General features: G+C 42.0%; 3 protein-coding genes across 3 annotated transcripts; 1 reads left to right on the top strand and 2 right to left on the bottom strand.

Moving 5' to 3' along the window:
* The first annotated feature begins 2,331 nt into the window (after nt 1-2,331).
* On the top strand, nt 2,332-5,159 carry IQCF5 (IQ motif containing F5). The gene is made up of 3 exons (XM_044912804.1): nt 2,332-2,340; nt 4,003-4,095; nt 4,719-5,159. Exons 1-3 carry the CDS (start codon nt 2,332-2,334, stop codon nt 5,157-5,159), a joined length of 543 nt encoding a protein of 180 aa, XP_044768739.1.
* A 12,349-nt stretch (nt 5,160-17,508) lies between these two features.
* IQCF2 (IQ motif containing F2) lies at nt 17,509-18,970 on the bottom strand. Its single transcript, XM_021695202.1, has 3 exons — nt 18,953-18,970; nt 18,694-18,777; nt 17,509-17,892 (listed from the first exon to the last, which is right to left on the bottom strand). Exons 1-3 carry the CDS (start codon nt 18,968-18,970, stop codon nt 17,509-17,511), a joined length of 486 nt encoding a protein of 161 aa, XP_021550877.1.
* A 15,706-nt stretch (nt 18,971-34,676) lies between these two features.
* IQCF3 (IQ motif containing F3) lies at nt 34,677-36,151 on the bottom strand. Its single transcript, XM_021695135.1, has 3 exons — nt 36,095-36,151; nt 35,884-35,928; nt 34,677-35,126 (listed from the first exon to the last, which is right to left on the bottom strand). The coding sequence occupies exons 1-3, from the start codon at nt 36,110-36,112 to the stop codon at nt 34,731-34,733; spliced, it is 459 nt and encodes a 152-aa protein (XP_021550810.1). The 5' UTR covers nt 36,113-36,151; the 3' UTR covers nt 34,677-34,730.
* Nucleotides 36,152-72,089: the final 35,938 nt, after the last annotated feature.

Below are 72,089 nucleotides of genomic sequence, written 5' to 3' on the forward strand. Positions count from 1 at the left end.
TGACTGGGCTGGTTGATGTCAGCCAGCTCCTGTCACTCACTCTAGTACTGGAACAATGGGATCTGGCCGTGGAGGCGGAGACGGCGGCAGTATATGGACCCAACAGCACAGCTCCAAGTTAGCAAGGCTTATGTAGCTGCTGCTACCGCTGTGTTCAACCCATGGAGCTGCTGTGTGCTTGGCAAGTCAGAATACTCCGCCTCTGTTTCTGATGAAAATTCACAGAACTGATGATAGTTAAGTCAACAACGGCAAGTGAAGCTTACCGTTGACATTACTGCTTTGGTAACACGATAGATTAAATATTTTCCATAAAGTACTTATTGGGGAATAATATAATGAGTAACTAAAAGCTAGAAGCCCTTAAATTTTCATAAACTTTGTAAATTTGTCCAACTCAACCTTTTCTTTTTAGCTTTCTTCCTTATATTTGCACCATGTCAGTTTTATCACATCCTAGCAGATTCCACTTCAAATGGTATTGAATTAGTGTTTTTTCAACTTCTTCAACAAATATTCTCAACTGTATTTGTTTCATGCAGACTATTCATAAAGCTGAATTCTTCAGGCCCTTTCAAACCTGGCACTAACCCCTTCAATGAACAACAGCTGAGCTGTATTGGTAACATCTGCCAACTCATCAAGAGCCAAGGCAAAACCACTTGATATCATTTGCTTTGTTTAAATTGACTATTGGTTTTGTTCCTAGTGTCTTAAACTCTTGGAGCAGCTATTCCCATTGAAAGGCTAATAGTGTTGTTTATTTTTGTCCCTTTTTCTTTCAGCTGCTGCAATTAAACATGATCTAATTAGCTTACCACTAATAAACACCTTTTCTTGCTTGGCTAACAAATGAGCAATCTGCAAACTAATGTTGCTTGCAGCCTCGTTTTTGTTTTTTATTTTTGTAAAGAAATTCTGCTCTGATTAGATACTCCATTTAAAATTTCTAAATTTTATGATCATTGCTTTCTTGTGAGTTAGGAGTACTGTGGATTGCTTAGTCTGGTGATGTAGATATATAATACTGTATTCCTTTAGCACAGCTGTAATGCTTTGCTATTGTCTTAAAAATGTGACATTTACAGTCTACTTTCCCCCTTTTCTTGTTTGACATGATGGATATGTATGTATTGGTGATAAAAAAAAGTAAATCACAGTGCAGCGATATGTGTGGCAGTAAACACTACTTGGTTGTAACAGCACCTCTGCAGTTTGTTTTGTGTTGAGCAACAGTGGGAAGTGATGGGAAGGCCACATACTGTCCCTGTCACAACTACTCATATCTGTCATTACAGTGTAAACATGGCTATAGACAACATTTAAACAAATAAGCGTGGCTGTGTTCCAATATAATTTTATTTATGGACACTGAAATTTGAATTCATATGATTTTCATGTGTCATGAGCTTTTTTTTTTTTTTTTTAGTTTTTTCGACCACTGAAAATGTAAAAACCATTCTTTGCAGGATGTATAAAAACAGGCAGTGGGGGGCACCTGGGTGGCTCAGTAGGTTAAGTGTCTGCCTTCAGCTCAGGTCATGATCCTGGAGTCTTGGGATCGAGCCCCACGCTGGGCTCCCTGCTCAGTGGAGAGTCTGCTTCTCCCTCTACCCCTCACCCTGCTCGTGCTCTCGCTCTCTCACTCTCTCTCAAATACATAAATAAAATCTTAAAACAAAACAAAACAAAACAGGCAGTGGGCTGGATTTAACCTACTGGCGTCCTTTGCTAACCCAAGCCCTGAATCAATGCCCATTATGTGGTGCTGGATCCCTAATAGGTAGAATGTATATATCTCAGAATCAATGTCTCAGAATCAATGTGGCAGTGGTAATGCATCTGTGAGCACCCCTTCCAGTTATACATGTGGGAATTTGGGCTTTGTGTCCCTGCAGGCTCCATCTGACTGGAGGTTCTAGTTTCTAGGGGGGAAGGCAGTCATCAAGGGTCATAGTAAGAGTCCCATTAAACTTAAACTTATGGCTGAGACTCAGTCACTTCAGAATCCTTTGCCAAGAGACAACCAGGTAATGAAAGGAGTCACCATACGGGCAGGGATAATTAAGCCTGGTCATCAGGAGAAGGCGAGGGGGCTGCTGCCACACTATGTAGGCAGGGAACACTATGGATACTGCTTGGGTGATTCATTGGAAGATCTGTTGGTGCTTTGCTGCCCAGGTGTGATGGTAGATCACAATCATGGCCTGAGAAATATGGTAACTAGAGAATCAGATACCTCAGGGATGAGGGGCTGGATAACTGCTCCCCATCGTCAAACTTCCTAGACCAGCAGAAATGCTAGTCAAAGGTGAGGGAAATCTAGACAGCATGGTAGAGGTAGGGGAAAGGAGTGTGTATCTTCTCTACATCCCTCTAGATCCCCACACTGTCTCCACATATGTACTCTACACATTGCAAATGCACTCCTCAGTGACCTCTGGGGCTATGACCCTGAGAAGGAAGCAGGTGCTCACAATGACCACATGGGTCTTCAGAGGCCAGGAGCAGGCAGAAGTGGGGCCCTTCTTGTGCAGTGGTTGTCCCTCATCCATCTCCTGACTGTGACCTTGAGACTCTCAGGGGAAGAGGAAGGCGGGAGGGGACTTGCGGCCACTCGAGACTGAGATGAAGGCCCTGGCTGGTCCTGGGGGCTTTATGAATTTTCTGGTCTGTATGGGTCCTGCTCTCCCAGAGGCCTGATAACCATATGACCTAGAGTTAGGCCAGACATAGGAGGTTTAGCCACAATGAAGGAGTTTATTCTGTTCTCCCAATTCGGCTGTCTTCATCAGAGATGATTATTGCTAATTTTTATGTATATCTTCCTATCTTCACCCCCTTTAAAAATAATGCTTTTACAATACATGTGTATAAATATATATTTATATTGAATTCATCTTGACTTGATGATTGCTAATCTGATACACCTTTCTATTTCAGTACATAGCACACTGATTCTGTTCTTTGGAATATCATTGTTTAAATGAACAGAAATCCATTTAATAAATACTAGCCAGGCTTTAGTGAGTATCATTATACACTTTTGTGTCAATGGGTTAGTATTTGTGGTGTTCTTCTTTGTACCCAGAACTCTGGCCATTCTGGTAGGAAGGAAAGGGCAGGTCTTCTGGTTTTTCTTAGAAAGGGGCTCAACTGCTGGAAGCCATCCTGGTGCTTGAGTCATAGGTACCCTTATGACATCATATCTCTTCCCCTTCCTCCACTTCTGCTGCCAGTGTGTGGCTGGAGGAGTCCAGACCTGAGAGTGATGGGACCATCTTGCCCCTAACCATGGGTAATTTAGTAAAGTGCAGACCTGAGGGGGATTTGACCATCCAGCACAAGTCACAGGCATTTAATGTTTTATAAGAGATAGTCAGATCCACCCAAGCTTTCTGGAAGGGCAGTAAATTTCCCATAGATTCCTCTGGATGGGACTCCCCCACCCCCTTTTCATGTCCGAGGTCCCGGGAAATGCCAGGAACCTGTGTGGTTGACTTGACACCTAGTGATGAGGAGAGTACCCTTACTTTCTCCAATGTTTTTTTCTCTAAACTCTGATTACTGGACAGCAAATTTTCCAAGTTATAGTCAAAGATGATGAAGTCACATTGGTAGAACAGAGCTTGAAGGAGCAAAGGGGAGAAGGGGAAGTAACTCTGCCCCTGACAATCCCACCCATACCACTCCTACTACCCTCCCCACTCCTCCATGGTTGATGGTTCCAGGCTCTACTATGTTGGGGAGAGCCTTGACTTGTGACATCTCTGACCCTTGGGGTCTAGTGGAATACCCCAAACCAAAAGTCTGTGACCATGTAATTTATTGTCTATAGAGAGATGCTTCAGTGAGTGAGGGGTACTTATCAACATTACTCCGGGCAACAGGCATAAACCCAGGGTGCCAGGCAAACTGAGCTGAATAGTCACCATACACAGAGCTAGAATGAACACAGATCGACTCCTCCTCGGTTATCCTTTCCCCCCTTTTCCTCCTTAGGCTGAGATGTGGGTCTGGCCAAAATGTGTGGATTGTGCCAAGGAGGTGGGAAAAGAGAATGAACTCAGACTACACAAGTTTGGGAGCTACAAGGTGGGGACTGTGTTTGGGGAATGCAAAGATAGAGCTACAGAAAGATTGGGTCTAGAAGTGTGTGCGTGCATGTGTATCTTTGTACTGATGAATGTGTTAACCGGTGTTTAAGCTCTTAATAAATTGTATGAGGCAGATGAATCTTTTAATACTTTGGTGAGGCAGAGGGGAGACAGTAGGTTGTTGGTGTAACCTGAAGTCAGAGGTGAGAGGGCAGGAGGAGAAAAGATGCCACTTCTCCAGCAGATGGGAGGAGTCTGAGGGAAGAGACATGGATCTTAGATAAATGGTCAGGTCCAGGTGAAACTTGAATCTCTTTCACCTCTAGATCATGGTGGTGTTGTTCTAGACTGGCCAACCAGGTCCATGCAAAACTGGGTGACATTGCAAGTGCAGATGGAGACCCTGAGATTCAGAGGGCAAGATGTTGTGTCCATGTCCGTTAATCACAGAGTGGCTGATGCAGGACACCTACTTGGTCTCCTGGGTCCAGCTCTTGCCCAAAATGGCTCTGCTGAATGTCAGAGAAAGGGATGATTGTTGATAGAGATCAGGGCTTCTTCCTGGCAGATCTTAGGGCTGAAATGCATGAGTTTCTTAAGTGTCCCATTTTCTCTTGCAAGGCCCCCCCAAAAAAGATCACCAGGAAAGAGGAAGCGGCCATGTTCATCCAGGCGTGGTGGCGGGGCACCCTGGTACGCCGTACACTGCTGCACGCAGCACTCAGAGCATGTATCATTCAGCGCTGGTGGAAGCAGATGCTGGTGAAGCTGCTGGAGAGGAAGAGGCACCTGGCTCTAGATTTCTATGTGCGGCAAGAATGGGCAGTGGTCAAGCTGCAATCCTGGGTCCGCATGTGGCGCGTACGCCTTCGTTACTGCCGTTTGCTCCACGCTGCCCGCATCATCCAAATCTATTGGCGCTGGCATAATTGCCGTGCCCGTGGCTTTATTCAGGGCCACTACCTTTTCAAAGAAAGTCATCTGAATCTTCAACTTGAAATCTCTTTAGGCGCACAGGCTTGTAGAGTGCAACAGTGCATACCCCTTCCAATAAAGGAATGATCAGGTCTGCTATATCTGTGTCCCCAGCTCTCTCCGTCAGATTTCAAAGATGTCATTGAGCTAATGATGGCATCTCATAAATCAGTTCTGAGGAAGTGGCAGGGTTTGTCTGGGGTCTAGCGTGGAGAATTCTGAGAGCCTAGTGCAGGATGAATAGGACCTTTGAACAGATTGATTAGCAATGTCTGCCATGGGTAGGAGAGTTGGGGCTTCAGGGCCTCCAAGTTGACCAACTTCAGGGAGACTCCTTTACGGTGTGGTCCATGTAAATGGTGCCCTCTGTAGTTGTGCAACATGGAGGACTGTGTTATCTTTAAAAAATTGTGGTAAAATATACATAGCATAAAGTTAGTCATTTTAACAACGTTTAAGTAAACAGCTTAGTGGCATTAGGTATATTCATGTTGTGGTGCAAATATCACCACCATCCATCTCCAGAACTTTATTCATCGTGCAAAATTAAAACTCTGTACCCATTAAACAATTATTCTCCATTCTCCCTTTCCCCAGTCCCAGGCAACCACAACTCTACTTTCTGTCTCCATGAATTTAATCATTGTAAAAATGTAATTTGAGTGGAATGATATGGTGTTATTATTATTATTGTTATTGTTATTATTATTGGTGATGGGCTTTTTTCATTTAGCATGTCTCCAAGGTTCACCCATGTTGTAGCATGTGTTAGAATTTCCTTCTTTTCTAAGGCTGAATAATATTCCACTGTATGTATATACCACATTTTGTTTATCCATTCATCCATGGATAGATACTTTGGTTGCTTCCACCTTTTGGCTATTGTGAATAATACTGCTGTGAAAAATGGGTGTACAAAGATCTCTTTGAGATTCTGCTTTTGATTCTTTTGGATATATACTCAAAAGTGGAATGGCTGGATCATACAGTAATTTTATTTTAAATTTTTGAGCAATTGCTAAGCTGTTTTCCATAGCATCTAGACCATTTTACATTCCCATCAGCTGTGCACAAGGGTTCTAATTTCCCCACATCCTTGCCAACACTTGTTACTCTCTCTCTTTTTTCTTTTCTTTTTTTTTTTTTTGATAGTAGCCATCCTATGGATGTGGGGTGGTAGCTCCCAGTAGTTTTAATTTGCAGTTCCCTAATTAGTAATGTTGAATATCTTTTCATATGCTTATTGATCATTTGTATATTTTCTTTGAAGAAATATTTATTAAATCCTTTGCCCATTTTTGTATCAGTTTTTTTTTGCTTGTTGTTTTTGTTTATAGGTGTTCTTTATATATTCTGGATTTTAATACCTGAACAGATATATGATTTGCAAAGATTTGACCCTAATTTTTTTAAAGATTTTTTTGAGAGAGAGAGCACAGAGGGAGAGTGAGAGGGAGAATCAGACTCCCCACTGAGCAGGGAGCCTGACATGGGGCTCGATCCCAGGACCCTGGGATTATGACCTGAGCTGAAGGCAGATGCTTAACTGACTGAGCCACCCAGGCGCCCCGATCCTATTTTTAAATTACCTTTTCTTCTGTTTTTTTTTGTTTTGTTTTGTTTTTTGATGCACAGAAGTTTTTAATTTTGGTATAGTCCAATTTATATTTTTCTTTTGTGGTCTGTGCTTTTGGTGTCATTAAACTAGAAATCATTCCAAATCCAACGTCATGGAGGTTTCCCTTTATGTTTTCTTCTAAGAGTTTTAAAGTTTTAGGTCTTTGATTCATTTTTAGTCAGTTTGTTAATATGGTGTAAGGTAAAGGACCATCTTTTTTTTTTTTTTAAAGATTTTATTTATTTATTTGACAGAGAGAGACACAGCGAGAGAGGGAACACAAGCAGGGGGAGTGGGAGAGGGAGAAGCAGGCTCCCCGCAGAGCAGGGAGCCCGATGCGGGACTCGATCCCAGGACCCTGGGACCATGACCTGAGCCGAAGGCAGTCGCTCAACCAACTGAGCCACCCAGGCGCCCAAGGACCATCTTCTAGACACTTTTGTATGTGGATATCCAAATGTCCCAGTACCACTAGTTGAGAGACTGTCCTTTCCCTATTGAATGATCTTGGCACTCTTGTTGAAGATCATCTGACTATATATGTGAAGGTGTATTTCTGGGCTCTCTATTCTATTCCATTGACCTATATGTCAGTCCTTATGCTGGTACTGCATTGTTTAGATACTGTAGCTTTGTAATAAGTTTTGAAATCAGGAAGTGGGAGACCTCCAACTTTGTTCTTTTTCAATATTGTTTTGGCTCTTCAGGGTCCCTTGAGGTTCCATATGAATTTTAGGATGGATTTTTCTCTTTCCGCAAATAACATTTGGATTTTGATAGGGATTGCACTGAATCTGTATATTCCTTTGGGTACTATTGATATCTTAACAATATAGTGGGGGCGCCTGGGTGGCTCAGTCATTAAGCGTCTGCCTTCGGCTCAGGTCATGATCCCAGGATCCTGGGATCGAGCCCCGCATCGGGCTCCCTGCTTGGCGGGAAGCCTGCTTCTCCCTCTCCCGCTCCCCCTGCTTGTGTTCCCTCTCTCGCTGTGTCTCTCTCTGTCAAATAAAAAAACCCAAAAAACAAAAAACAAAAAAAACCCAATATAGTGTTCTAAACCATGTGCATAGGATGTCTTTCAGTTTGTGTTTTTACTTCTTTCAGTAATTCTTTGTAGTTTTCAAAGTATAAGTTTTTCACCTTGGTTAAGTTTATTCCTAGGTATTTTATTCTTTTTGATGTTACTGTAAGTGAAATTGTTTTCTTTTTTTCCCAATTTTTTAAATTTAAATTCTAGTTAGTTAATATATAGAATATATAGTGTAATATTGGCTTTAGGAGTAGAATTAGTAATTCATCACTTACATGTAATACCCAGTCCTCATCATAATAAATGCCCTTGAAATTGTTTTCTTTCTTTCTCTTTCTTTCTTTCTTTCTTTCTTTCTTTCTTTCTTTCTTTCTTTCTTTCTTTCTTTCTTTTTCTTTCTTCTTTCCTTCTTTTTTTAGATTTTTATTTATTTATTTGAGAGAGAGCACGAGCAGAGGAGAGGGGCAGAGAGAGAGGGAGAAACAGACTCCCCACTGAACAGGGAGCCTGATGCGGGGCTTGATCCCAGGACCCCAGGATCATGACCCGAGCTGAAGGCAGATGCTTAACTGACTGAGCCACCCATGTGTCCCTCAAAATTATTTTCTTAGTTTTTTTTTTTTGTCTTTTTTTCTGTTAGTGTATAGAAGTGCAACTAATTTTCATGTGTTGACTTTGTATCCTGCTACTTTGTTGAATTCATTTATTAGTTCTAACAGGTTTGTTTGGGTTTTTTTGTATGTTTTTGGTATGGAATCTTAAGGGTTTTCTACATACAAAATCATCTTATCTGAAAACAGGTAATTTTACTTCTTCCTTTCCAACTTGGATGCCTTTTATTTCCTTTTCTTGCCTAATTGCTCTGGCTAGGACTTTGAATACTATGCTGAATAGAAATGGTGAAAGTGAGTATCCTCATCTTGTTCCTGATCTTAGAGGAAAAGTTTTCAGTCTTTCCCATTGAGTATTGTATTACCTCTGGACTTTTCATATGTGGACTTTATGATGCTGAGGTGATTTATTTCTATTCTTCATTTGTTGAGTATTTTTTATCATGAAAAAGGGGTTGATTTTGTCAAATGCTTTTTCTGTATCAACTGGGATGCTCATGTGGTTTTCTTCTCCTTCATTCTGTTAATGTGGTATGTTACATTCTTTGGTTTTTGTATGTTGTGCAATCTTTGTATTCTAGGAATATTTCCCACTAGGTCATGATGTATAATCCTTTTTGTGTGCTATAGAATTCTGTATATGATAGTATTGTGTTGAGGATTTTTGCCTCAATATTCATCAAGGATATTGGTCTGAAGTTTCATTTTCTTGTAGTTTCTTCATCTGGCTTCGGTATCAGGGCAATCCTGGACTTATAAAATGAGTTAGAAAATGTACCTTCGTTTTTCATTTTTTTTGGAAGAGTTTGAGGAGGATTACTATTAATTCTTTAAGTGTTTGGTAGAATTTAGCAATGAAGCCATTGGACCCAGGGGTTTTCTTTGTCAAGAGGTTTTTGATTACTGAATCAATCTCCTCACTAGTTATGTATGTACTCAGATTTTCTATTTCCTTATGATTTAATCTTGGTAAGTTTTGTGTTTTTAAGAATTTGTCTATTTCATCTAGATTATACAATTCATTGACACACAATTATTCACAGCACTCTCTTATAATCCTTTATTTCTGTAGAGTTGGTAGTAATGTCTCCACTTTCATTTCTGATTTTAGTAAGTTGAGTATTTTTTTTTCTCAGTCCATCTAGCTAAAGGTTTGTCAATCTTTTGAGAGAATCTACTTTTGATTTCATTGATTTTCTCTCATGTTTTACTATTCTCTATTTTATCTCTGCTCTAATTTTATTACCCTACTGTTTGCTTTTGGTTTTCTTTGTTCTTTTTCTAGTTCCTTAAGTTATAAAATTAGGTCATTGATTTGAGATCATTCTTCTTTTTTAATGTGGGCAATTACAATTACAGATTTCCCTCTTAGTAGTGTTTGCACTGCATCCCATGTTTTGGTAGGTTGTATTTTCTAATTTACCTTGTAATTTCTTCCTTGACTCATTGGTTGTTTAAGGATATATTAATTTTTGAATTTTACAGTTTTTCTTTTTTTTTTTTAAAGATCTTATTTATTTATTTATTAGAGAGCGAGCGAGAGAGAAACAGCATGAGAGAGGAGAGGGTCAGAGGGAGAAGCAGGCTCCCCGCCGAGCCAGGAGCCCGATGTGGGACTCGATCCCAGGACCCCAGGATCATGACCTGAGCCAAAGGCAGTCGCTTAACCAACTGAGCCACCCAGGCGCCCTTACAGTTTTTCTTATATTATTGATTTCTACCTTTATCCTATTGTGGTCAGAGAAGATGCTTTGCATGATATGCTTTTAAATCTATTGAGACTGGGGTGCCTGGGTGGCTCAGTCATTAAGCGTCTGCCTTCAGCTCAGGTCATGATCCCGGGGGCCTGGGATCAAGTCCTGCATTGGTCTCCCTGCTCGGCGGGAAGCCTGCTTCTCCCTCTCCCACTCCCCCTGCCTTGTGTTCCTGCTCTCACTATCTCTCTCTCTGTCAAATAAATAAATAAAATCTTAAAAAAGAATAAATCTATTGAGACTAGATTTGTGGCCTAATATATGGTCTAATCTGGAGACTGTCCCATGTGCACTTCAGAAGAATCTGTATGCTATTTGTGTTTGGGCAGAGAGTTCTGCATATGTTTGTTAGATCTAGCTAGTTTATTGTGTTGTTCAAGTCTATTTCCTTACATATCTTCCATCTTGTTTGATCCATTATTGTTCTATCCATTGTTGAAATTGAATTCTCCAATTATTTTAAAGAACTGTTTCTTCCTTCAGTCTGTCAATTTTCACTTCATGTATTTGACCGTTTGTTATTAGGTGTGTAAGTGTTTATTATTATTCTACCTTGCTGTAGTGAACCTTTTAACACATAATGTTCATTTACATTTCTTATAACCTTTTTGATTTAAAGTCTATTTTGTCTGGTATTAGTATAGCCGTCCCTACTCTCTTTTGGTTACTATGTGCATGAAATACCTTTTCCATCCTTTCACTCTCAACCTATGGATGGATTCCTGGTCCTTCCTCTGCCATGTTTTCTCTAGCTTTGACCTCATATAAAGGCTTTTGTGTAAACATAAATTGCCATTTTTTCTGGGAATAATACCCAAGAGCACAATTTCTGAATTGTATGAGAATTACATGTTTAGTTATTTAGGAAACTTCAAAACTGTTTTCCAGAGTTGCCATACCGTTTAACATTCCCACCAACAATGTATGAGAGATCCAGTTTCTCCATCTTTTCACTAGCATTTGGTTTTGTCACTATTTTTTGTTTTAGCCATTCTGATGGGTGTGTAGTGACACTTCACTGTGGTTTTAATTTGCATTTACCAAGTGGTTAATTAAGTTGAATATCTTTTCAAGCACTTATTTGCCATCTGTATACTCTCCAGTGAAATGTCTGTTAATGTTTTTTGCTCATTTTCTAGCTGGGTTGTTTCTTTTTTACTGTTTTGCTTTGGGAATTAAAAAAAAATATGTATTCTAGCACATGACATCAGCAAGATGGTGGAAAAGGAGGTTACCTGCTCATATTGCCCTTCAGCAGCAATAACTTGGCAGCCACTCATGGATGAAAATACTTTGTGAGAGCTCTGGAATCCAGGTAAGAGATTGTGAAACCCCAGTGGAGTCAAGACCTAGGAGGTCCATTTTGAGAATGTTGACCCAGGTCCAGTGGCTGACTCACCAAACATGGTCCTGTCTACACACCTAGAAACAGCTCTGTGCCCCCTGTTTGGCCTTGACCTTACAACCAGCACCATACACCCAGGAACCTAGGAGGAGTCGTGTGTGTTTATGTCTCAGGCAACAGGCCCACAGACCTGGGCCCTAGTTGTGACCCTAAGTGGCCTGTGAACCAGCTCTAGCCCCTCTCAGCCACAGCCTGGGAGCCCCTGGAGCAAATCCTGTTAAACTTGGTCTGACCCAAATCCTGAAATGGGGCTCCATGCCCCAGGTTGGGCTCCGTGTCCAGTGTGGAGACTACTTAAAGAAATCAGTCACAAGATAAAGAAGGTCACTATATAGTGGTAAAGGAGTCAATTCATCAAGAGGATATAACAGTTGTAAATAGATATGTGCAAGAGCACCTAAATATTTAGAGCAAATCTTTTTTTTAAAAGATTTTATTTATTTATTTTAGAGAGAGAGAGACAGACAGATAGTGACAGAGATAGTGAGAGAGAGCACAAGTGGGGAGGAGAGGGAGAAGCAGACTCCTGCTGAGCAGGGAGCCCAACACGGGGCTTGACCCCAGGACCCCGGGATCATGACCCAAGCTGAAGGCAGACGCCCAACCGACTGAGCCACCCAGGAGCCCCTAGAGCAAATCTTAACAGAAGTGAAGGGAGAATCAGATAGCAATACAATAAAAGTAGTGGACTTCAAACCCCACTTTCAACAATAGATAGATCATCTAGACAGAAAACCAATAAGGAAATAATGGACTTGAATAATACTATAGACTAAATGGACTTAACAGATATATCCACAACATTCCATCCAATGACACCAGAATAACATTCTTCTCAAGCACACATGGGACATTCTCCAGGATAGATCACATGTTATATCTCAAAAAAAGTCTTGGAAAATTCAAGAAGATTGAAATCATACCAAGGATCTTTTCTGACCACAATGGCATGAAACTAGAAATCAATAAAAAGAAGAAATTGAAAAATTCACAAGTATTGGAAATTAAACAACACACTTCTGAACGATCAATGGGTCAAAGGAATAAAAATGGAAATCAAAGTATCTTGAGACAAATAAAAATGAAAATACAACATACCAAAATTTATGGGATGCAGCAAAAGCTGTTCTAAGAGGGAAGTTTACAGTGGAAATGTCTACATTAAGAAAAAAAGAAAGATCTCAAATAAACAACCTAACTTTATACCTTAAGGAACTAGAAAAAGAAGAACAAAGGCCAAAGTGAGAAAAAATATTAGAGTAGAAATAAATGAAATAGAGAATAGTATAATAATAGAAAAAAAATCAATTAACCTAGAGTTATTTTTTTTAAAGATAAACAATTTTTGACACACCTTTAGCTAGACTAACCAAGAAAAAGAGAGGATTCAAATAAATAAAATTATTAAAGAGTGTATATTACAACTGACACCACAGAAAATCAGAGGATTGTAAGAGATTACTGTGAACAGTTACACACAAACTAATTGGATAACCTAGAAGAAATGGGTAAGTTCCTAGAAACATACAACCTACTAGACTGAATCATGATGACATAGAAAATCTGAACAGATAAATAATGAGTAAGGAGATTGAAGCAGTAATTTTAAAAAATCTCCCAAAAAAGAAAAGCCAAAACCATATACTTGATGAAATCATATACTTGAAGGGTGAATTCTACCAACCATTTAAAGCCAATTCTTCTCAAATGTTTCCAATCATTGCCAATACCAATGTCAAGGAGTTTTTCTCCTATGCTTTCTTCTTGAAGTTTACAGTTTCAGGTCTTATGTTTAGGTCTTTAATCTATTTTGAGTTTATTTTTGTATATGGTGAAGATAAAAGTCCAATTTCATTCTTTTGCATGTGGATATCCAGTTTTCCCATCTTTTATTGAAGAGACCATTCTTTACTCATTGTGTATTCCTGGCTCCCTTGTCAAACATTGGCCATACATGTGTGGGTTTATTATTGGGCTCTCTATTCTGTCCCATCAGTCTATGTGTCTGTTTTTATGTCAGTAAGTACTATAGCTTTGTAATATGAGTTGAAACCAGGAAGTGTGATGCCTCCAGTTTTGTTCTTTTTTTTTTTCTCAAGATTACATTGGCTATTCAGGATCATTTGTGGCTAGATACAAATTTTAAAATTGTTTTTTCGATTTCTGTGAAAAATGCCATTGGAATTATGATAGGGATTGCACTGACTCTGTAGATCACTTTGTGTAGTATGGACATTTTAACAATATTAACTCTTCTTAACCATGAACATGGCATATGTTTCCATTTATTTGTCTCTTCTTCGGTTTCTTTCATCAGGAAGGTGAATCAGGCCTGCTTCCACCCGCAAATGAGAAATTGGTGGGTTCTGCTGCTACCACTTCTGAGGACAACTTGGGCACTGCGGCTGGCTAATGTGGGTTGTGGAGAGGGTAGATAAGCCTGGGTTCCACTACTACTGCTATGGGCAGATCATGCCTGCTGCTACCAGTGGTTATGGAGCATGGGATGGATTGACCTATCTGGGTACTAGTGTCACTACTGCAGTCAGTTTAGCCTGTCGTTGCCATTAGGTATGGGTCTCCCTGCATAGTTTCTTCTGGGCTATAGAGAGCAGGTTTTCTTGTTTTTGTTTTGTTTTTCCTATACCTGTAAGTGGTTCTGGATTGCAGACATTTCTGGTGTCCAGTCTGAGATATATGATAGACAAAAAGATAACCAAGGGAATTCATCATGGTGTACATTTTAAAACCTTGAGGTTCCTAGCTTATCCACTTTCTTCTTTCCACATTCCAGAGTCGTTTTATGATTGTCTATTGAATTATTTTCAGGCTATTTAGTTTCTATGTAGAGGGGAGAAGAAAGGAAAAGTGAGTTGAAACCATCTTGTGCCAGAATGGGAAGCTCCTAGATCTAGGTTTTTAACCAGATAAATAAAATAAAGTGCAAAACTTAGATTCATACAAAAAAGTACACAAGTATACATAGCATATTCATTTGTAATCACCAAAAACTGCAAACAACTCCAAGATCCTTCAACTGCCAACCAAGAATACTATGCCTAGCAATGATGTCCTTTTAACATCCATACAGTGGATTGCTACTCAGCAATAAAAAAAATGAATCCCTACAACACCATATAGAATTCTCAAATGCATTATGCTAAGTGAAAGAAACCAGATTCAAAAGGCAACAAACTATTATTCATTCTATATGAAATTCTCGTAAAGGTAAAATAATAGAGACAGAGTACAGATCAGTGGTTGCTAGGGTCTGGTGGTGGAGTAGTGGTTGACTTCAAAAGGGCACAGGGGAATTATGCTTTATGTATTTTGAGGCTCAGTTATTGGGTGCATATACATAGTCTATGGTATTAAAGAATTATTGTGAATGTTGAAAGAAGTAATAATATTGAGGTTATATATTTTTTTTACAAAGTTCTCATTTATTAAATATATATTAAAGTATTTATGGATTAAATGGTGGGATTTTTGTAGTTTGCCTTTTTTACAAAATTATGTATTCCAATAAGGAGGAAGTAGTTAACTTTGTAGCCTGATGTAGAGAGGATGCATAAGGTAAAAACAGAAATAGTCATTGGATTTGGCCAGTTGGAATATTGGTAATGTTGATCAGTGCAGTCTCTGTGGAGTGAGAGTGATAGAGCCTGACTGGAATGGGTTGAAGAGAAAATGGTAGAAAGAGAAGTGGAAACAGCAACAACATGTTTTGCTATGAAGAGAAACAAAAATCTGGAACAGAAATTGATCAAGGGCATATATTGTTAAAGATGGAAGAGGTAGACACTGATAATTTGGATAGTGGGGTTTGAATGCAGGATCAAATACCTTGAGATGGTAGCAGGGTAGTGGAGGGATTGGGCTTTGATGGAATCAAAGACCATTTATTTAAACTGAAGGGAAGGCAGCAATTACGGTCCAGATGGAGCTGGGTTGGATAATGTGGTGGTAGGAGGATGGGGGTCCAGTCTGCTCCCATTTCTTCAGTTAAATGTGTGGTGACATCACCAACTTCAAGGGGAGTAAAAATAAAATTGGACATTTGGAAAGGAGGTGATATGGATATTCAACTCAGAAAATGGAAATGCAAGCATATCAGAGAAATGTATTGGGAAATTTGTCCAGTAGAGATCTGCAGTCATGAATATAAACTGAGACCATGCCTCAGGGTTGTTTATTTTGCTCCAGCCATGCTCGCTTTTCTGTAGGTACAGAGCAGGTAGATGGTTGAGTTCACCCCACGCATGTTTGCACAGAGAGGGCTAAGAGAAGTCAAGTTGTGCAGGGCAGAGATTACAATGATTAACCATAGAATCTAAACTGGGAAAAGAAAGATGCAAGGACATGACAGGGATGGTGGCTGTAAAAACTAAAAAGGTAGGGTCAATAGATTAGAAGACCTCATCTGAAGAAACATTCTATTGAGAGTATTTAAAAGGTGAACTGGAAGGAGAGAATAAAGTAATTAGAAAATGGAACAGTAGGAAAAGCAATCTGGGCAAGAGAACAATTATTCGTACTGGTGAGGTCTACAGCCACACTGTCTAATGGAATAGCCATTATCCTCGTGTGCCCATTTAAACTTAAATTAAATTAAAGATTCAGTTCTTTTTTTTTTAAGATTTTATTTATTTATTTGAGAGAGAGAGAATGAGAGAGAGCACATGAGAGGGGGGAGGGTCAGAGGGAGAAGCAGACTCCCTGCCGAGCAGGGAGCCCGATGCGGGACTCGATCCAGGGACTCCAGGATCATGACCTGAGCCGAAGGCAGGCGCTTAACCAACTGAGCCACCCAGGCGCCCAAGATTCAGTTCTTTAAAGTTGCACTAGGCAGATTTCAAGTGCTTCACAACCATATGTGGCTAGTGACTACTACATTGGACTGCACAGATACAGCACATTTCTATCATCACAGAAAGTTCTATTGAATCGCATTGCTTTAGTATGACTATGGGAGTGAGTGGCTTTAGTATGACTATGGGAGTGAGGATGGGAGCCAAAATAACTTATTAGAGGCCAGGAGATTGATGGGACTATCCGACCAATGATAAAATCACCAAAAATGGAGATAAGAGTAAGGATGGGATACTATCAGAGGGAACCCTGTTCGTATTGCAGCCCTTAGGGAGAAGGGTTTGGGTAAGGATATTGCGGAGACAGAGTTGGAGTACCATGAACTTCTGTTTTCCATTAGTTCCCAGGGTCATCACCTGCTTATCAGCATGCCCAGCTGTACCTATCACTAAGACCAGCCTCTTGTCCTTCACCTGGAGCTGCACTGCACTGCTTCCAGTAGAGTCAGGCAAATGTTGGCATTTTCTCTAGGGGCTTGTCAAAGATACCTTGTCTGAGGTATCCCCACCGACCCCCAACCCCAGGCTGACAGAGAACAGTCTCAGCATCTCTTCTCATGTGCAGAGGTGCTCAGAGTCTTCAGGAAGATGCAGCCCACCTATTTTCAGATCCCCAGTTAAGAAAAAAGGAATGGGGGGCGCCTGGGTGGCTCAGTTGGTTAGGCGACTGCCTTCGGCTCAGGTCATGATCCTGGAGTCCCGGGATCGAGTCCCGCATCGGGCTCCCTGCTCGGCAGGGAGACTGCTTCTCCCTCTGACCCTTCCCCCTCTCATGTGCTCTCTGTCTCTCTCATTCTCTCTGTCTCAAATAAATGAATAAAATCTTTAAAAAAAAAAAAAAAAGAAAAAAGGAATGGGGCTGGGAATGGGAACTGAGACTTCTGGTTCTGTCATATATCAGGAGAGACTAGGACCTCAGTTTCTGTTTCGGCAATTGAGTAAATAGCATATGGTCATCATGAGTTCAGAATGGGGTCCATGGGCACAAGGGGAATACCTCACTGAAGTTCTTTCCCAGGAAGAAGAGGAGGTAGCATGGCCTAAGACCCAACATTTCCATTAGCTAGGGGAGAACATGAGACATATCACACCAGGTTAGATCTTTACTGGGGACAGGAGACATAGTGCCCCTTTTTGCCAGCCCTTAGGAGTTGATGATCTCAATGTGGAACTGTAGGTGAGTGGCTGTGACTACACAGTGGCCCCGAAGGAGAGCACAGGTATAGCAGTTGTGGCATTCCCAGTGGCGTTGGATGACACGGATGGCGTTGAGCACTTGACAGTATCGCCAGTGGATACGCCACATACGGACCAAAGACTGGATCTTGACCACTGCCCTCACTGTATTTGCGTAGGTAACCAGGGCTTCCCTTCGCTTCTTCTGCAGCAGGTTCTCCAAGGTCTGCCTCCACCAGCGCTGAATGATCCAGGCCCTGAGGGCTGCATGCAGCAATGTTCGGCGTACCAGGGTGCCACGCCACCAGGCCTGAATCTCTGAGGCTGCTTTTGTTTTTGTTTCTAAACTTTTCTGGGTGGAGATAAGAGAGACCACTCAGGGAACTTCCTGCCATCAACTTCCAAGATCTTCCTGGAAGGGGCCCAGATTCTCTTAACTATTATTACTTCTTTGGAGAGTTCAGGGGAGTTAGGACACTGCTTAGGAGCCAGAAGACCTGGGTTGTGAGCCCTCCTCTGTCACTGTGGGCAGATCATCCTGTTCTCAGAGTCGCAGCATCCTCCTGACTATCTCACAGGTGTATGGATAAAGGGAAAACCTTTAGTAGCTAGGAGGGTGCATTAGGGATGTGAAGGACTTTGTTAGTCATGCTCTACCTCTTCAGTGCTTATTGGGTTTGGGAGGTTTGGCCTCATAATGCCTTTGCCTGGTATTCTCTGCTAATTCTAGTTCCAAACCATTGTTGGTTGATTTCTCTCTGCCACAACAATGTACTTCAATACTGTGGTGGGTTTTCAGCACCCTCATCCCATTTTCTACTCCAGCCCATATTTTGAACAACACCCTCATCCCATTTTCCGCTCAGCCCATATTTTGAACATTGTACTCTCTAATTCAGAGTCCTCACATTCTCACCTCCCAACCCTATTCATTTCTTGATGGCTTTCATTCTCTCCATTCACTTTTCATGCCACAGTCTAACTGAGACCAAGAGAGCCCATGTAGAGAAGGGAATGGAGAAAAAATGAGCCAATATTGAGTTGACACCTGATTATTTTAGACTCTGGGTCCATAAAAAGCACAATTCCACAGCCTCATGACACAGACATAAATGTTCTGGATATCTCTTAACTACATGGAGATTTTACCCACCTTGAATTTCTGCTTCTTCCTCTTCTTCAATTCAATTACTTCCTCAACATCTTCAGTTATAATTAAAATTAAACTGCCATGAGTCTGTCATCAGAATTAAATGGGAAATGAATGGATGAGGTAAGACTGCTGTTTCTCTTTAAGGCTCTGTGCTCAGATAACCCCTGCTTCAGCATCCCTTCTTTTCCCAAGACCTGTGAAGTCCCAGGTGATTTCCACCCACTCCTAGCTTGCCTATTAATCTGGCCACGTCTCTTACGCAAAATCGGATCCCCATGGCTTGTCTATAGATGGTTCACTAGCCTTGATTTCTCTACTTCCCAAAGTCTGGCATGAGTAAAATGAGGGGGACAGCTATGAGTTCACAACTGCATTATGACATAAAGATTGGGATATCTACCACAGAGTTGAGTCTTCCTCAGAAACAAGCTCCATGGGAATTTTTACTGCCTGTCTACTTCCCCCTGATATGTCAGAGATGTACCAGAGTTCAGAATGGAAAGATAGGGCACTTGAAATACCAGGGCTCTTCTCCAGTAAGTCCATCCACATTGTTCCTCATTATCAGTCACACAGGAGAGTAGGAGGGACCATGGCAGTGTATCTCCTTATAGTTCTCCAGTGTCTTCTCAGACTTAGCATTTCCCATCTTCCCCTGACTCAGGTTTCAGTACCTCAATACACCATAGGAAACTAGAAGAGAGAGAACAGATGAATTTAGAAAGCAGCAAAATAGAAATAAAAATAGAAAATTTAAAAGGTGGTATTTTTTAAAAGACCAGTATTAAAGAAATAAAAAATTTAAAAGGTGGTATTTTTTAAAAGACCAGTATTAAAGATAAATGCTCCATGAACCGGGGTGATGGAGAAAGAGAACAAAAATGGAATGAGAAAGGCAAAACAATCACAAGGAGATTTAAATAAATATAAGAATATCATGGTAATAAATTTGAAAGCTAAGAGGAAATGATTTCCTAACAAAATATAAATTACCAAAATTAATTGAAGAAATATGTAAAACTTGATAAATTGAGAAGGCTATAAAAGATCCACCATAAATAAGGCACCAAGACCAGGTAGATTCATATCCAAACTCTAAAAAAAACTTTACAAATTCAGATATATCCAATGTGACAAATATTCAAGCCTATTAGACAGAGATTTCCATTAAGCATTTCATAGTGTCAGCGTTAGTTCCCTGAAAAGTCCTGCTAGGATTTTCACTGTAAGTACATTGATTTGGGGAAGAAAAGCTATCTTCTGATACTAAGTTCCTTCTAAGACCATGGACTATTCCTCTCTGCTTAAGAATTCTTTTATAATGTTTTACAATTTTTCTCTATAAGGTCTTCTTTTTAAAGATTTTATTTTTAAAGATTTTATTTTGAGTAATCTCTACAGCCAATGTGGAGCTCGAACTCACAACCTTGAGATTGAGAGTCACATGCTCCACCAACTGAGCCAGCCAGGCACCCCTGTGAAGGTCTTTTTGAGATATAATTTATATTCTATGAAGCTCACTGTTTAAAACTGTACAGTCCAATAATTTTTAGTATATTCATAAAGTTGTGCAACTATCACTACTACCTGATTTGAGAACATTTTCATAAACCCCCAAATAAGCCTCATACCCATTAGCAGTCAATCTCCATTCTTCCCTAACCCAATCTCTGAAAACCACTGATTTACTTTATGTCCTTATAGATTTGACTATTTTGGATATTTCATATGATTTGAATCACACAATAAATGGCTTTCTGTGTCTGACTTCTTTTGCTTAGTATAGTGTTTTCAAGGTCCACTCATGTTGTAGCATGTCAGTATTTCATTCCTTTCTATGGCCATATAATATTCCATTGCGTGTATATGCTACTTTTTTAAATCCATTCATCATTTAATGGACATTTGAGTTGTGTCTACTTTTTGACAATTTTGAATAATATAGTTATAAATATTGATGTACAAGTTTTTGTATGGGCATATGTTTTCAATTCTCTTGGGTATGTACTTAGGAGTGGAATTGTTAGGTCATATGGCAGGTTATTTTTTCCCTAAAAACAAAATAAAACACATGCATTTCTCCACTCACCCACCTGCCTCTTGCAGCCATCAATCTGTTCTCTGTATCTATGAGCTTATTTTTGTTGTTTTTGGGTTTTTTTTAGATTCCATATAAGAGAAATCATATGATACTTGTCTTTCTTTGACTTATTTCACTTAGTATAAGTGAACCCTTGAGGTTCATCCATGGTGTTGCAAATAGCAAGATTTCATTATTTTTTATGGCTAAGTAACTTTCCATTGTACATACCACAATTTCTTTATCCATTCATCCATTGATGGACACTTAGGTTGTTTCCATATCTTGGCTATTGCTGCAATGAATATAGGGGTGCATATATCTTTTCAAATCAGTGTTTTTATTTTCTTCAGATAAATACCCAGAAGTGGAATTGCCAGATAGTATGATAGTTCTATTTCTAATTTTTTGAGGAAACACCATACTGTTTTCCATAGTGGCAGCACCAATTTACATGCCACCAACAGTACACAAGGGTTCCCTTTTCTCTGCATCCTCACCAACTTATTTCTTGTTGTTGTTTTTTTTTTAAATCATAGCCATTCTATGGCTAGGTGTGAGGTTACATCTCATTGTGTGTGTGTGTGTTTTTTTTAAAGATTTTATTTATTTATTCCAGAGAGAAAGTGAGCAAGTGAGTGGGGAAGGAGCAGAGGGAGAGGGACAAGCAGACTCCGCATTACGGAGGACCCTGAGATCATGACCTGAGCTGAAACCAAGAGTCTGATGCTTAACCAACTGAGCCACCCAGGCCCCCCTCTTATTGTGGTTTTGATTTGCATTTCCCTGATGACTAATGATATTGAACATATTTTCATGTACCTGTTGGCCATCTGTATGTGTTCTTTGGAAAAATGTCTGTTAGCTTTTCTGCCCATTTTTAAGTTGGATTGTTTGATTTTTTTTTTCTATTGAGTTGTATGTGTTCTTTATATATTTTGGATATTAACCCCTTATCAGGTATATGATTTGTAATTATTTTCTCCCATTCAGTAGGTTGCCTTTTTATTTTATTGATGGTTTCCTTTGCTGTGCAGAAGACTTTTAGTTTTAAGTAATCTCACTTGTTTATTTTTGTTTTTGTTGCTTTTACTTTTGGTGTCAGATTTAAAAAAATCATCACTAAGACCTATGTTAAGGAGCTTACCACCTATGTTTTCTTCTAGGAGCTTTATGATTTCAGGTTTCAAGTCTTTAATCCACTTTGAGTTAATTTTTGTGCATGATATATAGATGGTGGGCCAGTATCATTCTTTTGCATGTGGCTGTCTAATTTTCCCAACATCATTTATCAAAGGAACTGTCCTTTCCACATTGTATATCCTTGACTCTTTTGTTGTAAATTAATTGACCATGTGTATATGAGTTTATTTCTGAGATTTTTATTATGGTACTTTGACCTGTGTGTCCCTTTTTATGCCAATACCATACTGTTTTAATTACTATAGATTTATAATATAGCTTGAAATCAGGGAGTGTGATGCTTCCAGTTTTGTTCTTCTTTCTCATGACTACTTTGGCTTTTCAGGGTCTTTTGTGATTCTACACTAATTTTATGACAGTTATTTTCTATTTCTGTGAAAAATACCATTGGAGTTTTGATAAGGATTGTATTGAAATCTGTAAATTGCTTTGGGTAGTATGGATATTTTAACAATGTTAATTCTTCTAATCCATGAGCATGAAATATATTACCATTTATTTGTCTTCTTCAATTTCTTTCATTAATGTGTAGTTTTTGATTTATAGGTCTTTCACCTCTTTGTTTAATTTATTCCTAGGTATTTTATTCTTTTTGGTGCAATTGTAAATGGGATTGTTTTCTTAATTTCCCTGATAGTTCATTATAAGTGTAAAGAAATGCAACAGATTTTTGTGTATTTATTTTGTATTCTGTAACTTTACTGAATTTATTTATTCTAACAGTTTCTTGATGGAATCCTTAGGGTTTCTTAATATAATATCATGCTATCTGCAAATAGTGATAGTTTTACTTCTTCCTTTCCAATTTGGATGCCCTTTATTTCTTTTTCTTGCCTAATTTCTCTGGCTAGGACTTTCAATATTATGATGAATAAAAGTAGCAAGATTGGACATCCTTCTCTTGTTCCTGACCTTAGAGGAAAGCTTTTAGCTTTTCACTATTAAGTATGATGCTAGCTGTGTGCTTGGCATATGTGACCTTTATTATGTTGAGGTACATTCTCTCTATAACCCTTTTGTTGAGAGTTTTTTTTAATCATAAATGAACATTTAATTTTGTCAATTTTTTTCTGCATCTGTTGAGATGATATGATTTTTATCCTTCATTTTGTTAATGTGGTGTATCACACTGGCTGATTTGTGTATATCCAATCATCCTTGTATCCCTGGAATAAATCCCACTCAATCATGATATATGATCCTTTTAATGTATTGTTGAATTCAGTTTGCTAATATTTTGTTGAGGACTTCTGCATTTATGTTTATCAGGGATACTGGTCTGTAATTTTCTTTTCTTATGGCATCCTTGTTTGGTTTTGGTATCAGGGTAATGCTGGCTTTATAAAATGAGTTTGAAAGAGTTCCTTCCTATTCTATTTTTTGGAAGAGTTTGAGAGAGATTGGTATTAATCCTTCTTTGAATGTTTGGTAGAATTCACCAGTGAAGCTCTCTGGTCCTGAACTTTTATTTGTTGAGAGATGCTTTGTTTGTTTTTCTTAAGGGTTTATTTATTTATTTGAGAGATAGAGAGTGGGCAAGTAGGGGGAGAGGCAGAGGGAGAGCAAGAGGGGAAGCAGACTCCCTGCTGAGCATGGAGCTGGACATGGAGCTTGATCTCCCGACCAGGAGATCATGACCTGTGCCAAAATAAAGAGTCGGTTGTTCAACTGACAGGGCCACCCAGACATCCAAATGGGTTTTTGATTACTAATTCAATCTCAGCTAACAATCAGTCTGTTCAGATTTTCTATTTCATCATGATCAGTCTTGGGAGGTTATATGTTTCCAGGAATTTATCAATTTCTTCTAGGTTGTATAACTGTTCAAAGTAGTTTCTTATGATCGTTTGTATTTCTGTGGTATCAGTTGTAACATCTCTTTCATTTCTGATTTTGAGTCCTCCTCACTTTTTTCTTCAGTGAGTCTAGGTAAGGCTTATCAATTTTGTTTATCTTTTCAAAGAACCATGTTTCATTGATATTTTTATTGTCTTTTTAGTCTCTATTTCATTATTTCTGCTCTGATCTTTGTTATTTCCTTCCTTTTACTAACTTTAGCCTCTTTTGTTCTTCTATTTCTAGTTCCTTGAGATTCAAAGTTAATCTCTTTATTTCATACTTTTCTTGTTTCTTGAAGTAGGCATTTACCACTACGAACTTCCTTCTTAGAACTACTGTTGCTGCATCTCATAAATTTTGGTATGTTATATTTCATTTTTGTCTCAAGGCATTTTTAAATTTCTCTTTTGATTTCTTCTTTGGTCCATTGGTTATACAGTAGCATGGGGTTTAATATCCACATATTTGTGAATTTTCCAGTTTTCTTCATGTAATTAATTTCTATTAGAGTCAGAAAAGATGCTTGATATGATTTCAATCCTCTTAAATTTATTAAGACTTGTTTGTAGCCTAACATATGATCTATCTTGGAAAATATTCCATGTGCACTCAAAAAGAACATGTATTCTGTTGCTTTTGGATGGCATGTTCTGTATATTTGTTAATTCCATCTGGTCTAAGATGTCATTGAAGGCAGAATTTAGGAGAATTTAGCCCATTTACATTTAAAGTAATTATTGCAAGGTATGTGCTCATTGCTATTCTGTTAATTGTTTTCTGGCTGTTTTTGTAGCTCCTCTCTGTTCTTTTCTTGCTTTCTTCCTTTGTGGTTTGAGGACTTTCTTTAGTGGTATGCTTATATTACTTTTTATCTTTTGGGTATTTACTATAGGTTTTTGCTTTGTGGTTACCATGAGGCATACATGTAACAACTTATATCCATAAGTCTATTTTAAGTTGATAAAAAACTTGTTTGGCAAACCATGAGAGACTATGGACTCTGAGAAACAAACTGAAGGTTCTAGAGGGGAGGGAGTGGGGGGATCGGTTAGCCCAGTGATGGGTATTAAAGAGGACACGTACTGAATGGAGCAGTGGGTGTTATACGCAAACAATGAATAAGGGAACACTACATCAAAAACTAATGATGTAATGTATGGTGATTAACATAACATAATAAAATAAAAAATGTAAAATACAAAAAATTTTTTTAAAAATCAACTAAGTAGTTATATTCTAGTAATTATTAACTGAAGGGACTATTCAAATCTGGATTTTTAGATCTTTTCACTTTCCTTCATATTTCAAATGTCTGTTCAATCAAATATTCCACTATCTTACCTCAGCCTTCAAATAAATTTGAAAGGAAAAAAAACCAAAAACCAAAAAAAAAAAAACCTTAAGTTTGATCCCATTCTAAAGCTCAGTATTTTTACTCTTCCCAACATGTTTTGTTTTTGATGTCACATTTTACACCTTTTAATCTTATATCTTACATCTTTTTGTCTGTGTATCTCTTAACTAATTATTGTAATCATAGTTTTACTACTTTTGTCTTTTAACCTTCTACTAGCTTTATTTTATTTTATTATTTTTTAAGTATAGTTGACACATAATGTTACATTGGTTCCAGGCATACAACATAGTGATTCAACAATTCTATACATTATGCTATGCTCACCACCAGTAGCTCACCAGTAAAATAGCTACCATCTGTCACCGTGCAATGCTATTACAATACCATTGACTATATTTTATAGTCATTTTCTTTTTTCTTTTTTATTTCCTTGATTTACTCATTCTATAACTGGAAACCTATGTCTCCCACTCCCCTTCATCGATTTTATGTATCCTCCACCCCCACCCCTCTAGCAACCATCAGTTTATTCTCTGTATTTATAGGTCTGATTCTTCTTTTTGCATTTCTTTATTCATTTGTTTGTTTCTTATCCACATATAAGTAAAACCATATTGAATTTGTTTTCCTCAGTCTGACTTATCTCACTTTAGTCTAATACTCTCTAGGTCCATGTATGTTGTTGCAAATGGCCAGATATCATTCCTTTTCATGGCTGAGTAGCATATATATATAACATATTTTTTATCCATTCAACTATCGATGGATGCTTGAGCAGCTACTATGTCTTTTTGAATTAGTGTTTTTGGTTTTTTTTTTTTTTTGGTAAATACCCAGTAGTGAAATTACTGGATCATATGGTATTTTTATTTATTTTTTGAGTAACCTCCATATTGTTTTCCACAATGGTTGGACCAATTTACATTCCTATAACCAATGCATAAGGGTTCCTTCTTCTCTGTATCCATGCTAACACTTGTTATTTCTCATCTTTTAGATTCTAGCCATTCTGACAGGTGATATCAAATAGTAGTTTTGACATACAAGGTTTATAAGCTATTAATCTGCTATCTTTACTATATATTGACTCTTCCAGGGAGATTAATTCTTTCATATATATTCTTGTTACTAATTAGTGCCCCAAATTTATTATACTACAAGTCCAAAAAAGGAGGTCACTGCATGTCACACATGGTTACAGGGGAAGCAACAGGTTTCAGTCAGGTGCCAGAAAGCAAGAGTAAGAAAAGAGCTTTTCCCATGGCCTTTGTTGGAGTGGGAAAGGCAAACCAGGATAGGGTAAACAGTTTAGGTTTGGCTGGTTTGAATATTTTCTGTGGTCTCTAAGCTATATAGATGCCTAGTACTTGGCTTGGGATGATTAAAGCAGAGGAATATGGCCTTCTGGGGGTGACAGGACAAAGAGAGAGGAAGTGGCCCTGAACTTGTTCATTTGTGGATGAAAGGCATGTTCTGGGATGAGTCCTTTGCTACCTCTAAGAACTGGCTGGCCCTGGGAGGGGCAGTCTCTCCCAACTCAGAAAGGGATTTTTTTAAGGATGACAAAATGGCCTAATATGAAGAACCTAAAATATATACACATATATAATAACATATTGGAAAGGGAGAGAGAGGGAGAAGCAGAGAGAACCTACTGACCTAGGTTCTGGGAACAGCACTGAACCCAGAGTCCTTGCTCTCCTGGAACTCGCCTGCTAGTGGGGGCAACAGAAAATAGAAAATGAGGTAAGATAAGCTTGGGTAGTGATTGGGACTTTGAAAACAGGAAAGCAGAGTCAGGTAGTAGAACATACAGTAGCGGGTGGGGAAGCCATTTCAATAAGGTGGTCAAAGAAGGTCTCCCTAAGGAGGGAGCATGGAGCAGAGACATGTGAGTGGAGGGGAGCTCCATCTGGAAAGGCTATCTAAGGAGAGGAGGCAACAAGTGAAAAGTTCTGAGATGAGAGTGTGAGGCAGGGGGGAGATCTGAAGAGCAGGGTGGCCAGGAGGGACATGGAAAAGGTGACACGGCCAGGGCCAGATCATGCAGGCTTATGGAGACCCAGGAGGGCTTTTGGAATTGTTCTAAATTTAATGGGAAGACACTGAAGAATGAAGAGCGTCAGGTGACGCAACCCCCATGTGGCTCAACCACAGGGGGCGCCATGTACATGGACCACACTGTAAAGGAGTGTCTCTGGAGTTGGCTGAGTGGGCGGCCCTGCAACCCCAACTCTCCTACCCATGGCAGACATTGCTCATCAATTACAGGCCCCACTCACCCAGCACTGGATGCTCAGAATCCTTCTCCACCAGGGACCCCAGATGACCTCAGCCACTTCCTCAGAGCTGAGCGTGCCAGGCCCAGTCTCTGCCATCATTTTCCCTGACCCTGCTGACGCAGGGACCTCTGGGGCTGGTCTGACAGAAACACGGTGACACAGAGTGGGAGCAGACCTGATCAGTTAGTTCTTTATTGGGAAGGGGATGTTGTCTGCAATCCGACACATCTGTGACCCCAGAGAGATCTCAAGTTCAAGTCCCAGATGGGTTGCTGTGAGGTCGTAGGTACCATGGAAAAAGCCACGGGGATGGCAATTATGCCAGCGCCAATAGACCTGGATGATGCGGGCTGCGTGGAGCAAATTCCAGTATCTCTGGCGGATGCGCCACATGCGGACCAAGGACTGCAGCTTGACCACTGCCCATTCTTGCCACAAGAAAGACTCGAGGACTGCTCGTTTTCTCTTCTCCAGCAGCTTTGCCAGCGTCACCTTCCACCAGTGCTGAATGATACATGCTCTGAGTGCTGCGTGTAGCAAGGTCCTGCGCACCAGAGTGCCCCGCCACCACGCCTGGATCTTTACGGCTTTCTGCTCTTGGTCAGGGCGCTTCTTTTTCTTTGGGGGGAGAGGTTGCAAAGATAAAGAAGGGATTCTCAGGGAACATTCCCCACCCACCTCAGCTCCAGGGCATGCCAAGAAAGGCTTTCTCAGAAGTTCAGGAGCACTGGGCAGGGACCCAGTAGACCAGATATGTTTCCTGTCTGTGCCCCTCTCCCTTAATGCACCTGGACACATCACATTGTCCCCTGAGGCTCAGGCTCCTCATCTGTAAAATGGAGCATTCTGGCACTAGCTATCCCACCATTACATGGACCTGGTTGGCCTGTCTGGAACAAGCATGCCATGAATCATGTTCCACCTGGGTCTGGCCACCTACCTGGGCTGCATAGTCCTTCCCTCCCACTGCCGCACCGAGACGGCTGGAGGAGCAGCATCCTTTGTTTGCTTTCATGCCTGACTCCAGCTCAACCCACAACCTGCTGTGTCCCTCTGTCAAGTCACAGTATTAGAAGTTTCCCTGCTCCACACAGTGTGGAGTCCTTCTCATTTAGCTCTCACTTTCACTTTTTTGGGTTCTCACATCTTAAACTTCAGTTAGCACGTATGCATGCACATATGTGTCTGCACGCACACACACAGTTCTAGACTCGGCTTTCCCTGTCCATGGCAATGCCTTCCCCAAACACAGCCTCACTGCCCCACTCCCCAGCTTGGCATGGTCTGATTTCCCCTTGTCAGGGGTTCCCCTCCCTCCAACCAAGTCTCTGTGCCTCAGTTACCCACCTTTCTCTGACTGAGAAGGAACTCGGGGGAGAGGATAACTAAGGATAAACCAGAATGTCCCAGGCCAATCAGGATGAATGGTTGCCCTACTCAGCTCTGCTCTGGATAGGGCAACCATTCATCTTGATTGGCCTGGAACATTTTGGTTTATGCTTATTGTTCCTAAGGAATCACTCAGAGCCCAATCGTTTACTCACAAATGGAACCTGGTTCAGATGACAGATTCCAGGATCATGCCATGCTATGGGGCACAGAGAAGACAACCTATCACTCTTTGCAAATAGGAGTCACCCTCAACTTTGAGGGCCTCCATTGACCTACCTTTGGTGGAGGGGGTGGAATTGGAAGTAGAGGCTCTTCTTTCTTTTTCTCTTTCTCTTTCTTTTTCTCTTTCCCTTTCCCTTTTTCTTTTTCTTTCCCTTTCTCTTTCTTCTCTTTTTCTTTCAGCACTGTGGTTTCATCTGGATCCTTCTTAATGATTTCATCCTTATGTAATTAGAGTTTAGAAGGGAACGATATCAGTAAGAGTTCTCTGTACAACTGTGTGCCAAGTCCACCACACACTACTGCCTTGCCCAGAGATCCTAGATATAGGATGTGCAACCTGAGTTAACTGTGGAAATCCACCTTCCCCTGCCTGCAACTTTGGGTGGCTCTCACTTATACAACATCAAATTCCCATGGCTTAGATATAGATGGTTCAAATACCCTCAGGTCTGCAATCCCCTAAATTCCCCATAGTTAAGAGTTCAATTGTTCCATCACTTTCGGGTCTGCTCTCTTCTTTGAGACCCATACAATTTGTTGCATGTATCAGTAGTTTGTTCCTTTTTACTGCTGAGTAGTAGATATACCACAGTTTGATTAACCATTCACCCATTTGGGTTATGTCCACTTTTTTTGGCTATTATTCTACTATGAAATTTTTGTAGAAGTTTTTGTTTATGTTTTCAGTTTTCTTGGATATATACTTAAGAGTGGAATTGCTGGGTCTTATGGTAACTCTATATTTAGCTCTTGGGAGACCAAGAAACTGTTTCCACATCAGCCATCCCATTTTACATTCCTAAGAGCAGTGTGTGTAAGATCCAGTTTCTCCAATCCTACTATCTGCTATATTTCAGATATTACCATATTGCAGAGAGGCAGTCAACTGCATTTGCTGACGTGAGTGGGGATGGATAGAGATAAGTAAAAGGGAGGGTTCAGAAAGGAACTTGAATCAAATAGATTTGGTGAATGGTCAAGGCACAAGGAGAAGCAATTTTTGGATAAGATCATGAAATTGGGGAATGAGAATCCTGTTTCTGCCACATTATGTTTGAAAGCACTGGGTGTTATACCCAACTAATGAATCATTAAACACTACATCAAAAAACTAATGATGTACTATCTGTTGGCTAAGTGAATTTAAATTAAAAAAAAAAAAGAAAGAAAGAAAAAACCTATTAGACATCAAAGCAAGATGTCAAGTAGGAAGCCATACCTTGGGTATGGAATTGAAAGGAGGTATCAAGGATAGTGATATAGATTTGAGTGTCATCAGGATATAGCAGATATTTAAGACTATGTGACTGGATGATGTTATCTGAGAATACACATTGAGAGAGATTAAAAGAAGGTTTTTTTTTAAGATTTTATTCATTTATTTGTCAGAGAGGGACACAGCAAGAGAGGGAACACAAGCAGGGGGAGTGGGAGAGGAAGAAGCAGGCTTCCCGCTGAGCAGGGAGCCTGATGCGGAGCCTGATCCCAGGACCCTGGGGTCATGACCTGAGCTGAAGGCAGATGCTTAATGACTGAGCCACCCAGGCACCCTGAGACTAAAAGAAGTTTTAAGACAGCCTCTCGTAGGTTAGAGGCTCATCAATGAAGAAGCCATTGATAAGATTAAGAAAAAGCAGCCAGTGAAGAACACCAGAAGAGCAAAGTGGAGGGGGTGGCTTTGGATGGAGCAAAGACAAGTAATTTCTTTTCTTTTCTTTTTTTTTTTTTTAAAGATTTTATTTACCTATTTTATTTTAGAGAGAGAGCCTGAGCGAGCGGGGGGAGGGGTAGAGAGGGAGGGAGAGAATCTCAAGCAGAGTCCATGCTGAGTGTGGAGCCCAATGTGAGGCTCGATATCATAACCCTGAGATCATGACCTGAGCCGAAACTAAGAATCAGACACTTAACCAACTGAGCCACCCAAAAGCCCTTATTAGTCAGCTTTTAAAAGGAGGGAAATTCTGATACATACTACAACACGGATGAACCATGACAATATTATGCTCCGTGAAAGAAGCCAGTTACAAAATACTGTATTTTGGTTCTACTTCTATGAGACACCTAGAGTATTCACATTCAGAGAGACAGAAAGGAGAAGCGTGGCTGCCTGGGGTGGTGTGGGGAGATTTGGGGAGGTATGGGGAGACTGTTTAGTGGGTGCAGTGTGTCAGTTTGGGGAGATGAAAAAGTGCTTGAGATGGATAGTGATGATGATTGCACAACAATTTGAATAGACTTAGTTACACCACAGAACTGTACACTTAAACATCGTTGCAATGGTAAATTTCATGTTATGTGTATCTTACTGCAATTTTTTTGTCCTGTTTTTTATTATTAACATATAATGTATTTGTTTCAAGGGTACATGCCTGTGATTCATCAGTCTTACACAATACACAGCGCTCACCACAACACATACCCTCCCCAATGTCCATCACCCAGCCACCCCATCCCTCCCACCCCCCTCCGCTCCAGCAACCCTCAGTTTTGTTTCCTGAGATTAAGAGTCTCTTATGATTTGTCTCCCTCTCAAACCTCAAGAAGAGGTTTCTTCTTGTTTCATTTTTTCCTCTCTTCCCCTATGATCCTCTGCCTTGTTTTTCAAATTCCACATATCAGTGAGATCATATGATAATTGTCTTTCTCTGATTGACTTATTTTGCTTAGCATAATACCCTCTAGTTCTAATTCTAGAGCAAAAAGCAAGATTTCTTTTTTTGATGGCTGCATAATATTCCATTGTATATATACACCACATCTTCTTTATCCATTCATCAAAGACAACTCATTTTAACTCAAGGAGAGTGTGATGCTCCTGAAGCCAAATAGAGTGTGTTTCAAGTAAGATAGAGTGGTCAACCTGTAGTCTGATGCAGAGAGAGGGCAGAGGACAGAGAATTCACCATCATCATGTAAGCAAGTTAGTTGGTGATTTTAGATGGTGTTGTTTTTATTGTTTAACCAACCACCCAAAACATAAAGGCTTAAAACAATAACCATTTACAGAGCTCATAGTTCTGTGGAGTGACAATGGGCTAGCCTCATCTGGGTGATTCTTTTCTCAGCTGGGCCCATTCAAAAATATGTGGTCAGTTGGCAGGTGTGATGGAGGCTGGTGGTGTAAGATGGCCTCATCAGAGACGGCTCATCTCTGTCCCATGTTGTGTTTAATGCTACAGCAGTAGTCTCCTTGCTCACATGGTGGATGGTTGTTCAAGACCTCTTAAAGTCTAAGCTTGCAACTGGCACAATATCACTTTCACTGCATACTATTGGCCAAAGAAAGTCACAGGGAAGCTTAGATACAAAAGGAGGTTAAGTAACCTCTGTTTCTTAATTGATAAACTTATAAAATCACATTGCAAAGCGGCGTGGATACAAGGAGGGCAGTAACATTGGTCATTTTTGCAAACAACTTTCTCGATCAATACTTTTGACCTGTGAAGTTTCTGTGGCGGGGGTGGGGAAGGGCAGCCCAATTGAAGTGAGTTTAGGAGAGAATGGGAGGAGTGAAAGGAGAGACAGTGACATGTTTTGCTATGAGGAGATGCAAAGAACTGGAATAGGACCTAGTCATGAATGGAGTTTTTAATGGTGGAGAACACTGTATGCTGATAGAAATGATTTGCTGAAAAGGTAGAAACTGATTTAGAGAAACAAATGAAATTACAGAAACACATCATTGCAAAGGCAAGAGGTGATAGTGGGCAAAAGAAAAAGAAGAGCACCAGAAGAGCAATGTGTTGGGGGTGGCTTTGGATGGTGCAAAGACAACTCATTTCAACTCAAGGAAGGCAACAAGCGTGGTATGAATGGCACTGGGATGGGGGATGAGACGGTAGGGAGATAGAGGGCCAGTCCACTGCCATTTTTTCAGTTCAGTGTGTAGTAACATCATCATTTGAAGTCAAAAGGAAAGGAGAATGAAGTGCCTCTTTGAAGAGAGAAGAGGGTGAAGTCTTCAGGTCAAAAAGCAAATTTACAGAGATGTGTTTTGAGAAGTAAGTCTGTCCATCTGTGGTCCTGAATATGAACCAAAACCATGCAATATGGCGATTTGTTTTTCTTCAAGGAAATTCAGCTCTTCTGGTGCAGGATGAAGTAGGTGAAGGGTTGGGTTCATACAGAGGTGGAAAGAGGGCCAACGGTGGTAAAACTGTAAGAGAATCCTCAACAGAGAATGGAATCCGAGCTGGGCACAAGGGCAGTACAACGCTGGTAAGGTCAGTCTTTGGGAAGTCCTAATTAGAACTAAAGAAACATTTGTATTGATGCATAAGAATCAGTCATTCTAACACAGAGGTTGGCAAACTTTTTCTGTAAAGGGCCAGATAGTATTTTAGGATTGATGTCAATACAGTCCTTGTCACAACCACTCAACTGCAGGCCATAGTTTTCTGACCTTTACCCTAAAGCATAGAAAGCAGAAGTTAGAGACCAAGATGATTGAAATCAGTATTATTGTCGCTGTGGTCAGTTATGACAAGAACCAGGGCAATGCCACCCAAAGTATGGTGAGCATTTATTACTACTGAGATTAAGTACCAAGACTGAGATGAAACACTTAGAAACTTGTATATCAAATTGAAATAGCAGTTTTATGTGTGTTCGGTCTAACCATTCAAAACAAGCCTGTGGTGAAACCACAGCCCCTGTGAGTCTGTCCTGTCCCAAGGGTGACTTCTACTCCGCCAACCCACAGGACCCTCCTGTCATCAACCACTGAGGAGAGCAAACCTTTTCTACTTATTTTTCTCATAATTCATTTTATTGTTTTACAAAAGAATTTGGTCTATGATGGATTGGACATTTAAAAAATAATGCTACTTCCTTACAGGCAATTATAGGAGTGAGTGATTCAGGTAGGATGGAAGTGAAAATCACTGGAGGTGAGAGGCAAGGGGCTTGGGCTGTCATCTAGCAATGTTGAAGTCACTAAGAATGGTAGCACACATAGGGTGGCAATGATATCAGTGGGAGCCCTATCTGTGTTTCAGCACCCTGCAGAAGTGGTCCTGAGGGTGGAGGCAGAGCTGAGGTTCCTTAGCATCATGATATATGCTATTTCCCAAAGAAAACAATATCCAGGTTAGCATAAAACTTGCAGGACCTCGGGCCCAGTCATCACTAAGGCCAGCCTCCTGTGCATTCTTTGGGCTGTGCGGCTCTCAAGAGAGCCAACCAAATGTCTGACTTAGGTCTGGGGGCTTACCAAATAGAGAGCCAATGGCCGCGAGCCCCAGCTGGCCCGCAATGGCAGGCTGCCAAAGCATGGATCCAGAGGCAATTCTCATAAGAGGAGGTGCCCAGAGTCTTTGGGAATATAAAGCCGCCCCCTCCCACCCCCAGCCAATTGCAAGTTCAGGAGACAAAGATGGCGCCGGGGCTATGGAACCGTAGACTTGGTTCTGGATGTGTGATGACAGCCTCAGGTGGCAGCTTCTGATTTGGGCAGAGCCAGTGGCATTCAGCCACTGTCGGTCCAAAGCAGGGGCCATAGGCGCTAAGGGGTGGGAGTCGGGGGAGAGAGATAGCTGTCTCCCTGCGCAGAAGAGGGCAGCAGAGCTCTTGGGTCTTCATAGTGTGGGAGTCACTGAGACACACCAAACCTTGTCAGACTTTTATTGGGGCAGTGGAGCCAGTTCTCCACCCTATATCACTTTTAGACTGATAGGATTTCAATGTGGAACTCGGGATGGCTGGGAGTGACTTCATACTGTTCCTGTAGAACATCATGGGTCTGGAAGGCGAAGCAGCCCTCTGGGACCTGGAGGATGCAGAGGGCGTTGCACATGTAGCAGTAACGCCGATGGCACTGCCACATGCGAACCCAGGACTGGAGCTTGACAGCCGCCTCCTCCTGGATGACATAGATCTTCAACAGGTCCTGTCGCCGCTTAAGAACCCGCCTCCACAGGCGTGTTCTCCACCAGAGCTGAATCATCCAGGCCATGAGGGCAGCCACCAGCAGGGTGCGACGCACCAGGGTGCCCCGCCACCAGGCCTGGATCTTCCCAGCCGCCTTGACTCTCTCTCTGAGGCGTTTTTCACGAAGCCGCTAACCAAGCAAAGCAGAGGACTCCACGTGAATTTGTCACAGACAACCACAAGTCTGGTGTCTGCCACAAAAGAGCTCTGATCTTCTCTCTTAACAACGAGGCTTCCCCCTGGTTGTTCTGGGGACCCAGGAGTCCTGGGTCGGGTTTTGCCTCTACTGTCTTGTCCGAGGCCATAGACACAAGGGCTCATCCTCTGAGTCACAGGGTCCTCATCTACAAAATGGGGATATGCTTGCTCTCTGGTCTTCACAGGTTCGTGGAATCAGTGGAAACACTTTCTGATCCAGAAGCCCTGGCATGGGTTTGAGGAACCAAGGGGTCCTCTGAGGATGAACCTCTGCATTTATGGCCTGCATCTCAGCCCAGATCCCCACCTGTGATGTTGCCTCCTGATACTTCTATGCCATGCCATGACCCCTTGAGGTCTCGCCCTTACCTCACTTTTTTTGATTTCCACTACTACCTCTCAGTCATCCCCATATCCTTCTAAACCCAGGCCGCTCCTTCTCCAGCTTTCCAGTTCCCACAGCTGTGCCCCAACTTCCAGTGACCTGCCCACATCCTGCTTCCTCACCTCACTGTTGTTTTTCCATGCTTAACACAGCTCACTCAGAACAGGAAGGGAATTTATGGGGACAGGAGAGTAACACTGAGCTGACTCTTCAGCTGTGGGACCAGAGATGGATCCTCCACAGTGACTCTGTGGCCAGACGATCAGTGATCTGTGGTTCTCTCATGTTCCTGGGCCCCACCTACCTTCAGTTTCTCTTTCTCTAGTGCATCCTTATCTGGACCAGACTTCTGCAATCAGAATATAGGGAGAAAGCATGAGTGAGGAACAGCTTCTATGCAGAGTCCTCACAGCCCCACCTCCCCATTCTTCCTGAGTCCTTTGAAGTCATCTGGTGCTTCCTTCTGCCGTGGGCCAGCTCCCTATCCCCAGGGAGGGGGTGTCTGACTGTCTTACACAGCATTTACTGCCCATGGTTTGGGGCAGTGTTTCTGGTGTTCACACCCCCTCTGGTTGCTGCTCCATTGGTCTTGGCAGAGGCAGGAAGGGTGGGAGAGGAGGAGATAGCCATGATGTCACAAGGGCAACTATGACCCAGGAACCAGGTTGCCTTCTTCAGGTTCAAAGTTGTTGGATAAAGAGGAAACATCTGCCCATTTCCCTCCTGCCAGGGATGGACTAATGTCCTTGGTGAAACCACAGCCCCTGTGAGTCTGTCCTGTCCCAAGGGTGACTTCTACTCTGCCAACCCACAGGACCCTCCTGTCATCAGCCACTGAGGAGAGCAGCTTATACAGTGCAGAGGAAGGCGTATGGGCTCAGGCTTCTCCCTGTATCCTGCCTTCTCTGCCACTGTGCCCTTCCTCAGTGTGTGGGAAAGTCCTTTTAATGAGGATCTCTGTGAGTATGGAGGGTGAGCAGAAGAGGCCAAGGAAGGGTCAGGATGGGGGTAGCCCAGTCAATTTCTACACCTTCCAGCTGCCATAACCCCCTGTCCTTCTGCAGCTGTTTGGTGCCTAGCAAGCCAATATATGTTTCTTAAAACAAAACAAGCCCTTCCATTTTGTATCTGAAACTTAGTGGGCTGGGGGAATTTTCTAAACATGAGCTATTATGTCAGAGAGTGTCCCCCAATGTAGTCTCCTCTGGTGGTGGCAATGGTCCTATTTTAAAGGGTCGCTTAGTTATTCAGGCTTGCTTCCAAGACCAGCTGCCTCTGGCTGTCCCCAGTGCCATCTCTCGGCCACGCTCACTTCTCTTAACTGATTCTGGATAGCCCCCCCTCCAGCCCTCAGTAACATGCTGATGTGGTATCTTCATTTCAAGACATCAACTCCCCACCAAAAAAGACAGGATTTGGCTTTCTGCCCCATCCCAAACAACCCCACTGTTTCTCCTCTCATCTTCCCAATTAGGGCACTTGCAATTTAGGTCTCTAGTCACCATTTAGTGTTTATTATCATCGTGACTCTGTGAGTTCCACTGACCACGGTGCTCCAGAACCTACTCTGATTCCTTATCCTTTCCTGCACAACTTCTTAAAGGCTTTTTATTATGTTTCAATATATACAAGGTTTGACAACAGATAATGAACTCCCTATGTCCTCATGACCCGGCATAACCTGTTCTCCTCTTTTCTGCTTCACTGCTGAGTTCAGTTACCCCAGCATTTCTCTACAGCAGACAGCACTGGGAGGAGCATCTTCCCGCGCATCTCCATGCAGCCCTGGGAGACATTCTCCCAGGGCTGCACACTGGTGTGGCTTGCTGAATCATGGGACAGGTGTCTCCTCCACGCTACTAAATGCTGACAGACTGCTCTCCACAGTGGCAGCACCAGTCCAACCTCTGTCAATCACCTCCTAATTTCTGCCGAACCGAAAGATGTGAAGTGGTGTCACCTTGCTGTTTGAATTTGCATTTCTGAGTAGGGACTTGAGCAGAACATGAGTCTTCAGGGTGACTAATGGGGCTCCAATCTTGACACAGACCCTTTCTGGCTGTGTGAACTGGAGCAAGTCTTTCAGTGGTGTCTGTTTCTTCCTGGGCAAAGTGGAGAGAGCAACATGGCACCTCCTTTAAGGAGCTGTTGTGGAAATGCACGCAGGTGAAGTCCTTGGAATGGCACCTGGTCCTGGAAGAGCTCTGTGTCTTTCAGTTCTCGGGATTATTTCATCTTGGCCTCCTGTCACCTCTGTGCAATTGCCTGATCTAGTCCTTGGCCTATTTTTCTACTGGAATCCCATCATCCTCTTGTAGGACTTCCTTGGACTGGACTTCCTTTGCTGGATAGAAATGTTGCAAATATCTTTTCCCAGACAACCACCAGCCAGCTGACTTTTTTCATGGTGTCGTTCATTGCACAGATATCATTCCATCCATGTCCCCCTTTATAATTGTGCTTTTGAAATTTTTTTAACTGCTGCTTTCCCATCCAGGTTCACATGTTTTCTTATTAAATTCTGGTTTACATCTTACATTGAGGTCTTCAGCAAGTGACAGGAACATGATCCTGTGCACTGTGTCTCCCTCTTTCTTGGATTCAGTCCCTCATTTGGATAGAGCATATGCTATGATAGTTTCCTAAGGGAAGGTGGATGGATATAAATATGTAGAGATTGCAAGCCTGAAAATGACTTTTTTCTACCCTCAAATATGATTGATAGTTTTGCTCAGTGTGGAATACCAGATCGCAAATAGTTTTCCTTCAGAATTTTGAGGAATTTGTTTTACTTTTTTTCTAGAGGTCTAATGTTATTCTGATTCCTTTGTCCATGTGATGTGACCTATTTTTTCCTCTCTGGAAGCTTTTAGGATCTTCTCTTTATCCCTGTAGTTTTTAGGATGTTCTGAAATTATTGTTGTTTCAATAAGTAATTATGAAATGAAGGAATACGTGCTTCCATATAGGTCTTAGATTTGTGGCTTCATCAGGGTTCAAATCCTACTCCCTAGAAACAACTGTCCTAACATCTCTGAGACAAACCATCCCAGATCCCTCATACCCAATAGACATGTTGTTCTCAGCCTCTCTGAGATGTTCCTCCCCGCATTCATTGTATGGGGCATGTTAGTTTATAAAATTTGTATGATCCAACTCTGGAAAACCTTATTGGGTTTTTAAAAAAATAATTTCTACCAGGGCGCCTGGTTGGCTCAGTCAGTTAAGTGTCTGCCTTCAGCTCAGGTTGTGATCCCAGGGTCCTGGAATTGAGCTCTGCATCAGGCTCCCCGTGGGGAGCCTGCTTCTCCCTCTCCCCCTGCTGCTCCCCCGCTTGTGCTATCTTGCTCTTTCTCTCTGTCAAATAAATGAATAAAAGTCTTTAAAAAAATAACAAACGAAGTAATTTCTACCTTTCAATTTTCTCAATTTAATACGTATACAAATCTTACTAGTCAAATCATTGACTGATCCTCTAATTTTCCAATATTTTCTACACTAGTTTCTTTTTTAAAAAGATTTATTTATTTATTTATTTATTATTTTTGAGAGAGAGAGCATGAGTGGGGGAGGAGCAGAGGGAGAGGGACGAGCAGACTCCACGCTTAGCATGGAGCCCGATGTGGGGTTTGACCCAACGACCCTGAGATCATGACCTGAGCTGAAATCAAGAGTGGAACATTTAACCAACTGAGCCACCCAGGCACCCCTATGCTGTTTTCTAACTCTGTTTTTTATTTTACTTTTTGGAAGATTTTCTCCATTTTTAAGAGTTTTAACTTTCAAGAGCTCTTTCCTGGCCTCAGACTATTCTCCTTTTAGAGCACACTATTCTTGTTTCATTGATCTTTTATCTCTTATTAGGAATATCAGTTATGATTGTTAGTTTGGGTTTTTAAACCTTTTTCTTCTGTTCCTCGTATTGTCTCTATTTCTTTTAATTCCCCTTTTTTCTATTTCTGTTTTTATCTCAGTCTCTCATGTTGATGATCCTTGGTTGTCTATTCATGTGTATGAGCTTGGCGCTAGAATGCCAAAGGGAAGCTCCATGTGCATCTGTAGGACTTACTAACTGGTACCACTCAGTGTGGGTTAATAAGGCAGAGTTGGGTTTTGTTTCAATGGGGGACCCCAAATATCAGCACTCAATTTTTTTATTCTTTGGAGCTTGTGGTAGATTATTTTAGTGGTCCTATATGCATACTTTTTCCTATGGGACTTTGTACTTTCTTCCCATTTGGCAGCACATGCTTTGGCCAGCAGAATAAGGTGGAATGATGATAGGCAAGTTTGGCCTTGGCTTCAAAAGTCTTTGTCAATTTATATTTGCCCTCTTGTACTTCTGCCATTGCCCACAAGGAAGTGCCCAGGCAGCCTGCTGGTATGAAGAGGAGGATGGGAAACACATGGAGCAGAGCTTCCCCAACCAAGCTCTCCCACCAAAACACAGCCTGGGGCAACATGCTTACTGTTGTAGGTCACTGATGCTGTGGCAGTTTGCTAGACAGCATTTGTGTAGCAATAATTAACTGATGTCCCAGAGAGGAATCCCAGAACATCCAGTCAGAGAGTAGAATGAAACCTGACTGCTTCAGGGAGGTGAACTGGCACAGAAGGCTGGAGGCCTCACTGTCCAGCCTACACACTTTCAATTAATCCCTCCATTTTGGTATGGTGCTTCACCTCTGCCTTTAGCCATGACTGAAATCCCTGAGTCTAGATGCTCTCTCATTCAACTTATGCAGAAAATAAACCTCTCTTCTGTCAGGGTGGAGGAGGGCTATTTTCCAGCTGTACACAGGAAGGAGGAGAATGGGGTGAAGGAAAAATACAACAAATTCTTATTTAAATGTTTATTCCTCATCTCAGATTCTTAGTAGTTGGTGCCTCAATTACATATTGTTGTTATTATTATAGTCTTGCGGTGTATTTAAATGTGAGTTATCATACTCCTACCTTCTAGTCTCTTTTTTCAAAATTGTCTTGACTAACTGTGGACACTTAGTCAATGTGATTTTTTTTTTTTTTTGGTATCAGTTTGTCAAATTCCCAAAAACTCCTGATGATATTTTTATAGGAATTGAATTTAACTTATAGATAAACTTGGAGATAACTGACAACTTTACAATGGTAAATCATTCTATCAATAACTATATGGTATATTTCTCCTTTTATTTGGTCTCCTTGTATATCCTTTGAGCTGTGGACAGAAGTGGCATGTGTAACTTCAAGGATATGTCCTAAAAGAGAAGGAGCATGCCTTTCTCCTCCTCTTTCCTCCTTGCTGGCTAGACTGTGGATAGGAATATTGAAATTGAAGCAGCTGGGACACCTGGGCAGCTCATTTGATTAAGCTCTGACTCTTGATCTCAGCTCAGGTCTTGATTTCAGGGTCGAGAGTTCGAGCCCTAGGTTGGGCTCCACCAATGTGGAGTCTCCTTAAAAAACAAAACAATAACAACAAAAAGAAACCTCAGAAGCCATTTGGGATCATGAAGTGACCTTGGGCTAGATACCATATATAGCCGAGTAACAAGTTAGAAGGGGCCAGGATTCCTCCCCCTGTGAAGTTCCATCTGGGCCTAGACACCTATTTCTGAACTTCTTTGGGAAAGAGAAATAAAACTCCAATTTATCTGAATCTATGTTACTTCACAGTGACCACATAGTTATGTTCTACCTCAGTGGTTCTCAAAGTGGGGTTCCCTAGAATAGGAGCCACAGCAACACCTGGAACTTATTAGAAATACCCATTCTTGGGACCCTCTACTGAATCAGAAGTGCTGGGTAGGGCCCAGCAATCTGCTTTAATGAGCCCTCCATGTGATTGTGACATGTGCTACCATTTGAAAAGCATTATTCTATTTCTCTCCTAAGTCCAACACATACAATAGTATGTCCATGGGACGACTGCCTACTTTCTTTAGGAGGCAGAGCTCAGAGGTTATCCTGGAAGTGAAGGCTTCCACACATATACTTTGTGTAAGTTGAGTAGAGGGCAAGAGAAGGATGTGACAATTTTATTTATTCCTAATACAGTTGTTTCATGAATGGCTGATGGTTGCCCATGTCTCCTTCCTGCTGACTTGTTGAACTAGGCTAATTAAAGACTCCACATTTGGGCGCCTGGGTGGCTCAGTTGGTTAAGCGACTGCCTTCGGCTCAGGTCATGATCCTGGAGTCCCGGGATCGAGTCCCGCATCGGGCTCCCTGCTCGGCGGGGAGTCTGCTTCTCCCTCTGACCCTCCCCCCTCTCATGCTCTCTCTCTCTCTCATTCTCTCTCTCAAATAAATAAATAAAATCTTAAAAAAAAAAAAAGACTCCACATTTGGCTCATAGGTCACCAATCCATGATTAGATTCATATTCAGGCCATTCTGATTCTAGATAATTAGAACATTTACCCATTAATCCACAGCATTTTCCCCTTTTACTGCACTACACAGCATTACAAGAATGTTCCGGTCCTCTGGGCACATTAAATGAGAGATAATTCCGCACTTACTGTCAAGAATTCCCTAGGACACCTTCTGCCAAGTTTCTAATTCAAAGACCACTTTTTGAAAACCACTTTCTGAAAACCAGCTCACATCAAATTCAATCTCTTTAAGTGTTTATTAATCTATTGAGATCTCCTATTCTTTTGCTATCTGTCTCAGCAAACTGACTTAAATGAAAATGAGGGTTTATTGGCTCACAAAATGAATTCCTATAGTATAGGTAGTGGTAGCCTCAGGCGTGGCTGGATCCAGAGGCCCAAAGGAATCCTCAGGGCTTCATCTCTCTCCCGGCACCTGTTGGATCTACTTTCCTCTGTGTCGGCTCCATTCTCAGCTATTTCCATGTGGTGCCTGTAGGAGCTCTGGTTTCATAATCTTTATAGTTGGCAATCCTAGGAGTTCCAAAACGGCACCAGAATGGAGACTCAGTGGCCCGGTTTGTGTCATGTGCTCATCCCTAAACCACAGGCATAAAATATTCTGACATTCCTGTAAAGTACTTGCACATCCTAGGCTGAGTCTGGGTTAGGTAAGTGCCTCCATCATCCAGGAGCAACCATGTTGGTGCCCTCCATGAGACTTCTCCCACTTATCTTTGTGAGGCTCTTAGGGATAAGGAGTAAGCAGGGCCTAGAAGAGCATAACTTTATCTGAGGATTGGCAGGTTAACTATTAATGATCTTTACCAAAAATGTACAGATCCAGAAAATCCAGTGAATTGAAAAAACAGAGGCAAGGAGACATGACATTATGAAATGGGTAGAGAGGAAGGCCTGGACTGAGGGAGAAAGATGCTGAGGATCATACACAGATAATTACAGACATAGTGAAAGACAAACTTATGAGGGGTAAACAGAGACACATAGAGAGATGAAAACCAATAGGGCAGGATCTGTAGCTGAAATGGAGAGACAACAATAGATCCTCCCTCCACCACCCGGTACACACACACACACACACACACACACACATACACACACATGGAAACATTGCCACAGAGAAATAATAATTCAAGGAGCCTGAAAATAACACGTCTATTGGGTATGAGGGATCTAGGATGGTTATCTGAGAGATTCATTCAGGGATGGTGGGATAGGTGTTTCTAGAAAGTAGGATGTGAACCATGGTGTAACCACAAATCCAAGTCTGGTAGGATCGTGTACTCATTCATTATGTATTTACTGAAACCACAAAAGAAAGCCACAACTTAATGAAAAGTTTATTTCAAAACTTGAACAGACTTTCCTCCAAAGGGGTGCAAATGGCCAAAAAGCACATGAAGATGTCCAATATCATTCATCATGAGGGAAATGCAAATCATACTGCAGTGAAGTACCACTTCCCACCAGTTGGCTAGAATTTGAAAAAATGAAAATAACAAGTGTCAGCAAGGATGTAGAAAAATTGGAGCCCTGTACATTGTTGGTGGGAATGTAAAATGGTGTAGATGCTAAATACTCGTAGTGGTATCATTCACAGTAGCACAAAAAGTGCACACAATCCATAGGTCTATCAAAAGATGAAAGGATAAACAAAAGCTGGTATAGCCATACAATGACATATCAATCAGCTATAAAAAGTAACAAAGAAGGGCACCTGGGTGGCTCAGTCAGTTAAGCGTCTGCCTTCCGCTCAGGTCATGATCCCAGGCTCCTGGGATAGAGCCCTGCATCAGGCTCCTTGCTTGGCGGGGAGCCTGCATCTCCCTCTCCCTCTCCCTCTGCCTGCAGTTCCCCCTGCTTGTGCTGTCAAATAAATAAATAAAATATTTTTTAAAAAGTAACAAAGAACATGGGGGGCCTGGATGGCTCAGTTGGTTAAGCGTCCAACTTGATAGAGGCTCAGATCCAAGCCCCACACTGGGCTCCATGCTCAGCGGGGTGTCTGCTCGAGATTCTCTTCCTCTACCCCTCCCCCACCCCTGCACTCTCTCTAAAATAATAAATCTTTTTAAAAAAGTAATGAAGGACTGGTGCATGCTATAGTGTGGATGAGCCTCAAAAACATATTAAGTAAAACCAACACAGAATATTTTATGATTTCATTTATATGAAAAGTCCCCAGGAGGGAAATCTATGGAGACAGGCTGCAGATTGGTGGTTGCCATTGGCTGGAGGATGGGATGCAGGCAAGTGATTGCTTCAGGGGCACAAGGTTCTCATTTAGGACAGTGAAAATGTTTTAGAACTTGATACAGATCATAGTGGTTGCTTAACACTGTGAAGGTACTAAATGCCACTGAATTTGTTATTATGTGGTGAATCTAAAAATGGTTATGTGAATTTTACTTAAATTAGATTCATGTTCTGTGTTCTTTTATGTGATGGTCTGTCAGGTGCGGCCACAAGAGAACAGAAGCCCAAGAACACAAAATTTATTATACTCCAAGGTCTGAAAGAGGAGGTCACTGCCGGTCCCCCAGGGTCACAGGGGCAGCATCAGGTATGGTCAGGTGACAGAAGGCAGGACTGAGAAAACAGCTTTTCCCATGGCCTTTGTTGGAGTGGGAAAGGCAAGGCAGGATAGGGTAAACAGTTTAGGATTGGCTGGTTTGAGTATTTTCTGTGGTCTCTAAGTTGTTGGGGGGACCTCAGGTGCCTCGTACCTGGCTTGGGATGATTAAAGCAGAGGAATATGGCCTTCTGGGGGTGTACAGGACAAAGAGAGAGGAGGTATGGCCCTGAATTTGTTCGTTTGTGGATGAAAGGCATGCTCCGGGATGAGTCCTTTGCTATGTCTAAGAACTGGCTGGCCCTGGGAGGGGCAGTCTCTCCCAACTCAGAAAGGGATTTTTTTAAGGACGACAAAATGGCCTAATATGAAGAACCTAAAAATATATATATATAATAACATACTGGAAAGGGAGAGAGAGGGAGAAGCAGAGAGAACCTACTGACCTAGGTTCTGGGAACAGCACTGAACCCAGAGTCCTTGCTCTCCTGGAACTCGCCTGCTAGTGGGGGCAACAGAAAATAGAAAATGAGGTAAGATAAGCTTGGGTAGTGATTGGGACTTTGAAAACAGGAAAGCAGAGTCAGGTAGTAGAACATACAGTAGCGGGTGGGGAAGCCATTTCAATAAGGTGGTCAAAGAAAGTCTCCCTGAGGAGGGAGCATGGAGCAGAGACATGTGAGTGGAGGGGAGCTCCATCTGGAAAGGCTATCTAAGGAGAGGAGGCAACAAGTGAAAAGTTCTGAAATGGGAGTGTGTGTGGGGGGAGATCTGAAGAGCAGGGTGGCCAGGAGGGACATGGAAAAGGTGACACGGCCAGGGCCAGGTCATGCAGGCTTATGGAGACCCAGGAGGGCTTTTGGAATTGTTCTAAATTTAATGGGAAGACACTGAAGAATGAAGAGCGTCAGGTGACGCAACCTCCATGTGGCTCAACCACAGGGGGCGCCATGTACATGGACCACACTGTAAAGGAGTGTCTCTGGAGTTGGCTGAGTGGGCGGCCCTGCAACCCCAACTCTCCTACCCATGGCAGACATTGCTCATCAATTACAGGCCCCACTCACCCAGCACTGGATGCTCAGAATCCTTCTCCACCAGGGACCCCAGATGACCTCAGCCACTTCCTCAGAGCTGAGCGTGCCAGTCTCTGCCATCATTTTCCCTGACCCTTTGCTGACACAGGGACCTCCTGGGGCTGGTCTGACAGAGACACGGTGACACAGAGTGGGAGCAGACCTGATCAGTTAGTTCTTTATTGGGAAGGGGATGTTGTCTGTAATCCGACACATCTGTGACCCCAAAAAAATCTCGAGTTCAAGACCCAGATGGGATGCTGTGAGGTCGTAGTTGCCACGGAAAAAGCCACGGGTACGGCAATTATGCCAGCGCCAATAGACCTGGATGATGCGGGCTGCGTGGAGCAAACGGCAGTATCTCTGGCGGATGCGCCACATGCGGACCAAGGACTGCAGCTTGACCACTGCCCATTCTTGCCACAAGAAAGACTCGAGGACTGCTCGTTTTCTCTTCTCCAGCAGCTTTGCCAGCGTCACCTTCCACCAGTGCTGAATGATACATGCTCTGAGTGCTGCGTGTAGCAAGGTCCTGCGCACCAGAGTGCCCCGCCACCACGCCTGGATCTTTACGGCTTTCTGCTCTTGGTCAGGGCGCTTCTTTTTCTTTGGGGGGAGAGGTTGCAAAGATAAAGAAGGGATTCTCAGGGAACATTCCCCACCCACCTCAGCTCCAGGTCATGCCAAGAAAGGCTTTCTCAGAAGTTCAGGAGCACTGGGCAGGGACCCAGTAGACCAGATATGTTTCCTGTCTGTGCCCCTCTCTCTTAATGCACCTGGACACATCACATTGTCCCCTGAGGCTCAGGCTCCTCATCTGTAAAATGGAGCATTCTGGCACTAGCTATCCCACCATTACATGGACCTGGTTGGCCTGTCTGGAACAAGCATGCCATGAATCATGTTCCACCTGGGTCTGGCCACCTACCTGGGCTGCATAGTCCTTCCCTCCCACTGCCGCACCGAGACGGCTGGAGGAGCAGCATCCTTTGTTTGCTTTCATGCCTGACTCCAGCTCAACCCACAACCTGCTGTGTCCCTCTGTCAAGTCACAGTATTAGAAGTTTCCCTGCTCCACACAGTGTGGAGCCTTTCTCATCTAGCTCTCAATTTCACTTGTGTTCTCACATCTTAAACTTCAGTTAGCACGCATACAAGCACATATGTGTCTGCACGCACACACACAGTTCTAGACGGGGCTTTCCCTGTCCGTGGCAATGCCCTCCCCAAACACAACCTCACTGTCCCATGCCCCAGCTTGGCATGGTCTGATTCCCACTCGTCAGGGGTTCCCCTCCCTCCAACCACGTCTCTGTGCCTCAGTCACCCCCCTTTCTCTGACCGAGAAGGAATTCAGAGGAGAGGATAACCAAGGATGAGCCGGAATGAATGCTCTGGATAGGGCAAGCATTCATCCTCGTTGGCCTGGGACATTCTCAGTTTATGCTTATTATTCCTGAGGAATCATTCATAGCACTACCTGTCACATACAAATGGAACCTGGTTCAGATGACACATTCCAGGATCAAGCCATGCTATGGGGCACAGAGAAGACAACCCATCAGTCCTTGAGAATAGGAGTCACCCTCAACTTTGAGGGCCTTCAGTGACCTACCTTTGGTGGACGGGGTTGGGGTGGAGAGGGAGGAGGTGTGGGTGGAGGCTCTTTTTTCTTTTTCTCCTGTCTTTCTTTCTCTTTCAGCAATATGGTTTCATCAACATCTTCTATTATGATTTCGCAAAACTGGCCGTCCTTCTGTAATCAGAGTTTAGAGGGGAAGGTATGGGTAGGTGTTCTCTGTACAACCTTGTGCCACATCTGCCTCATACTCAACTTCCTGCCTGGCCCAGAGTCCCTAGATGTAGAACTTGCATCCTGAGTTAACTGTGGGAATCCATCTTCCCCTGCCTTCAATTCCGGGTGGCTCTCTCTTACACAAAACCGAATGCCCATGACTTGGCTATAGATGGTTCAAAGCCCCTCAGGTCTGTAATCCCTTAAATTTCCCATGGTTAGGAGCGTAATGGTTCCATTGCTCCCAGGTCTTACTCTCCCAGCCGCAGCCTGGCAGGAAGAGACAGGGATATGATGTCATAAGGGCACCTATGACTCAGGCACAAGGATGGTTCCAGACAGTTGAGTTCTTTTTGGTGAAAATATGGAAGTCCTTGCCCACTCTTTCCTACCACAAGTGCCCAGAATTTGGCAAAAAAGGCAGCACACAGAAAATACTGCCCATGGACACAAAAGTGTATAGAGACAGTCATTTCCTGCTGGTCGATAAAAACATAAATTTGAGACAATCTGAACATCCATTAATAAAGCATTCAATTAGGTGCATTTCATTTCAATCAAACAATGGAACCAAATAATGATTAGAAAGAATGAGTTTTCAGCAAAATCTTAAACAAGCACTTCACTAAAGTTTTATGAATGGGGGCACCTGGGTGGCTCAGTCGTTAAGCATCTGCCTTCGGCTCAGATCATGATCCCAGGGTCCTGGGATCGAGTCCCACATCGGGCTCCCTGCTCAGCGGGAAGCCTGCTTCTCGCTCTCCCACTCCCCCTGCTTGTGTTCCTGCTCTCGCTATCTCTCTCTCTGTCAAATAAATAAATAAAATCTTTAAAAAAAAAAAGATTTATGAATGGCTAGGAAGCACATGAAAAGATCCCCAACATCAGTCACACGGGAAAGGAAAATCAGAACCACAGTTACTCAGTTCTTTATTCACCTCTTCTCAGCAAAAGGATAATCCTAATGACTCAGCATACTATTATCTGACGTGGAAATCTCTCCAGATTATATGTGCTTTTTTCAAATTGAAGCACAGTTAACACACCCGGTTACATTAGTTCCAGGTGTACAACACAGTGACTGGACACGTTTAACCCCTGCTATATTTTTATCCGCCACCTTATTTTCAACTTCTCATCACATTTTGTTAACAAAATAGAGGTGTCTTTTTTTCCCTCAGCATTCTTATATTTATTCAAATTCAAAAATCAAAAAAACATTTTTTAAAGATTTTATTTATTTATTTGACAGAGAGAGAGAGACAGCGAAGAGGGAACACAAGCAGGGGGAGTGGGAGAGGGAGAAGCAGGCTTCCGACCGAGCAGGGAGCCCGATGCGGGGCTCGATCCCAGGACCCTGGGATCATGACCTGAGCCGAAGGCAGACGCTTAACGACTGAGCCACCCAGGCGCCCTAACTTTTTCTTTCTTTCTTTTTTTTTTTAAGATTTTATTTATTTATTTGAGAGAGAGAATGAGATAGAGAGAGCATGAGATGGGGGAGCGTCAGAGGGAGAAGCAGACTTCCTGCTGAGCAGGGAGCCCGATGCGGGACTCGATCCCGGGACTCCAGGATCATGACCTGAGCTGAAGGCAGTCGCTTAACCAACTGAGCCCTATCTTTTTCTTTTTAAAGATTTTGTTTATTTATTTGAGAGAGAGAGAAGGGGAGATAGTGAGAGAGTACAAGCAGGTAGGAGAAGGAGAAGTGGGCTCCCTGCAGAGCAAGGAGCCCGATGCGGGGCTCGATCCCAGGACCCTGGAATCATGACCTGAGCCGAAGGCAGACACTTAACGACTGAGCCACCCAGGCGCCCCTCAAAAATCAAAATTTGATTCCTGTACCGCTAGGGTACACAGAGCACATACGATCACATACAGAGCGCATATAACGGCGAAGAGCAAACCCCCTGGGAAACCTTCTAGAATAGCAGTCACCCTGGAAGAATTCTGAAGACCAAGAGCTGCTAATGAAGGAACGTGTTGAAGTCAGCCAGATGCGGAGCCTGGGGGCCAGGTCACTCTCGTTCAGCTCAGCCTGTGGCACCGTCTCGGGACCGTCCCCGCCACGACAGCTTCTCGTGCTTTCACGCCATCCTTGGGTTTCTGTGCGTGTGCGTGGGGAAAGATGACAGCACCACAGGCTTCTGAGGCACGCCATCAGCATGGGAGCGTGCCCTCCCAGGCAAAGCGACAAGACCCGTGTGGGTGGCGGAGGGACGGTCCCAGCTTGCGGAGAATACCCTTTGGGTAGCACCATTTCTCTCTCTTTAAAAAAAAAAAAAAGTATTAAATTCAATATGCTGGCTAACTGAACAGAAAAAAAAACAAACAGTATTAAATTCAGATGCCCACAGAACCACAAAAATAGTAATCTACTATGTTTTATTATGAACACATCTTGAATTCTTACCTTGCTCTTTCACCAAGGGTATTAACGTTTTTGGAAACATCTAAACAAGAGACCTATCAATCAAAATAATTCTGCAGAATCTTGCTGAAATGACCCAGAGAAGAATGTGAAGTGGTGTTCCCGGGTCCCATTGTACAGAATCTCTGTGACTTCCTGGAATTCTAGAAATCTCCAGTGCAGCCATATGCTGAGGGGACCGGATGCAAAATGTTCAGCAGGTAGCTCAGACGGCTTTCAGCATTTGTGTGAAAGAACTACCTTTGCCTCACAGAAGAGATCCAACACAGAGTCAGTATCTCGAGGTGGAAAGTCAGGACAGGGGACAAAGGCACTGAGCAATCAGTGAGCTCCAGGGAGAGCAGCCTCTGGAAAGAGAAGCACCAAGACAGGGATGCTGCTGCCCACTGATGGCCCTTCCTTGGATGTCCAAGGTCAGTGCGATCCTGGTCGCACCAGGGCTAGAGGAGATGCATGAAAGAATCTCACTGTAATCTTTCGTCTTCAGAATAACATCTGGGCCACCACCACCTCGGCTGAGGATCTACGCATCTGCTCCTTGGTCAGCTCAGAGCCCCCGCGGGCGACCTGCGGCTGCTCGGCCTCCTCGCTCACCGTCAGCTTCCTGGAGAGGTATATGCCGGTGGCCTGATCCTCCTGGAGGAATCTCTCCACGTCTTTCTACGCTTTTGTGTATTTTTACTTAACAATGAGTTCATACCCCCGATGGCGAACCTCTGCATCCTGCTGGGGGAGGTGGAATGTGGAGTCGAGGTTTTGCAGAGTTTTTCGGGGGTTGAGAGTCTTCTGCTTCAAGAGGTGCTCCAGAAACAAGACAAGCTGGTCTGGGAGGAGCTTTGCAAACACTTCTTTGGTCTCCCTTTGTTTCCGTTTTCAGGGTCTCTGGTCACTCATATTCATTTCTTGACCGTGTGAGCCTGGCGCTCCCTCTGCAGAGGCTCACCCCCAAAAGGGGAGGGTGGGGGGGAGGTGGCTGTCAGGAGAGCAGGAGGAGTGCGGGGGCCTGCAACACCTAAGGCACAGCTCGGGAGGTGGGCGGCAGGGGCGATAAAATAAATCAAGGTGTCTCTTGATTCAGCAAGGAAGTCTGTATTTTTAATAGATGAATGCTGCAAATTCACATTTATCATGATTTCTAATATGACTGGAGTTATTGTGATACTGTTTTATGGCTTCCACGCCTGGTTTTCCCAGGAAGTGGCCACAGAAGGGAGGAATGCTTTGTGTCGCAGCCCCTGGGGAGGGAGGGTGTTGCCCCTCAGCTCCTGGCCTGGCCTTCCCAGCTGGCTCTGGCTACAGACAGACTCTCTGTTGTCCTACCCTGAGTGGAGGAGATGCCTGGGCCGGGGATGCAGAATAATAAAGCCCAAGTCCTATACTCCCTGGGGACAAGCATTAGACCATGTTCCCTGTCCCTATTTGCATCCCAGTGAGCCTGAAACCTAGGGTCTATTTTAGAGAGGAGATTTTCCAGCTCTGCCTTGGGTGGACTAGACCCAGCCCCCCACCCCCTTCTATGTAATAGATTTCCATAAGTGGTCATCAGGTTGGGTAGGCTAGGGTATCCTACATCATGGCCTTCTTTATTTCAAGCTCCATCTGGCTTTGCGGACCGTACAGTTGTAACAGGAATCAAGGAGGGATCTGGTAACATTGTCTGGGGGCCTGAATCTAGGTGCAGCTACATCCATATTTGCCCCTTGAAAAACGGGCCTCCAAGAGATAACCATGTCAAATCCCTGGAACCTGGGAAGGTTACCTCCTACAGTAAAAGATGGGATTAAGTGAAGGGTCTTGCGAGGAGGGGCTTATCCCGGATTATCTGGGATCACACGCATGCCTCATCAGAGAGAGGCTGTGGGAGTTTTGAGAGAGACACAGAAGGAAAGACGATGTAAAGATGCAGGCAGAGATCACAGCGGAAGCTGGAAGAGGCGAGGAAGGAATTCTGTAGAGCTTCTTGGGGGAGTCTGGCTCTCCTGATGCCTCGATTTCAGGCTCCAGCCTACAGAATGTCAAGAGAACACATTTCTATTGTTTTAAGCTCCCATGTTTGTGGTAATGTGTCCCAGCAGCCACGTAAACTCATACACCCCCTAAATTTAAGTAGGGCAGTGAAGTCTCTTTTTTGCTTAAGCTAAGTCGGTTTTCTATCATTTGCAACTGAAAGAGTCCTAATTCAGACAGGAGTTTAAGAGAAGAGAGAGAGGCAAAAGAATAGAGTGTTATCTGAGCACAATGGAGGAGAGAAGAGGGGCAGCTAAAGGGGGGGGGAGGGGGTAACGAGCTCCGTTGGTGCAGCCAGGCAGGCACTGCCCAGGGAAGGAAAGGACAGGTGGAGACAGCGCAGCAATGGGAATTTTATCCAGGCCACTATGGTGGTAATAATCATTGATGGGACTGTTACAATGATCAGTTATGACATAGGAACATCCATGCCATTATCTCCAACTGTGTGTGTGCGTGTGTGTGTGTGAACATGTGTGTGTCAGAGAGACAGAGACACACAGAGAGACAGAGGCCAGAGAGAGGAAGCTGATCTGAGACATAACCAAAGCTGCCAATCTAAGTCTGCCTGAAAACCTAAATGATGGAGCACCAGCTTTTTGAGAGGAAAGGTGGCAAATAGGGATAAGCCAAATTCCATTACCTAATAGAGCAACACTGGGCCTTGTTTGTTTTATGCAAAGACATAAAAATCTTGGCCACATACTAAGAAGGAGTCAAGGTAATTCGAGGTTGGGGGCAGGTGCTAGAAAAAGCAGAACTTGCCTGAGGAAGGAGAAGGAAAAAGAAGGGGGAGTGGTCCCTTCTCAAACCCATGAAATTGCCAAATGTGCAGGAGCCCTTTATTGGTACATGCAAGGGCAGATCCAGCCATGGGGAATGCCCAGCCATGCGGGGGGAATGTCTACACATTGGAAGAATGTCTAGCCATGGGTGGGAACATTTAGCCATAATGAGGCTGTCCAGTCATGGAAAGAGGTCCTGCCATGGGGTCGACGCTCAGCTGTGATTAGGGATGTCCAACCATGAATAAAGATATCTCTCAGAAGCTCAGCTGAGCTGGAGAGAGTTGAGAGTTGGCAAGTATCAGAGTAGATGTCCTGACTGTGACCTTGAGGCCCTCAGGGGAAGAGGAGGACAGGAGACTACTTGAGGCCACTTGAGCCTGAGATGGGTGCCCTGGCTGGTCCTTGAGGCTTCATGGGTTTTTTGGCCTGTGTGGGTCCTGCTCTCCCAGAAGGCTAATAACTGGGTACCTGGAAGATGGGCCAGACACAGGGGATTCAGCCACAGTGAGGGAGTTTACTGTCACCCCAATTCCACTATCCTCGTCAAAGATGATTGCTAAATTTTATAGTGTTTATTTCTCTAATCCTCTCTTTTTAAACATAATGCCTTTATAACACATATATAGAATATGTACCTAGATAGGAACCATATTATACAATTAAATTTGTTTTACTTACACCTTCCCTGTCAGTCCGTAGAGAACAAACTCATTCTTTGTGGTTTTGTTGTTTCTTAATGGGGTTTGATGAGTTTTCACAATTCTGTATTCCCTGGTAACCACCACCCAAAACAAGACACAGCAAATTTCTGTCTCTTTATGCTGTTTGTAGGCAATACCACTTACACCCCCACCCAGATGTAAACTGTTTTGAATTATTTTACCTATAGTTTAGTTTTGCCTGTTTTCTAAGTTTTTATAAGTGGAATCATCCTGTAAGTATGATTTCATGTCTGGTATCTTTCATGTCTGGCTTCTTCAATTTAGCTTAACATTTTTGAGATCCACCTATGCCGTCGTGGGTGTCAGTAGCTTACTAATTCTTGTGTTAAATTTTCTTTCTTTTTTTTAAAGATTTTATTTATTTATTTATTTATTTATTTAAGAGAAAGAGCACAAGCAGGGGGAGTGGCAGGCAGAGGGAGAGGGAGAAGCAGGCTCCCCACAGAGCAGGGGGAGCCCGATGTGGGACTCGATCCCGGGACCCCCGGATCATGACCTGAGCCGAAGGCAGCTGCTTAACCAACTGAGCCACCCAGGCACCCTTGTGTTAAATTTTCTAAGTCCTATGAATTTGACTCCCTTAGGTACCTCATGTACATGGAATCATACGGTATTTTTCTTTCTGTGACTGGCTTATTTCACTCAGCATAGTGTTCTCAAGGTTTATCCATGCTGTAGCGTGTGCCAGAATTTCTTTCCTTTTAAAGGCTGAATAATGTTCCATTGCGTGTATATACCACATTCTGTTTATCTATACATTCGTCAATGGCCACTTGGGTTGCTTCCATATTTTAGCTCTCATGAACAATGCTGCTATGAACAGGGGTGTATAAACATCTCATTGAGACCTGTTTTCAATTATTTGGGGTATATACCCAGAAGTGGGATTGCTGGATCATATGGTAGTTCTATTTTTAATTTTTTGAGGGCCCACCATACTGTTTTCTACAGTGGCTACACCATTCTACATTCCCACCAACAATGCATGAGGGTTCCGATTTCTCCACATTCTTACCAACATTTGTTATTTGCTGTTTTTTTTTTTTTAAAGATTTTATTTATTTATTTGAGAGAGCGAGAATGAGAGAGAGCACATGAGAGTGGGGAGGGTCAGAGGGAGAAGCAGACTCCCTGCTGAGCAGGGAGCCCGATGCGGGACTCGATCCCGGGACTCCAGGATCATGACCTGAGCCGAAGGCAGTCGCTTAACCAACTGAGCCACCCAGGCGCCCCAGCTGGGTTTTTTTTTTAAAATAATATCCATCCTAATGAGTGTGAGGTGTGTCTCACTGTAGTTTTGATTTGCACTTCCCCCATGATTAGTGATGTTGAGCATCTTTACATGGACTTACTGGCCATCTGTATGTCTTCTTTGGAGAAATGCTTATTCAGGTCCTTCTCTCATTTTTAAATTGGGTTGTTTCTTGTTGTTGTTGAATTTTAGGAGTTCTCTATATATTCTTGATATTAATCTCTTACCAGATACATGATTTCAAATATTTTCTCCCGTTCTGTGGGGTGCCTTTTTACTCTGATGATAGTGTCTTTTAATGAACAAAATTGTAGTCTAATTTGTCTTTTTTCTTTTGTTTCCTGTGCCTTTGGTGCCATATCCAAGAAACCATTGCCAAGTCCAATGTGCAATTTTTACCCTATGTTTTCTTCTGAGAGTTTAAGAATGTTTTAGGTCTTACATTTAAGTGTTTGATCCACTTTGAATTTTTTTATATGGTGTTAGATAAGGGTCCAAAGTCCTTCTTTTGCATATAGAGAACCAGTTTTCCCAACACCATTTTTTTGAAAGCACTGTCCTTTCCCTATTGAGTGGTCTTGGCATCCTTGTCAAAAATCACTTGACCATATATGTGAGGACCATATATGGGGGCTCTCTGTTCTATTCCGTTGGTCTGTCTTCATGCCAGTTCCACAGTGCCTTGATTACTGTAACACTGTGGTAACTTGAAAAAAATCCATTTGTAGTGATTTTTGAAATCAGGAATCAAGGATGTGTGAGTCCCTCAGCTTCGTTCTTTTTCAAGACTGTCTTGGCTATTTAGAGTTTTTTGAGATCCCATATAAATTTTATGTTTTAATTTATTTTTCAAACAAGAAGTCTCACATATTTATTACTGAACCAACCTACCAGTGCAGAAGCATAGTAACAGAGAAAAATCATTTCTTCAATAAAGCACATCTATTGTTCAGATAGTAGTGATGTTTACACATGACCTTCATTCAGCATGAATATATATGTACCATCTCATGTTTGATCCCTTATAGACCTAGCTTCATTCTTCTCCAGTGCCTCCTCTTGGAGTTGTACCTGCCTTTATTACCAGTTTTCATCTGAATCCCCAGAGGAATGGGATGATTCTGCTTATGTTTCTTGGTCAAGAATCGCTTGATCTTGAAAGTCTTGTGAGAAGACATGGCAAGGAACAGTCAACTTCACACACCACAACTGTGGAGAAAAGAGGAGAAGATTCCATATGGATTTTAGAATGGATTTTTTTCTATTTTTTCTGAAAAAAAAAGTTTTTGGAATTTTGATCGGGATCGCATTGAATCTGTAGATTATCTTGGGTAGTACTGACAACTTTACAATATTAAGTCTTCTAATCCATGAATGTGGCATGTGTTTCCATCTATTTTTGTTCTCTTTAATTATTTTCAGCAATGTTTTGTAGTTTTAATTGAACTCTTGTCTTTCATTTTCTTGGTTACGTTTGTTCCTATTTTTTTCTTTTTTATGTTACTGCAAATGAATTTTTTTATAATTTCCTTTTCAGATTGTTCATTGTTAGTGTATAGGAATACAACTCATTTTTATCATTGACTTTGCATCCTGCTACTTTGCTGAATTCATTTATTAGTTATAACAGTTATTTAGTGGAATCTTTAAGGTTTTCTACATATAAGATCCTATCATCTATGAATTGAAATAATTTTATGTTTTCCTTTACAATTTGGATGCCTTTTATTTCTCTTTCTTGCCCAATTGCTCTGGCTAACACTATGTTGAAATAGAAGTGGTGAAAATAGGGCGCCTGGGTGGCTCAGTTGGTTAAGCCACTGCCTTTGGCTCAGGTCATGATCCTGGAGTCCCGGGATCGAGTCCCGCATCGGGCTCCCTGCTCAGCAAGGAGCCTGCTTCTCCCTCTAACCCTCCCCCCCCCCCATGTACTCTCTCTCTCTCATTCTCACTCTCTCAAATAAATAAATAAATCTTTAAAAAAAAAAAAAAAGAAGAAGTGGTGAAAATAGACATCCTCATCTTGTTCCTGACCTTAGAGGAAAAGCCATTAGTCTTTCACCATTGAGTATGATGTTCACTGTGGGTTTTTCATATGTGGCTTTTATTATGTTGACTTAGTTTTTTTCAACTCCTAGTTTGTCGAGTGTTTTTATCATGAGAAGGTATTGAATTTTGTCAAATGCTTTTTCTGCAGCAGTTGAAATGATCATGTGGGTTTTTCCTTCATACTGTTAATGTGGTATATTATATTGATGGGTTCTGTATGTTGAACCATCCTTGCATTTCAGGAATAAACCCCACTTGGTCATGTGTATAATCCTTTTAATATGCTGCTGAATTCAGTTTGCTGGTATTTTTTTTTTTAAAGGATATGACACTGTTTTGTTTTGTTTTTTAAAGATTTTATTTATTTATTTGACAGAGACACAGTGAGAGAGGGAACACAAGCAGGGGGAGTGGGAGAGGGAGAAGCAGGCTTCCCGCCGAGCAGGGAGCCCGATGTGGGGCTCGATCCCAGGACCCTGGGATCATGACCTGAGCCGAAGGCAGGCGTTTAACGACTGAGCCACCCAGGTGCGCCTGCTGGTATTTTTTTTAAGGATTTTTGCATCAATGTTCATAAGGGATATTAGTTCAAAATTTTCTTTCTAGCCAGCCCTGCACATGCTTTTCACGGCCTGATCCTTTGTCCTTGGGTACTTGACGATGTCCTTCTGTGGGTACCTGAAGATGTCCCTCTCAGCTAAATCTAGATGCCACCCGGCACATATCCCGCAAGCTCTCCTCAGTGCCTCACAGACAAACACACTGTTTATTTCTATTTTTTAGATACTGTACATGAAGAACACAAAATAACCAAGTAGGCATTGCCGCAAAGTTTATAAAACTCTTGGTCCTTACTACACATGAGATGGTACAGGAAACCCAGGCACCCACAGGTTTGTTTTAGTATCTCGGGGCTGGTACGGCCATTTTCTTCCATAGGCAGCCAGCACCTCAAGATTTGCTGCACCAGCCAATGCAAGGATACGCTCCCCCAGGACTTCCTTCCTGGCAGACCAGCTTCTCCTGGGCTTTTACCCACCCATCTAGATATCTGCCATGGCACTGGGTCAGGAGGAGATTTTACTTTGTTTTCCCTCATGGCTTCCCTTGGACTAACTCACGTGATGGAGGACAAATACAAGTAAGAGGATGTTCTGGAGATGCAGGTAAAGAAATGGTCATAAAATGGAACACCTTGAAGATGTGAATGGAATTCAAGGCAGCTCTGGGGCTCTCAGGGTGTTGGTGGCATTCATTCTGGGCTACATTCTCCAGTTTGGTACCTTTTTAAATTTTTATTATTATTTTTTAAAGATTTTATTTATTTACTTGTCAGAGAGAGCAAGCACAAGCAGGGGAAATGGCAGGCAGAGGGAGAAGCAGGCTCCTCGCTGACAACATGCAGGACTCGAGCCTGATGTAGGGCTCGATCCCAGGACTCTGGGATCATGACCTGAGCCGAAGGCAGATGCTTAACTGACTGAGCCACCCAGGCGTCCCTTTTTTTTTAAATTTAAATTCAATTAGCCAACATATATTACATCATTAATTTCAGACGTAGAGTTTAGTAATTCATCGGTTGCATATAACACTCACTGCTCATCACATTCCAGTTTGGTAACTTTTTATGTTCTAAATTCTCTTGCTACTACCATTTCTTTGTGACCTTTATTTTCTTTGGTTTCTCTGCCTTGTAACATTGATTACTGCAGAATTTGGGCTTGGCCATGACCACTCATGACCCTCACGCATCTATGCATGAGATCCTCAGCTCTGCTACTTCCTTTCCAGCTGTCTTTACTTTTTACAATTTAAACTTCAGGGAACAAGAATGTTTTCTCTCTCTTGTTTAAAGATTTTAAAATTTTTAAATAATCTCAACACCCAATGTGGGGCTCAAACTCACAACCCCAAGATCAGGAGTCACATGCTCTCTCAACTGAACCAGCTAGGTGCCCCACGAATGTTTTCTGGTAGTGTTCTGTGTGTGCTTGAAAACAAGGCTTTTTTTTTTGTCTGCTTGATTCTATGAGTTTCCGAGATAGGTAGAAGTGTAGAATTTTCTACTTGTCTCTGTAATTCTATCAGTTTTTTACTTTATGTTTTGAAGTTATTTGTTGAATACATACAAACTCCCAGTTATTATCGTTTCTTAGAATAATGTTCCTTTCGTTGGTTTAAAACAGGAGCTGCAAAGTTCTTCTGTAAAGAGCCAGATAGTAATACGTTGGGCTCTGCCAGCCATCCAGTCTCTGTAGCAACTACTCAACCCTGCCAACGTAACGCTAGAGCAACCACACACAAAATAAAACATTTCCTATAAAAACAGGTAGTGGGTTGGACTGGCCAGTGGGCCTCAGTTTGCTGACCCCTAGCACAAAACACTATTACTCCTTTTAATGATTACATTTCATCTTATGTCCTATTTATTCTATTCTATGTTACAATAGCTTTCTTTTGTTGAGAATTTGCCTGATAAATCTTTACCCTTTTGTTTTCAAGCTTCTGTGTTACTTTGTTGTAGGTGTCCCTATTCTACACATTTCGTAGATGCATTTGACGTATTGAATTCCATGTAGGAACCTGCGTTTTAATGGCTGAGTGAATGCATTACACTTACGGTGATTGCTAATATATTTGGACTTCTTTCTGTCCTCCGTCTGAAAGTTCAGATCTGTCCCACCCCCGGCAGGTAGGTTAGTCATCAAACTCAAGACACAATGGACTTTAATCTAGCATGAAGTTTGCTTAGCTCTGCAGAAAACGCAGGCCAGGAAATCAGCACGCATGGCAATGGCAGTCTCCTCAGGAGCCCACGCGTGCAGGTGCTTGCTCCTCCCCACCGTCCACCCACAAGGAGCACCCTGGCACGGAGAACTCTCTCTTAGTTGCCTACTGGTCTTTTACATCATTCCAGTCCCACAGTCACAAGGTCACCATTATAACTTGCGGCTCTCCCAGTCCCGAGGTTTCAGAGTAACCAAGACGGATAACCCGCCTCTGGTTCATGGCTTTCTGTCAAGCACACTCAACACAGGTGACAAGGGAAACCTGAGGCCAAGGCCTGATTGGTCTTACTGGTAAGGATACAGTGGGCCACCTTAGATTCAGACAGTTTATGACTCAGATAGACAGTGAAAGCAAGATTAGCCAAAGTGCCAGGTCCCTGTGGTTCTCGTCCCACAGAACAACAGGGATGACATGAAATAAAAGGGCCAGATGACAGCAGTGCAATTTGTCACTGAGGAGCCTGATCTAGGCTGCGGCCTAGTGGTTTTATCTTCTGCAGCCCTACTTGGGGGAGGCTGGCCAGAGAGCCCTGCTCCTCATTGGAACCCAGGGGGAGAAGGCAACTGTCTCATGATAGCCTCCCAGGGAAGACAGCAGCTCCTCATAAGCCCCCCATCTTCTCCTGTTCCAGCAGGATCCCAAGGCATCCGGCCAAGACTCAGATTCCCTGTGGTTCAAGCTTCCGCCTTCGTAACCTATGTGGATATATGCAAGCCTGCCATGGCAAGATCATTCCTCTATAGCTCTATCCCCTGATTCTCGTGTGTCCACTAAGATGTCTCAGGGGCCCAGGCCACTCCATACCCTCATTAGTTGTGCAGTTTGGGGCCTGAGCTTTATTTGTCTTAAGGCAGCATTGGATGAATGACCGTAACATGACTCCCAGGTGGGTGATCAGGCCCACTGAGAGTACTGGACTGCAGCCATGCTCTGCAGTCTGGAGCCGAGCCAGCTGAGTAGGTCATTCATCCAGATGCGGCAGAGATGTTGGCAAAAGCACACACCTGACCTCCCCTAGCCAGCTGAGAGCCAAGAGTAATGCCATTGTCTATCACCAATCCCACTAGAAAGCTTAGCACGATTAGCAGTCTGTGAAAAGGTATAAAAGAGTCCAAAAAAACAGGATGAAGTTGCAGGGAATCATACCAGTGTTCAGAAAGTCCATCTTGTTCTGTTATCTCAAATGGAGGCTATTCCTTTCTGGAATCAGCAGATGCTGGTGGGTTTTGAGAGTTTTCATTTCAAGGTTCTCATTTGTCAGTGAGGGTGGTGGTGGCAGTGTGGGTGATGCTGACCAGATGCCCTGCAGACAAGAGCTGAGAGAGAGTAATGGTCCCTCCAGTCCTGACCCTTGGGATCTAAGGTGTTTTCTTTTGCAGGGGAAGGCAGAGGGAGAGGGAGAATCTTAAGCAGACTCCACAGCCATCGCAGAGCTGGACGTGGAGCTCGATTTCACGACCCTGAGATCATGACCTGAGCTGAAATCAAGAGTTGGATGCTTAACTGACTGAGCCACCCAGGCACCCCTAAGGTGCTCTCTTCTTAATTCAACTTCCTTCAGCAAGAATCTGGTTCTGCAGTCATCCTCACGTACCTTGTGCCATCCCAGCATGCCTCCTGTCTCCTGACATGTGGGCCACATCATCACCACCTCAGGAGTTGTCACCTCATAGTCGTGATCAGACTCTTTCCAAGGAAAGGATCTCTGACAAGGCAGCCTGGAAGCCACCTTTGGAAGTAGAGACGTCTGTGGGAAGAGCCCAGCCCCGCTTCTGCCCTTGACTCACAAGGTCCTTCCTCATTGCTGGAAAAATCTCAATCATCCTCTCTAGGCATTTCACATCTCTGCGGCACATCTCCTAAATTTCTCTGACTTCATCCTCCTCCCCCTTCCCCTCTCTTCCTCTGCTTCTGCCACACCAGCCTTGTTGGTGTCCCTCAAACATGCCAGATTCAGTGTCTTAACACCTCTCCACCCCCGAGATGCCTGCAGAGCTTCCTCCCCGCCTCCTTCACCTCAAAGTGATTTCACCCACTCTCTGACCACCATATAAAAGTGAGACCTCCTTTCCATCCAGCATGCTCTGTCTCCCCCTGCCTGACTTTTCCTCATAACATTACTATCCAAACACTCTCTACATAACTGTTGCAGAAGCACAGGAATCTTGCCTGCTTTTTTTTACTGTTGGATCCCCAGCCCCTACAACACTGTGGCACAGAATGGATGCTCAATAAACAAGTGTTGAGTGAATACCTTTGGTCCAAACCAGTAAAATGAATCCCACTGAGCACAGACCATTCAGCCTTGGGACACAGACAAGTGCCTTCCCTGGGCCACAGGGCCTAGTCATGGATTCCAAGCAACACTAAGCAAAGAACTTTTGTTCATAGATTCACTCATTCGTCCATGCAACAATCACTGAACCCCCTACTATGTGTCAGGTACTATTATAGGTACTTGTTAAAGCCAAGAGTAAGACAGGGAGAAAGTCCCTACCTGTATAGAGGTCACATTCCAGGGAGGAAAACAAACCAACAAATAAATGTGCTTTCCATGCATTGGGACAGGTGGCCATTTGTGATTGCTGTGCACTTACAAAGGGGTTTATGGATCACACTGTCTAGTTTTGACCGTGCTAACCCTCACCAACAAGGGCAAGTGTGTTACAAAGATTCCTGCAAAAAAATCCTACACAGAAGTGTTACTAACTCACAAGCACAAGCTACCCAACGAAACCCTGGTGATGAAATTTTTCTAGCCTCTGGAGGGAGCTCCTCATCAGCCAAAATAAGATGCCATGGAAAATGCTTTTAGAAAACGGATGTTTTGAAACATTTCCTTTACATGATTTTGTTGCCAAAAAGTTCACTCACAAAAACTCTTATAGCTGAACACTTAAAACTTTGAAAATATAATTTCCTCATCTATTTATCATTTACGTATCTCTCACCTCTACCCCCCTCAAATTGTATTAGTTGTCAGTGTTCAGGACAAAAGAATTAACCAACAAACTGTTAGATGTATGAAATGCAGGGAGAATAGGATCATTATTGTAAGAGATTTCAACATCATTAACCAAAACTAAGGACATAGGGGAACTGAATAAATAATAAACAAAATTCATGAGACACATGCAGAACTTTAGATTTTTCAAATAGAGTAATCATTTATTTCATACATCCACAGAATATTTACAAAGGAGTGGCACACACTTGGCCAGCAAGAAAAGCTTAATTTACAAGTATAATCAGTGATCATGTCTAGGGTTATGTCAGAAACAAATAAGTTAAAATTTTTTAAAAGTCTCGGGTGCCTGGGTGGCTCAGTTGGTTAAGCGACTGCCTTCGGCTCAGGTCATGATCCTGGAGTCCCAGGATCGAGTCCCGCATCGGGCTCCCTGCTGAGCAGGGAGTCTGCTTCTCCCTCTGACCCTCTTCCCTCTCGTGCTCTCTATCTCTCATTCTCTCTCTCTCAAATAAGTAAATCTAAAAAAAAAAAAGTAAAAAAAATTTTTTAAAAGTCTCATCTCATTGGAAATTAAGGAAAACCTTTGATGGAAGGCAAAACCAAAATAAAATTGCAAACTACCAAAAGAGCAAAAAGAAAAAGAAGACTACTTCTTTTTTTTCTGAGAAGAGACTATTTCCTAACAAAGCCTGGGCTTGGAGGGCTGTCATAGTCTCGAATGCCTCCAATTATCAAGAAAGATAGACCAAAAATGTGGAAACCCAGTACTCATCCCTCAAATGAAAACAAAAACAGAAACAACAGAAGAATCCAAAAGAAATGACAGGGGCGCCAGCTCAGTTGGTTAAGCAGCTGCCTTCAGCTCAGGTCATGATCCTGGGGTCCTGGGATCGAGCCCCACGTCCGGCTCCCTGCTCAGTGGAGAGCCTGCTTCTCCCTCTCCCTCTGCCTGCTGCTCTGCCTACTTGTGCTCTCTCTCTATCTGTCTGTCAAATAAATAAATAAAATCTTTAAAAAAAAAAAGAAATGAGGACAAAGGAGATAATAATAATTTTTAAAAGCTCAAATTACTGAAACAGAAACCCTCCCCCTTCAAAAAAAAAAAACCACACAGGAAAGATAAATGAGCTTAAAAGCTGTTATTTGAAAAAGACTAATAAAATAGATAAACTTCTATGAGCCAGATTTTTTAAAAAAGAGAGAGGGTAAAAATATACAAGATAAGAAATGAGAGCTGGGGAATAACTACAGATGTGGGGAAGATTAAAATTATTTGGAGAGAATATTCTGTGCAATTTTATGGCTAACCAAATTTGAAACTATTGAGGAAATGGATGATTTCCTAGCAAAACATATATTATCAAAATCAACCCAAGAACATTTGAAAACTTGAATAGATCAATTACCACAGAAGATTATATTTATTATGTATTAAATATTGCCTGGGAACCAGATGGTTTCATGGCTGAGTCTTACTTAACATTTACAGAGGCGACAATTCCAAATCTATTTAAATGATTCCACATAATAGAAAAAAAAAGAAGGAAAACTCTCCAGTTCATTTCATGAAGCCAACTTAACATTAACACCAAACCTGATAAAGATAGGCCCCAAAAAGAAAGCTAGATAGACCAGGGGTTGGCAAACTTTTCCTGTAAAGAGCTAAATAGTCTATATTTAAGGTTTGCAGGCCATACGGTGTCTGTTACAACTACTCAACTCTGTGCTGGAGCACAAAGACAGCCACAGACATTACGTAAATAGATGAGTGTGGTAGTGTTCCAATAAATCTTTATTATGGATACTGAAATTTGATATAATTTTCAAGTGTCACAAAATATTATTCTTCTTCTGGTTGTTTTTTTCTTTCCTCAGCCATTTAAAAATGTGAAAACCATTCTTAGGTCGTGGGTTGTACCAAAATGGGCATTGAGCCAAACTTGGCCTGGCCATGGCGGGGCAATAGTTTGCTGACCAATGACCAATGTAATAGCCCATTCTCACTAATCATTGTAGATGTAAAAATGTAAAATAAAACATTACCAGATAGAATCCAGCAATATGTCAAAAGAATAATACAATAAGATTAAACAAAGTTTATTCCAGGAATGGCTTGATATCAGGAAGAATTAGTGTATGTCCTTAGTGAACAATTTAAAGGAAAAATGAATAGCCTCTTGATCAAATCAATATATGCCAAAAGGATGCTTATAAAGTTCAGCAACTAATCTTAATAACATTCTGGATAAAACTGGAATAGGAAGAAACTACTTAAAACTGATGAAAACTTATTTTGTTTTGTTTGAGGCAAACAGCATTCTAAATGGTGGTGGGAAAGAAAACTATTACCAATAAAATTACCAATAAAGTCAGGAACCTGACAGGGATGCCTATCATTCCTATTATATACAGCGTTTTGGTTCCAGCAAATGCAATAGAATGGGAAAATCAGTATAAATTTTGAAAAGGAAATAAAAATTATTTCTTTCTGCTGATGATATGATCACATACCTAGAAATTCCAAGAGAATCTAATGAGAAAAAACAATCAATGAGAAATAATAAAACATTTGATATGTGGCCTGATATAAAATAAATATATAGAAATCAGTGGTGTTTCTCTGTATTAATAGTAACCAAATTGAAATTGGGTTGGATAAAACATTCCATCCACAACAACAACAACAAACTATTAAATACTTAAGAATAAGTTAAAATGTAAGGACAAAAACAACATAAAATAGGGTGGAGTGATATAGGACCAAAGTTTTTATCTACTATTAAAACTAAATCGAACTAATTTGACTAGGTTGTTATAATTTAAGATGCTAATTGTAATCCTCAGAGTGACACTAACAAAACATTTAAAAATATATAGTAAAGGAAACAAGAAAGGAATCAAAATGGTAAACTAAAAAAATCTAACACAAAAGAAGGCAGTAAGGGAGGAATTAAAAAAAAAAACAAGGATATGACATATAGAAAACAAACAGCAAAATGGCAGAAGGAAGTTCTTTCATATCAATGATTACATTAAACAGATTAAACTCTCCAATCAAAAAGCATAGGATGGCAGAATAGATTTAAAAACAAAACAATGTGCCTGAGTGGCTCGGTTAAGCGTCCAATTCTTGATTTTGGCTCAAGTCATGATCTCAGGGTTGTGAGATCAAACCCCATGTCAGGCTCTGCGCTGGGCATGGAGCCTGCTTAAGATTGTCTCCCTCTCCTTCTGTCCCTCCCCCTCTCTCCCTCTCTAAAATTAAAAAAAAAACACATGGTCCACTATATTCTGTCTACGAGACACTCTCTTTGCATCCAAAAACACACGTTGAAAGTGGAAGGATGGAAAAAGATATCCCAGGCAAATCATATACCAAAAGAGATCTGGGTAGATATACTGACATCAGACACAGTAGACTTTAAGACAAAAATTGTATAAGAGATAAAAAAGACATTATATAGTGATACAAGGGTCAATCTATCAAGAATATGTAATAATTATAAACACATATGCACATAACGAGAGTTCCAAAATATAGGAAACAAAACCTGACAGAAATCTTGGGAGAAATAGAAAGTTCAACAATAATAGTTGGAGACTAACCAATAGATCAATTAGACAAGAGATGGACAAGGAAATGGAAAATGTGGACATCACTATACAGCAACCAGACCTGACGGACCTCTACAGAACACCCCACCCAACAACAGCAGAACACCCATTCTCCTGGAGGGCATGTTAAACATTCTTCAGGACAGACCATATGTTAGACGACAAGTCTCAATAAATTGAAAATGACTGAAATCATACAGAGTATCTTTTCTGACCACAATGGAATGATAATAGAAATATGTATGAATAGCAGAATATTAATAAAAATTTATCATTCATAATAGAAGGAAATCTGGGGGTGTCTGGGTGGCTCAGTCATTAAGTGTCTGCCTTGGGGTCAGGTCATGATCCCAGGATCCTGGGATCGAGCCCCGCATCGGGCTCCTTGCTTCGCAGGAAGCCGCTTCTCCCTCTCCCACTCCCCCTGCTTGTGTTCCCTCTCTCACTATGTCTCTCTCTGTCAAGGAAATAAATAAAATCTTTTTAAAAAAATAGAAGGGAATCTGGAAAATTCACCACTTTGTGGAAATCAAAAACACACTTTTAGGGGCACCTAGGTGTCTCAGTCAGTTACGCATCCGACTCTTGATTTTGGCTCAGGTCATGATCTCAGGGTCATGAGATCGAACCCAACAACAGGCTCAGTGCTCAGCTCGGAGTCTGCTTGAGGTTCTCTTTCTCTCTCCCTCTGCCCCTCTCCCAGCTCACACACGTGCACGTGCTCTCTAAATAAATAAATAAAATCTTTAAAAAAACAAAAACAAACCACACTTTTAAATGACTAATGGGTCAAAAAGAAATCACAAGAAAAATTAGAAAATACCTTTATATGATTTTAAAAAAACCCACAACATCCCCAAATGAGGGGTGGTGCTCAGAGGGAAATTTATAGCTATAAATGCCTCAATTAAAAAAGAAGAAGTATCTCGGGGCACCTGGCTGGCTCGATTGGAAGAGCGTGTGACTCTTGATCTCAGGGTCATGAATTCAAGCCCCATGTTCAGGGTAGAGCTTACTTAAATAAATAAACTTTTTATTTTATTTTTTTAAAGATTTTATTTATTTATTTGAGAGAGAGCACAAGCAGGGGGAGTGGCAGAGGGAGAGGGAGAAGCAGGCTCCCCGCTGAGCAGGGAACCCAACGAGGGGCTCCATCCCAGGACCCTGAGATCGTGACCCGAGCCGAAGGCAGACACTCAACTGACTGAGCCACCCAGGGGCCCCTACTTAAATAAATAAACTTTTAAAAAAGACTATTTCAAGTTAATAAACTTCCACTTCAAAAAACTAGAAAAAAGAAGAGCAAACTAAATGCAAAGGAAGCAGGACAGAAATAAAGATTAGAGCTGAGATGAACAAAATAGAAAATAGAAAAACAACAGGTATGCTTCGGTAGCTCAGCCGGTTAAGCATCTGACTCTTGGTTTTGGCTTGGGTTGTGATCTCAGGGTCATGAGATCACACCCTGCACTGGGCTCTGTGTTGGGCATGGAGTCTGCTTGGGATTCTCTCTCCCTCTTGAGAGCCTCTGCCCCTCCCGCTCATGTTCTCTTTCTCTCAAATAAATAAATAAATCTTTTTAAAAAAGAAAAGCAACATATCAATAAAACCAAAAGTTGATTCTCTAAAAAGACTAAGAGAATTTACAAACATTTTGCTAGACAGAACAAGTGAAAAGAGAAAAGACTCGAATTACTAAAATCAGGAATGAAAGTGGGGACCTGGGGCTCCTGGGTGGCTCGGTCAGTTGATCGTCTGCCTTCGACTCAGGTCGTGATTCCAGGGTCTTGGGATCGAGTCCCACATCGGGCTCCTTGCTCAGCAGGGAGCCTGCTTCTCCCTCTACCTGCCTCTCCCTCTGCTTGTGCTCTCTCTCTCTGACAAATAAATAAATAAAATCTTTTTTAAAAAAAGAAAGTGGGGACCTTATAAAATAAAAAAGATCATAAGAGAGTCTTATAAAAAACTGTATGCCAGCAAATTAGATAACCAAGGTGAAATAGGCAAATTCCTGGACAAAAACAAAGAACCAAAACTGACTAAAGAAGAAACAGAAAATCTGAAAAGGCCTATAACAAGGAAAGAGATTGAAGCAGTAATTTAAAAATTTCCAATAAAGAGAAGTCCTGGACCAGTTGACTTCATTGGTGAATTTTATCAAACATTAAAGAACTGATACCATTCGTTCTAACATGCTTCCCAAAAATAGAAGAGAAGGGAACCCTCCCTAATTCATTCTTTGAGGCAAGTATTGCCATGATACCAATGCCAGACAAAGATACCATCAGAAAAAAAAAAAAAACTTAAAGACCAACAACAATTATAAGTGCAATGCAAAACCTTCAGCAAAATACTAGGAAATCAAATCCAAGAGCATATTTAAAGGATTATACACTGTGACTTAATGGGATTTATTGCAGGAATGCAAGCAAGGTAGGTGCAACATATGAAAATCTACGTTAATAGAATAAAGGGGGGAAATCACATGATCATCTCAATTGATACAGAAAAAGAATTTGACAAAATCTAATAGCCCTTCATGGTAAAAAAAAAAAAATCAATAAACTAGGAATAGAAGGAAGTTTCTCAACCCGATAAAGGGCAGCTACGAAAAACCCACAACTGACATCATACTTAATGGTGAAAGACTGAAAGTTTTTTCTCTAAGATGAGGAGTAGACAAAGATATCAGCTCTCATCACTGCTATTCAACAAAGTACTGGAAGTTTTAACCAAGGCAATTAAGCAAGAAAAAGAACTAAAATGCATCCAAACTGGAAAAGTAGAGGTAAAATTATCTCTACTTGCAGATGACATGATCTTACATATAGAAAATGCTAAAGAATCCACCAAAAAATTATTACAGTTAATAAACTAATTCAGCAAAGTTGCAGCATACAAAATAAACACACAAAAATCATTTGTATTTCTATACACCAGTAATGGAAAATTCAGAAATGAAATTAAGGATATAATTATATTTATAGTAGCATCAAAAAGAATAAAAATACTTAGGAATAAATTTAACCAAGCAGGTGCAGGACTTGTACACTTAAAACTATAAAACCTTGTTTAAAGAAATTAAAGGAGACCTAAATACATGGAAAGATATTCTGTGTTCATGGGTCAGAAGACTTAATATTCCCCAAATTGATTTACAGAGTCAACATTATCCCTTTCATTTCCACTGCTTTTTTTTTTTTTTACAGAAATGGAAAGCTGATCTTCAAGTTCATATGGAATTGCAAAGGTCTCAGAATAGCCAAAACAATCTTGAAAAAGATAAATTTGGAGGACACAAACTTCTTAATTTGAAAACTTACTGCATAGCTACAGTAATCAAGATGGTGTGGTACTGGTATAAAGACAGACATGTAGATCAATGGATTAGAATTGAAAGACTAGAAACAAACCTATAGCTCTATGTTCAATTAATTTTCAATAAGGCTACCAAGACTCAGGGGAAAGAATAATCTCTTCAGCAAATGGTGCCGGGACAACTGGGTAACCCCTGCAAAAGCATGGAGTTGGATTCTTATCTCACAGCATATATAAATATTAACTCATAATTGAAGTCCTAAAGGTAAGAAATAAAACTATAAAACTCTTGGAAGAAAGAACAGGAGTAATACTTTACAACCTTGGATTTGGCAGTGGATTCTTAGCTATGACACCAAAGCACAACCAACAGAAGAAATAGATTAACTGGATGTCATCAAAATTAGGAACTATTGTGCATCAGAGGACATTATGAGGAAAGTGAAAAGACAACCTGCAAAATGGGAGAAAATATTTTCAAATCATATATCTGATAAGGACCTAGTGTCCAGAATATATAAAGAGCACTTACAACTCACAACAAAAAGACAAAGAAGCCAATTAAAAAGTGGTCAACGGACTTGAACAGACATTTCTCCAAAGAAAAATAGACAAATGCCCCAAAAGCACATGAAAAGATGTTCAGCATCATTTATCGTAGGGAAATGCAAATCATAACCCCAAATGAGATGCTATAGTATTTAAAAATGGGAAATAATGAACATTGGCAAGCATGTGGAGACTGGTGGGAATGTAAAATGGTCTGGCTGCTGTGGAAAACAGTTTGGTGGTTCCTCAAAGGGTTAAACACAAAATTCCCACATGACCCAGCAATTCCACTCCTGGGTATATAACTAAAAGAACTGAAAACAGGTGTTCAAACCAATACTTGTACACAAATGCTCAGGGCAATACTATTCCAATCACCAAAGAGTGAAAATCACTCAAATACCTGGCAAGTTATGAATGGATACACAAAATGTGGTCTATCCATGCAGTGGAATAGTATTTAGCTATAGAAAGGAATTGAAGAAGGACTGACACGTGCTATATATGCCATGGACGAACCTGGAACACAAGCTAAGTGAAAGAAGCCAGTCATAAAGGCATGTGGTCTCTGATTCCATTTATATGCAACATCTGGAATAGGCACATCCATAGAGACTAAAAGCAGATTCACGGTTGCCAGGGCCTGGGGTGACAGAAGGGTGATGGGAAGTGACTGTGTAATGGCTACATGGATTCTGTCTGGGGGGACGAAATTAGAACTAAAACAAGTTGAAAACAGAAACTGGAAGTAGATATGGGCGATGGTTGTACAACACGGTCTGGGTACTAATAGCCACTCAATTATATACTTTAAAATGGTTAAAAATGGTCAATGTTATGTTCTATGATTTTTACCCCAATTGACTTAAAAAGATACATAACAACACTCAAAACAGTTTTACATTTCTTTAGGTACATATAAAGGCATAACTCATTGTCCAGGATGCCCTCCTAGCGGGGAACAGTAATAATGTAAAGGATTGCCAAGGGAAATTTCAGCTTGAAATGTATGTATTTCAGTATGAAATGTATGAATTAAAAATAAATTATTTTGGGGGCACCTGGGAGGCTCAGTCGGTTAAACATCTGACATTGGCTCAAGTCATGATCCCAGGGTCTTGGTTGGGATCCAGCCCCACATTGAGCTCCCTGCTCAGTGGGGAGTCTGCTTCTCCCTCTCCCTCTGCCCCTCTGCCCCACTTGTGTTTTCTCTCTCTCAAATAAGTAAAATCTTAAAAATAAATAAATAAATAAATAAATAATTTTTAATAGAAAATTTAAGCTAGTCTGTGCATGGTATAAATTCCGGAGGAAGAGCTTCAGGGGCAAATTTCATGGGAAATTCACTTTCCACCTTATATATTTCTGCATTATTTGAAATTTTAGCAACAGGTATACCATATTTTTAATCAGAGCAAGAAATCAAGCAGAAGAGAGCTGGAAGCTGAAACGGAGACCAAGGCTCGTGCACTGTGATCTGACCCCTCAGCCTCATCTGCTGCCACTTTGTAAATACCTGCAAAAAAGTGAACATAAAAGGGACGAGCAGATTTTTCCAGAGACTTCTAAGAAGGAGACAAAGCCTGAATATTCTGGCAACAATCCAACCAGGCCAGAGTTGGAGTAGGGGAGAGATCCACAAGGAATCGTGGGATCTGGCATCTTGACCATGGCAACCTGGCCCAAATGGACTGAGTCTCAGAGCACCGGCCACACCCCTAGCCTGTGGATCCCTTCTGCACAGTCTGGCGGACCGGGCTGGGGGTGGATGGATCCCTGATGCCCCCTGATGCACAGTTAGTGCAGCAATGGAGGCCTTTGAGAGACGGATACCAGCGCTGGTGACTGACAGTCATTAAAGGAAGCAATAGGGTCTGCCGCCTAGGACTTTTAACATGATGCAAGAGTGGTTGTGTGGTTGACAACAGGGTCAGAACCTGTGAGACGCCCAATGGCCAGTGCCTCAAATACACAAAAACAGGAGCCACAGACAGAGCATAGCCCAACAAGCAGTGGGCCCCCAGCAAACCCACATGCAGAAAAATGAATGCTAGGACACATGCTAAAGCCAGAGCCAGAACGGCCTTCCAAATCCCAAAGGACTCCCAGCATCTCTGCATCACCTGCGTCTGCACTTCCGGTCCTAACTCTGAGTCCTAGAAACGCAGCTTTCCCTGAGCTCCCAGGAGACCTGGCTGC

This window comes from Neomonachus schauinslandi, chromosome 1, assembly GCF_002201575.2.
Source record: "Neomonachus schauinslandi chromosome 1, ASM220157v2, whole genome shotgun sequence".
NCBI classification, from domain to species: Eukaryota; Metazoa; Chordata; class Mammalia; order Carnivora; family Phocidae; genus Neomonachus; species Neomonachus schauinslandi.

Bases quoted from the DNA above. Each gene is read 5' to 3' on its own strand.
- IQCF5 (XM_044912804.1), top strand. The intron at 4,096-4,718 runs GTGGGGACTGTG...TTCTCTTGCAAG, and splicing joins ACAAGTTTGGGAGCTACAAG to GCCCCCCCAAAAAAGATCAC.
- IQCF2 (XM_021695202.1), bottom strand. The intron at 17,893-18,693 runs GTGGGTAAAATC...ATCTCCACCCAG, and splicing joins GGAAGAAGCAGAAATTCAAG to AAAAGTTTAGAAACAAAAAC.
- IQCF3 (XM_021695135.1), bottom strand. The intron at 35,127-35,883 runs GTAGGTGGGGCC...TTGCTTGGTTAG, and splicing joins TAGAGAAAGAGAAACTGAAG to CGGCTTCGTGAAAAACGCCT.